General features: G+C 43.0%; 4 protein-coding genes across 4 annotated transcripts in view; 3 read left to right on the top strand and 1 right to left on the bottom strand.

The window, feature by feature from the left end:
- Positions 1-9009: 9009 nt before the first annotated feature.
- Positions 9010-35576, top strand: doc2a (double C2-like domains, alpha; the record flags this gene model as incomplete). The annotated part of the gene is made up of 10 exons (XM_079232945.1): positions 9010-9334; positions 15747-15826; positions 20061-20135; positions 20779-20888; positions 22370-22496; positions 22833-22892; positions 33236-33465; positions 34768-34849; positions 35181-35277; positions 35440-35576. 10 exons carry the CDS (start codon positions 9010-9012, stop codon positions 35574-35576), a joined length of 1323 nt encoding a protein of 440 aa, XP_079089071.1.
- A 16318-nt stretch (positions 35577-51894) lies between these two features.
- LOC306749610 (uncharacterized protein) lies at positions 51895-53678 on the top strand (the record flags this gene model as incomplete). Its single annotated transcript, XM_079232922.1, has 3 exons — positions 51895-51934; positions 52583-53031; positions 53538-53678. 3 exons carry the CDS (start codon positions 51895-51897, stop codon positions 53676-53678), a joined length of 630 nt encoding a protein of 209 aa, XP_079089048.1.
- Positions 53679-67314: 13636 nt separating this feature from the next.
- mettl23 (methyltransferase 23, arginine) lies at positions 67315-68886 on the bottom strand. The gene is made up of 5 exons (XM_079233416.1): positions 68713-68886; positions 68334-68438; positions 68025-68262; positions 67600-67684; positions 67315-67522 (listed from the first exon to the last, which is right to left on the bottom strand). The coding sequence occupies exons 1-5, from the start codon at positions 68815-68817 to the stop codon at positions 67366-67368; spliced, it is 690 nt and encodes a 229-aa protein (XP_079089542.1). The 5' UTR covers positions 68818-68886; the 3' UTR covers positions 67315-67365.
- A 298-nt stretch (positions 68887-69184) lies between these two features.
- jmjd6 (jumonji domain containing 6, arginine demethylase and lysine hydroxylase) overlaps positions 69185-69290 on the top strand; it is a gene marked incomplete at its 5' end in the record, with an annotated part of 5812 nt that continues 5706 nt past the window's right edge. Inside the window, one exon of the mRNA XM_079233480.1 lies at positions 69185-69290. This exon is cut by the window's right edge and continues 23 nt beyond it. Coding sequence (XP_079089606.1) covers positions 69185-69290 — 106 coding nt within the window.

The raw sequence follows: 69290 nt of genomic DNA, 5'->3' as shown, positions 1-69290 counted from the left end.
CTCTAAAGGAAACGAGACTCGAGCCTCTAAAGGAAACAAGCCTCTAAAGGAGCCGAGCCTTTTAAATGAAACAAGCCTCTAAAGGAAACAAGCCTCTAAAGGAAATGAGCCTCTAAAGGAAATGAGCCTCTAAAGGAAACAAGACTCGAGCCTCTAAAGGAACCGAGCCTCTAAAGGAAACGAGCCTCGAGCCTCTAAAGGAAACGAGCCTCGAACCTCTAAAGTAAACAAACCTCTAAAGGAAACGAGACTCGAGCCTCTAAAGGAAACAAGCCTCTAAAGGAGCCGAGCCTTTTAAATGAAACAAGCCTCTAAAGGAAACAAGCCTCTAAAGGAAATGAGCCTCTAAAGGAAATGAGCCTCTAAAGGAAACAAGACTCGAGCCTCTAAAGGAACCGAGCCTCTAAAGGAAACGAGCCTCGAGCCTCTAAAGGAAACGAGCCTCGAACCTCTAAAGTAAACAAGCCTCTAAAGGAAACGAGACTCGAGCCTCTAAAGGAGCCGAGCCTTTTAAAGGAAACAAGCCTCTAAAGGAAACAAGCCTCTAAAGGAGCCGAGCCTTTTAAAGGAAACAAGCCTCTAAAGGAAACAAGCCTCTAAAGGAAACGAGACTCGAGCCTCTAAAGGAACTGAGCCTCTAAAGGAAACAAGCCTCTAAAGGAACTGAGCCTCTAAAGGAAACGAGTCTCAAAAGGAAACAAGCCTCTAAAGGAAATGAGCCTCGAACCTCTACAGGAAACAAGCCTCTAAAGGAACTGAGCCTCTAAAGGAAACAAGCCTCTAAAGCAGGGGTCGGGAACCTTTTTGACTGGGAGAGCTATAAAGGCCAAATATTTCTAAATATATTTCATTGAGAGCCATATAGTATTTTTAATGTATAATAAATTCAATATGTCTTACTTTTAATGCGACTTCTGGTGCTGCATGGTTTTGCTGATGTCCTTGTAGTCTGGTTCATACGTGGTGAGGTTGAGCACTTTGCGGGTGCTTTGAGATGACAGCAAATGCATCAATATGTATACAAGGTTGATATTTATTCAATATCCTTTATAATGGCTGGACTTTGGGAACATTTTAATGATGGTGTTTTACCAGTCAGTTTAGTTGAACTTAAAGGATCTTTGTTGAACTTCAATAAGGGGAGGTTATGACTGGTTCACTGGCTATGACTGATAATGATATATATAACAAATAAAAGTATCAAAGGTGTTTAGTCATTTCTCAACAGGTACAACATTTAAAGAAAAATGCTAATGCAGTGCTTAACAGCGGGGGTGGGGGGTGCTAACGGAGGCAGAGCGCTAGCAGAGGTACAGAGAGCGCATGTCGAGAAACGGGACGCTGATTGGCCAAGAAGACTCGACACGTCAAAGATCTTATTATTGTGAAGATGGCTCACTCCTATCTCAGAAACACTGGCGCAAAAAAGATTTTTAACTCCTGAAAAAAAATCGTTTGTGCGGTCTGAAAAATGTGCGTGGTCTGAAAAATCTATCTAAACGAACCGAGCCGGTTCTGGGATGTTTTTGGAATGTTTTTAGGATGTTTTTAAATATTCACAACAGGAAACCATGTCTTTAAATATGAAGTGTCATTTGCATTAATTTCATAAAATGGGTGATGAAGGTTAACAGCGTGAGGAAAAGGAGGAGATGAAGGTTAACAAAGAGAGGAGGAAGAGGAGGAGGAGGAGAAGGAGGAAGAGGAGGAAGAAGATGAGGAGGAGGAGGAGGAGGAGGAGGAAGGAGGATCAGAGGCAAATGAAATCAGACCTGAATGGTTATTGTCTCGTTCAGGTTAATAACAATCTGCATAAATTATTCACTGGCAGCAAGTTTCAATTATCAGACTCGTTAAATCAATATTTAATAAGATTAAGAGCGTCGACAAACAGCATGAGATCATTCACTGTCCTCGTCCTCGTCCTATATAAATAACATGCTCGTACATATATTATACATAAATAACATGTTTGTAAATATTACATATAAATAATATATTTGTACATATATTATACATAAACAACACATTCGTATATATATGTTATATATATGTTATTTCTTCTTGTCAATAATAAAAACTGTATTTTAACAGTTTACCAATTCTAAAGGAAGTTTTGCATGATAATAATAAATGTGTGAAGCCACAGAACCAACATTACATCGTTTAATGTTTGTTAAACTTGAATTTAACATTTATACCTATTTAAAAAATGGATGTTTTAGTGTGAAAAGAAATCGGAAATATAAATATTATGTTTTTTCACAGTTCGAGTTATTTTTTTAATGTTATTTTACATTGCTGTATATTCCATGTTTTAAAAATCTGTCAAAAAAAAAATACAAAAGTGAAATTCTGTCAAATCCCTGCTTACTGAAATTCACTGGATAAGCTGGCCACTCCCACGGACAAAAAAGGCAGCTCCCTTCCTCATTGATGAAGGAGCGATATTAGTTATATTAGTTTTATAGGGAGAGAGTTCTTCCAGATCGCCAGGATCCATCCTCACATCATGACTTCCTGTACAAGCTTTATCGATTCTGCCGACAAGGAATCATTTATTTAGCTGCATGCCGCTGTTCTTCAGTTTATTTAGCTCTTAAGAAACTTATGGATGTGTTAAAGCACTCATAATTATATGACAGTGTTATTAGTACACCATACATATCATTATTGTAGAACATGATTAAGGTGATCGTGATGAGAATACAGAGAATCACACATAATTTATTTTCACTGCTTCAATTGATTGAATTTCTGATTATGAATAATACATACAAACTGATCCGCCCATACACAGATTCAAACTCCTAGTTATATGGTAATCTACACATACATGCATATACACATATATCGTACATGATTCATACGCGCATACAGTACATATATCCTCATAAGATATATTTATTCGTATACTACTGCCAGCAGGTACATTTAAATACATATAATTTGATTGATTTGGGTGGAATATTCGCAACACGTTTGCTGTGAATGACTAAGGTCATTAATTCCTCATATGCGTTCATGATCATCTCCTGCTTCTTAGCGGAGAGAGAAAAAAAGGTTCCTCTGAGTTTATTTCCCATTGTACTGTTAGAACATGTTGGTGTCAGTGCTCGATTATTAGCCTTTATTAGCCTGATGTAAATCATTTCGCTAATTTAAATGGATAATAGGACATTTGCTCGACTTTGTTGAGCCAGGTACGAGAAACAGGGCCCTGGCCAGCCCAACCCCGTAAAACCGAACCATAGACACATCAACACAACGCCACCGCAGATTGAAACACACAAAAAGCAGGAAACTTACCAGATGCTGTTCATTAAAGACAAAGTCCATCCGCTCTCCTTGGTCAGTGTGTATGGACACACTGACCAATCACAGCGCACGCTAATGGTCACACGGGCCCTGTGGCAAAACAGATGCTAGCAGGCCTTCTCATATAGTTTAATCAGCTCTCAAGTCCATAGAGAAACAGAGGTGAAATGTGATTGGATGAACGCTGTTAACCAGATCATTAACCGTGCAGCGCCATGCTGCATGCTGAAGCAGAGCAACAGAGGAACACAGGAGCTGTGCAATGAGAAAAATAAGCTTAGAGGGAAAAATAATTATAATACATGTAGTGCATTTGTGAAAAACAACTAAACTATACAATAGCTATAACTTTTAATTATAAAAAACATTTTTATTTTTTATTTAAATTTAAACTTTGTGATTCTGTTTGGGCCAGCAGAGAAGGCTTAGCTGGCCCTGACGGCCACCACTGATGCTTTCACTCATCCGAGTTTCAGGATTTATATCGTGTTTCACTCTCAGGCAGATTAAGACGTCAGGTTCCTCCATTCAGCAGGAAGTAGAGCGAGGGAGTGGGTGGATGCAGAGAGGAGGAGGAGGAGGAGGAGGGGGAGGAGAGGGAGGAGGAGGAGAGGGAGGAGGAGGGCTCTCTCACGAGGGGTCCCTTCACTCTACTGACACCTTTCTGTACTGACCACAGAAGAAGAAGAAGAAGAAGAAGAAGAAGAAGAAGAAGAAGAAGAAGAAGAAGAAGAAGAAGAAGAAGAAGAAGAAGAAGAAGAAGAAGAAGAAGAAGAAGAAGAAGAAGAAGAAGATGATGGAAGGATGAAGGAGGAGAGAGGAGGAGAGAAGGTCCAGATCTTCTCCACCCCTTGTGTGTGTGTGTGTGTGTGTGTGTGTGTGTGTGTGTGTGTGTGTGTGTGAGTGTGTGTGTGTGTGTGTGTGTGTTGTACGTGTATCATTAGGTGTCATTAACCACAAATTATACAGAGAGAGACAGATGCTGCTGTTGGCACGTTCTGGTGTCTCCTCCCCTCCTTCTGCAAGCTGCAGCCGGAGGGCAGAAAGAAGAAGAAGAAAAAGAAGAAGAAAAAGAAGAAGAAGAAGCGAGAGAGGGAGGGAGGGGGAGTTAATCTAATACATGTATTGTGATTAAAGGACGAGCTTCAGCGTGTTGACACCTCAGATGAATGTGATGCTCAGCGAGGAGGATATTAAACACATAGGAGAGGAGGAGATGAGGAGAGGAAGAGGAGGAGGAGAGGAAGTGGAGGAGAGGAGGAGAGAAAGAGAGGAAGAGGAGGAGAGGAAGGGTTAAAAGTCCAGATCCATCAGAGGGAGGTCTCCCCCATTCCTCTCTCTCCTCCCCATTCAGCTCTCTCTCTCTCTCTCTCTCCCTCTCTCTCTCTCTCTCTCCCTCTCTCTCTCTCTCTCTCTCTCTCTCTCTCCCTCTCCCTCTCTCTCTCTCTCCCCGTCTCTCTCTCTCTCTCTCCCTCTCTCCCTCTCTCTCCCTCTCCCTCTCTCTCTCTCTCTCTCTCCCTCTCCCTCTCTCTCTCTCTCTCTCTCTCTCTCTCTCTCCCTCTCTCCCTCTCTCTCCCTCTCTCTCTCTCTCTCTCTCTCTCCCTCTCCCCCTCTCTCTCTCCACCTGTTAGTAACGGACCCTCATGTGTTGTGTTCACATCCACCTGTTTGTGCAGGAATCTGCTCCGCTCACACAATCAAAGGTAAGAATGCTTTTATTCTCTCCGATTCTGATGGGATCTACTGGTCCCTTACTGGTCTCTTACTGATCCCTTACTGGTTCCTTACTGGTTCCATACTGGTCTCTTACTGATCCCTTACTGGTTCCATACTGGTCCCTTACTGATCTCATACTGGTCTCTTACTGGTCCCTTTCTGGTCCCTTACTGATCTCTTACTGGTCCCTTACTGGTCCCTTACTGGTCCCTTACTGGTCCCTTACTGGTCTCTTACTGGTCCCTTACTGGTCTCTTACTGGTCCTTTACTGGTCCCTTACTGGTCCCCTACTGGTCCTTTACTGGTCTCTTCCTGGTCTCTTACTAGTCCCTTACTGGTCCCTTACTGGTCTCTTGCTGGTCCCTTCCTGGTCTCTTGCTGGTCCCTTACTGGTCCCTTACTGGTCCCTATACTGGTCCTTTACTGGTCTCTTCTGGTCTCTTACCGGTCCCCTACTGGTCCCTATACTGGTCTCTTACTGGTCCCTACACTGGTCCTTTACTGGTCTCTTGCTGGTCCTTTACTGGTCCCTTACTGGTCCTTTACTGGTCTCTTGCTGGTCCTTTACTGGTCTCTTGCTGGTCCTTTACTGGTCCCTTACTGGTCCCCTACTGGTCTTCTTTCCCATCCCTTCTGATTCCTTCTCTGCTCTCGTCGGCTCGTCTGCGATGCTCGTGTGAATATTCATCTTTCTGCTCGACGTTCTTCTTCTTTCACTTTCATTTCAAATCATTTGTTTCATTCCAGTTTTAAATGACGTTTATGTATTTCTGCTCGTCGGGTTTGAAGGCATGAAGCTCGATATGAAAACACGACGCCTCGTCATCTGTCAGCTGATAATGAACAAACAGACATGAAGTAAAAGAAGAAAATAAAAGTGTTATCATCAACGTGTACTTAGAGTATGAGAAGTACTCAGGATGCATGACGGCTCCTTTCACGCTGTTTTAGTATTATTCATATGGAATATTCTTCTGTTTTTAATATTAATACATAAAAGATAATTTTCATGTTCGTATTACTCTGTGTAGTAATGCAAATTATTATTTAAGTAATATTTATGTTTTTATTGATGTATCAAGTAACTTGAAGAGGCTGCGATACTGAAGGTAGAGGATTCAAAAGTACAATATTAATATATGAGCTGGAGAAAGTAAAGTACAAGTATGACTACATTATTAAATCAATTGTTATTTTTTCTCAGGAGGCTGAAATTAACTATACCAGAATATATGTTCATAAAAAGAAATCAACACATGTACACACATATACACACATACAAACCTTAATCGACCTGCTACACTGGTACACACCACCAGGGGCAGTAAAACATCTCCTGCATCAGTTATTATAATCCAATAATAATCACATCACTCCACATCACTCCGTGTAACGAGTACTTTTACGCTTCTTTTTAATCCCGTTATTGAACACTGCCTTGATTTTATTTTACATTTTCTAGCGTAATATTTAGGATTATTGTACAAATACACCAAATATTTTGAAATCCTTCAGTTTATCTAAAATATATATTTTTTAAAACAAATAGGAGATACACGGTTTTCTGCGTTCTTTCCCGTTTTCATCAAACAGAAAGTCCCGTTAGCAAACCGCAGGAAGCTAATCAATAAGCTGATGGGTAATGGGAAGCTAGCTGAGTTAGTGTTAGCGGCACTAAGTTATAACTGAAGGGTGCTCAGGTGTGTTGAAGTTGGGTTTGTATGTGTACTGCAGGTAAGAAGAAGGAAAATATGCAACATTTTTCTCTGCTTTACTGTATATATTTTATGTAAAAAAGAAATATGTAAAGTAACTGGTATCCATGACTTACCAGTACAATTCAATATACAAAGATAAAGGTATGTAACTGTTGAACATGAGCTTGTCTTCATTCTAATAATAATAATCATATTAATAATAATACATTTTATTGAAAAAGTGCTTTTCATGAAACACACTTTACATGGAGGATAACATAAATTATGTTAAAATAGTAAAACCTCTGGCAGCTATACATATATATATATATATATATATATATATATATACATATATATATATAAATATATAATATATATATAATATATATATGTATATATATATATATATATATATATATATATATATATATAAACCTCTGACTGTCACTGTTTGAAAGGAACTCCTTTACATATTTATATAAATAAATAACAATATCATCACTCATATTGATTCACATGCAGCTGCTTGTGGGTTTGAATAATAACATGGATTATTATTTTTTTAGCCCAGAAGCCGACAGAGTTTGTCAGCAGAAGTGATTTTTATTCCCCGTGTTTGTCCTGGAGGTTGATTCATCATCTTGAACGCAGCAGAGTCTACTACTGAGGTGCTCCCAGTGCATGCTGGGAGGAGCTCCAGAGAGACAGAACCCCTGAGTCATAAGACTCTTTATTCATGAAGTTCTTTCTCTAATGAAAGGAAAAAGCTCAAAGGGACTCAGATTCCTGCAGAAATCCTCCGTCTCCGTTTAATGAGATGATGGAAGATGAATTGAAAAAGCGAGTCCGACTGAATGAAAGAAAGATTCATTTACCAAAGGGATGTGTTGGCCCACTCTTGTGCACGCTGATGTCTAATTATCTTTCCTAAACCTAACAAAGTATTTAACAATGTTTTCCGAAACCTAACGAAGTATTTAACGATAATTTCACAGAAAAAATGATTATTAAGTCACAGGAAAAATGGCTTCTGATCTTCAGGCTACTTGTAGTTTACAGATCACGTTTGGATTTATTCATACGTGTTTATAAACATATATTTATGTAGAAATGTGTGTGTAGCTGCATCCTTTGTTCTGTTTATGTCTGCCTGTGAAATACATTACGACTGGTTTTATATGTGTTGTATAAATAAGATTTTGTATTAACAACCACACAAGGTGTGTTTTTAGATTAAACATGAGACTAAAAGTCAACAATCGAGCGACAGCCAGGCGTTTCCCATCATGCCCTGGGCCACACAGTCGGTGGAGAGCTACTGCGACGCCTGGCTCTAAAATCGACGGTGCCTTGATCTCGTGGGATTATCGTTGACCACGTATGCATGACGTCAGAGCAAGTCGGACACAAATCTACCCAGCATGCATTGCGTGCCGATCACCGCCAATCGATTCTTCTTCTTCTTCTTCTTCTTCTTCTTCTTCTTCTTCTTCTTCTTCTTCTTCTTCTTCTTCTTAATCCAGTCGGGCGCAGCACATTCCTTCTTAATAAAGTGGATTACTGGGACGTAAACACTTCGTTTCACTAGAGTTTGAAACCAACGAGTCCTCCAGACAGCAGAAGGAACCGGCTGCTAAACAGGAAGCCAATGAAGAAGGAAACCGCTCCCTGAAGCCTGAGCGGCTGCTGGTCGACATTTAACTTTCAAAATGGAGATTACAGTTCGCTCGGCTCACTCTGTAGTTCAGAGAGTTCTTTAGTTACAACTGCCGGCGTCTCAACTCTCCGTGTCTGATGATGGAGGCTGAGTTCAGTTCACGCTCTTTGTTTAACGCCGTCATTCAAGTACTAATACTCTTGTAAAATATCTATTTAGGTTCAAGAAAATATATTTTTTGGGTTAAATTCACATTGACTTCTTGTTTCCTGGTTTACGAACGTCGTCTGCTGGGTTCTTGTGGTAATCACGTGGATTAAATACCAATTGATTTTGTGGGCTAGCTGCGAATCACAGCCTCGATATTTGAACCACAAGCAGGCGACAGGATAGAAGGAACGTCTCATCCTCCACGTTCCACTGTTTACTAACAGAGACCTGCTGGGTGGACGACGCTCCGCTGAGCTGGTTTTTGTCTTTCCGGCTCTATAACACACGTTGGATCCTGTGCAGCTGCGGTTGTTAAACTGCCTGCTGGGTTTATGTTCTGTCCTTCCTCCCCCTCAGCGTTATTATACCATCTCTTTCTCTTCTCCTGGTCCACACGTTCAGACTCTATGACGGTGCGGAGAGGAAAGAAGCTCAGCATCTCCATCCAGGAACACATGGCCATCGACGTCTGCCCCGGCCCCATCAGACCCATCCGACAGATCTCCGCCTACTTCCCCCGGCGGTCCCCCACCTCGCCGGGCCCCGCGTCCCCGAACCCGGCCTCCTCCCCGCTGGCCCTCAGCCCCGGCTTCGGGGCCTCCGGGACGGGCGGGGCTCACCTCCTGTCCCCTCTGCTGGCCCACGGCCGGCCCGGCGGCGGCGGGTCGCTGTCGCTGACGAGCAGCGTGGACACGTCGGTGGAGATCAACAGCTCCGACAGCGACGACTGCAGTGAGGCTCGCTGTCGGCATGTGTGTGTCTCTCTGTGTGTGTTTGTGTTGCCGTGCACCTCCACACACCTGTAGCCACGTGTTGCACGTTTCACCTTCAAGGTTTCCATCGAAATGCAGCGCGAAGGTCAATGCTGAAGCTGCATTCACTCTATTGACCAGCAGGGGGCGACTCCTCCAGATGTAAAAACCTGGTCTAAACCTGCTCTAAACCTGGTCTAAACCTGGACTAAACCTGCTCTAAATGTGGTCTAAACCTGGACTAAACCTGGGCTAAAACTGGTCTAAACCTGGTCTAAACCTGGTCTAAACCTGGACTAAACCCGGTCTAAACCTGGTCTAAACCTGGACTAAACCTGCTATGAAATGTAGTCTAAACCTGGACTAAACCTGGTCTAAACCTGGTCTGAACCTGGACTAAACCTGGTCTAAATCTGGACTAAACCCGGTCTAAACCTGGTCTAAACCTGGACTAAACCTGGTCTAAACCTAGTCTAAACCTGGACTAAACCTGCATTTCTAAACCTGCATTTCTAAACCTGGTCTAAACCAGGACTAAACCTGGTCTAAACCTGGTCTAAACCAGGACTAAACCTGGGCTAAACCTGGTCTGAACCAGGACTAAACCTGGTCTAAACCTGGTCTAAACCTGGGCTAAAACTGGTCTAAACCTGGACTAAACCTGCATTTCTAAACCTGGTCTAAACCTGCATTTCTAAACCTGGTCTAAACCAGGACTAAACCTGGTCTAAACCTGGACTAAACCTGGTCTAAACCTGGTCTAAACCAGGACTAAACCTGGGCTAAACCTGGTCTAAACCAGGACTAAACCTGGTCTAAACCTGGTCTAAACCTGGTCTAAACCTGCATTTCCAAACCTGGACTAAACCTGGTCTAAACCTGGACTAAACCTGGTCTAAACCTGGTCTAAACCTGCATTTCTAAACCTGGACTAAACCTGGTCTAAACCTGGACTAAACCTGGTCTAAACCTGGTCTAAACCTGGGCTAAAACTGGTCTAAACCTGGACTAAACCTGCTCTAAATGTGGTCTAAACCTGGTCTAAACCTGCATTTCTAAACCTGGACTAAACCTGGTCTAAACCTGGACTAAACCTGGTCTAAACCTGGTCTAAACCTGCATTTCTAAACCTGGACTAAACCTGGTCTAAACCTGGACTAAACCTGGTCTAAACCTGGTCTAAACCTGGACTAAACCTGGTCTAAACCTGGACTAAACCTGGTATAAACCTGGACTAAACCTGGGCTAAACCTGGTCTAAACCAGGACTAAACCTGGTCTAAACCTAGTCTAAACCTGGACTAAACCTGGTCTAAACCTGGACTAAACCAGGTCTAAACCTGGGCTAAAACTGGTCTAAACCTGGCTCTGCTGCTGTGCTGTAAGCACGGTGGATGTCAAGACTTGAACAGGTTTTATGGCCTTTGATTCTCTTCAGAATGGTGTAAAATAAAAACATTCTGGTTAACTGGGTGACTGGTTGGTCCCAGTGTGGTTTCCAGTCTGTATCACCAGGAGCCAGCAAGCTGAACGGAGGTCGAGGTAGAGGTGTTAACCATCATGCTCACAGTAAAATGAATATAAATAAAAAATGCACAATCTTAAATATCCGTCTCCGTGTGGATGTTGATCTGATCTGAGATCTGCTGAAGGACTGAAGGACGTAGAACTGCTGCAGAGCGATCAATGAACAAGAACCCCACGGTCCAATTTACCGGACCGCGTTCCCCGAGTTCAGTATCAGAGATGCAACTCCTGCATAATTCATGTGTTTAAGTCAGAACAACATGAATAATGCAGCGCTGTGCGTTAGACTCCAACTCCACTGCAGCGCAGACGCTGAGGGAGTTTACGGGGAAGATCAGCGGCCTCTGACAGTTGGCCTTCAGGTTTCTTCATCATCTCGCTGAATGGATGAAATATGAGCTTTCTGAGGGCATTGGAGTACGTTCTGCAGACTGGCTGACCTCAGAGCTGCTGGTGTCTGCAGACTGGCTGACCCCAGAGCTGCTGGTGTCTGCAGACTGGCTGACCCCAGAGCTGCTGGTGTCTTCAGACTGGCTGACCCCAGAGCTGCTGATGTCTGCAGACTGGCTGACCCCAGAGCTGCTGGTGTCTTCAGACTGGCTGACCCCAGAGCTGCTGGTGTCTGCAGACTGGCTGACCCCAGAGCCACTTGCAGAATGATGAGGTTGTTTATTTAAACATGAATTTATCAACCAGATTTGTTTTGCAGTCACTGGCTGAAGATTTTATTTGTTTTCTAATAAAATGAGATTCAGCAGATAATGTAAAAAAACACTTTTCTTTGTGGTTGTATTTCATTTATTTTTGGTAATTTTTAGTTTCTCTTTTTGGACATTGTTTTTCTTTTGGTCTTTCTTCTTTTTTTATTTACATTGTAGTCATTTTGTGTGTCTCTGAAGTCATTTTGTGTCTCTTTGTGGTTATTTGTGGTCCCTTTGTAGTCGTTTGGTGTCTTTGTGTTTACACTCTGCGTCCCTATGTGATCATTCTGCTTCTTTTGTTGTGTTTTTTGCTCTTCACTGTCGCCCCGTTGTTGTTTTGTTGTTGTTTTGTCGTCTTTGTCTTTGTTTTCCACGTCTCGTCGGCGTCAAATCCGTCGTGGTTGAAGTGACAGGAACTCTTTGATCAGACCAAAGCATCCTTCCTTCATTAGAGTCTGTGTTGAAGATCCCCAGGCTCAGGTCTCACTGCAGAGCTCCTCACTGTGACGTCTCCGGCTGCAGAAGCACTGCGTTTATTGCTGCAGTGTGTTTCACAGCAGCCAGCTGTCTCTGCTGCGGGATGCTGGGCTCAGTTAGGTGGGTGGAACGAGAACCGCAAGCCTGCAGATTTGGATAAAAACATGAGAATGTAAAGTGCACCGAGGACTGCAGTGGAGTCTCTCTTCTCTCTGCATGTCCGTAGTACGAGTACCTCATACCTGTAATTACAGAAGGTACTTGAGTTGATGCCTTGTACTCAGTTACGTTCCACAATTGCTGTCCGATCCTGTTTTTAGGCTTCGAGCCGTTTCCCTGCAGACCAGCAGAGATTCAGAGTTAAGATGCACATGAAGTGAAGTGTCTCTCAGCAGCAGCTGTGACACTGACATCGGTTTCATTTCATTCACTTATGGAGAACACAAAATCACAACACACTGTGGTCAAGTCTTTGTGCGACGTTTCACGTCCCTTTGTTGTCATCTAGTATCTCTGAGTGGTTTTTATGTGTCTCTTTGTTGTCATCTAGTGTCTCTTTGTTGTCATCTAGTGTCTCTTTGTTGTCATCTAGTGTCTCTTTGTTGTCATTTAGTGTCTCTTTGTTGCCATGTAGTGTCTCTTTGTTGTCATTTAGTGTCTCTTTGTTGTCATCTAGTGTCTCTTTGTTGTCATCTAGTGTCTCTTTGTTGTCATCTAGTGTCTCTTTGTTGTCATTTAGTGTCTCTTTGTTGTCATCTAGTGTGTGTTTGTTGTCATCTAGTGTGTGTTTGTTGTCATCTAGTGTCTCTTTGTTGTCATGTAGTGTCTCTTTGTTGTCATCTAGTGTCTCTTTGTTGTCATCTAGTGTCTCTTTGTTGTCATTTAGTGTCTCTTTGTTGTCATCTAGTGTGTGTTTGTTGTCATCTAGTGTGTGTTTGTTGTCATCTAGTGTGTGTTTGTTGTCATCTAGTGTGTGTTTGTTGTCATCTAGTGTGTGTTTGTTGTCATCTAGTGTGTGTTTGTTGTCATCTAGTGTCTCTTTGTTGTCATATAGTGTCTCTTTGTTGTCATCTAGTGTCTCTTTGTTGTCATCTAGTGTCTCTTTGTTGTCATCTAGTGTGTCTTTGTTGTCATCTAGTGTCTCTTTGTTGTCATCTAGTGTCTCTTTGTTGTCATCTAGTGTCTCTTTGTTGTCATATAGTGTCTCTTTGTTGTCATCTAGTGTCTTTTTGTTGTCATGTAGTGTCTCTTTGTTGTCATGTAGTGTCTCTTTGTTGTCATCTAGTGTCTCTTTGTTGTCATCTAGTGTCTCTTTGTTGTCATCTAGTGTCTCTTTGTTGTCATTTAGTGTCTCTTTGTTGTCATCTAGTGTCTCTTTGTTGTCATGTAGTGTCTCTTTGTTGTCATGTAGTGTCTCTTTGTTTTCATCCAGTGTCTCTGAGTGGTTTTTATGTGTCTCTTTGTTGTCATCTAGTGTCTCTTTGTTGTCATCTAGTGTCTCTTTGTTGTCATTTAGTGTCTCTTTGTTGTCATCTAGTGTCTCTTTGTTGTCATCTAGTGTCTCTTTGTTGTCATATAGTGTCTCTTTGTTGTCATTTAGTGTCTCTTTGTTGTCATCTAGTGTCTCCTTGTTGTCATGTAGTGTCTCTTTGTTGTCATGTAGTGTCTCTTTGTTTTCATCCAGTGTCTCTGAGTGGTTTTTATGTGTCTCTTTGTTGTCATCTAGTGTCTCTTTGTTGTCATGTAGTGTCTCTTTGTTGTCATCTAGTGTCTCTTTGTTGTCATCTAGTGTCTCTTTGTTGTCATTTAGTGTCTCTTTGTTGTCATCTAGTGTCTCTTTGTTGTCATGTAGTGTCTCTTTGTTGTCATGTAGTGTCTCTTTGTTGTCATTTAGTGTCTCTTTGTTGTCATCTAGTGTCTCTTTGTTGTCATGTAGTGTCTCTTTGTTGTCATGTAGTGTCTCTTTGTTGTCATGTAGTGTCTCTTTGTTGTCATGTAGTGTCTCTTTGTTGTCATCTAGTGTCTCTTTGTTGTCATGTAGTGTCTCTTTGTTGTCATCTAGTGTCTCTTTGTTGTCATCTAGTGTCTCTTTGTTGTCATTTAGTGTCTCTGAGTGGTTTTTATGTGTCTCTTTGTTGTCATCTAGTGTCTCTTTGTTGTCATGTAGTGTCTCTTTGTTGTCATGTAGTGTCTCTTTGTTTTCATCCAGTGTCTCTGAGTGGTTTTTATGTGTCTCTTTGTTGTCATGTAGTGTCTCTTTGTTGTCATTTAGTGTCTCTTTGTTGTTGCTTTGTGTCTCTTTGTTACCTTAAGTGTGTTTGTTGCTTTGCGTCTCTTTGTAGTTGTTGCATGTGTATTTGTTGTTGTTTTACCTCTTTTTGTAGTTGTTTTATGTATCTGTGTTGCTGTGTCTCTTTGAAGTTGTTTTATGTGTCTTTGTCTCTTTGTAGTTGTTTCATGTGTCTTTGTGTCTTTGTAGTTGTTTTGTGTGTCCTTAAGTGTCGGTCTTTTTTAGGGGTCTCTTTTGAGGTTACATTACAATACATTTCATTTAGCTGACGCTTTTATCCAAAGCGACTTACAATAAGTGCAATTCCACCATGAGCAAACTCAGAACAACAAGAAAGTACAATTTCAATAAAGTTTAAGTGCTATCAGTAAGTGCCATCTAAGTGCTACTAAAGTGCTACTACGGCGGTTATTTCGTGTCTCTTTGTAGTTGTTTTGTGTGTCTTTGTTGCAATAAGATAAGATAATCCTGTATTAGTCCCGCAGTGGGGAAATTGCTGTGTCTCTTTGTAGTTGTTTTGTGTGTCTTTGTTGCTTTACGTGTCCTTCTAGTTGTTTTACGTCTTATTTTAGTTGTTTTGTCTGTCTTTAATTAAGTTGCCGTCTCTTTTTAGGTTATTTTGAGGTTATTTTGTGTCTCTTTGTAGTTGTTTTACGTTTCTATGTACTTGTTTTGTGTGTCTTTAAGTGGCCGTCTCTTTTGAGGTTATTTTGTGTTTCTTTGTAGTTGTTTAACTAGTCTTTGTCGTCACTGATCGTTTTGCCAACATGAAATGAAACAGGAAGCTGAGCAGGATGTGGGAAAGCGTCCAGGTTGATGAACACACGGCAGCTTACAGTTTAGCGTAAGAATACAATATGTTGTGTAAGCAGCGGTTTGTTGGTACTTATGAGAGCTGATGCCTAAAATAGATGTTTGTTCTAATCCCCGTGAATCACAGTCTGTATGTATCGTCTTATATAACGGCACTGGAAGAACACCAGGGTGTGTGTGTGTGTGTGTGCGTGTGTGTGTGTGTGTGTGTGTGTGTGTGTGTGATGTATGAACATGTACCGTTCTACGCAGAACGAATTGCAAGATGCCAAATGTGTCTCTTCTGCCTCTGAGAGGATTTTCCGTGTTGGCATGTGATGTGTTGTGTACGGCTGTGTGTGTGTGTGTGTGTGTGTGTGTGTGGGTGTGTGTGTGTGTGTGTGTATGTATGTTTGGCTTCATGTGACAGCTCCTGATCCACTAAATTGGACATCCATCCCCTGAATTCACGATGAGATATTTCTCTGTTCTCTCGCATGCTTTTCAATTTATTCTGACTGATTTTTAACAATGTCATTATTTTTTTCGGATGCCACTGATGCAACGCTTGTAAATCCTGTGTCTCTCCTGTGTTTTCCCCTCCAGCTGCTCTGGGAACGCTGGAGTTTGAGCTGAGGTACGAGCGGAGCGCCAGCGAGCTGCACTGCACTATGCTCCGGGCGAAGGTGAGGACGCTAATGAGCTGCACACCGGCCTCCACGCCGATGCGTTCAGGCTCCCCTGGTGCATGTGTGGACCTGGAGAGGCTCCACGCCGATGCGTTCATGCTCCCCTAGTGCATGTGTGGACCTGGAGAGGCTCCACGCCGATGCGTTCATGCTCCCCTAGTGCATGTGTGGACCTGGCTGCACAGATTAGCTCCCTTTCAGATACGAGAGGCTCAGTGTGGCTCTAAAGGCACTAAACTAGATTTAGAGAGCCTCTAAATCCAGCAGAGGGCTATTTACTGATTTAACTGATCGATCGGAGAACAGAAAGTCAAAATCTCCGTCAGACATCTCACCAAAAAAAAACATCAACCTGCAGACGAGGGAACAGGAAGTGAACACACGCTGACTCGTGGGACATTATTTCGGAAAGGAATTCCAGTAGAAGGAGTATGTTTGGTTCTAATTTGAATTGTGCCATGAGTTACACATGTGATGATCGTCAAGTTAAAAGACACATTCATAGTAGCTTGGCCCGCTAGCTGGCTAGCTGCTACGTTCCAAATGCTACATAATCGTAGCTGATGTGTTTTATCAGCTGGGAGGAGAAAGAACTGTCGTTGTCGTCTCTCTAATGAAGTATATTCAGTCTTCTACTTCTTGATTTCATCGATGTCTACTCGGAGGAAGTAATCACAAGACTCAAACCAATGGTCACGCAGTCAAACTCCTCCCTCTCTCTTAAGTCTGTGGTTTAAAACTAACATGAGACGATCCAGCGTTTGTTGAGCCGGATCACGTCTCTCCTCCGCCACAAGGGAACCGTCCTGACTCCGATCCGACAGCCTGAGGGCTGTAAAGAGACGCCGGGTCCACCTGTCCAGGTGCCTCTAAAGCCTCCGGTCCTCACATCCACGTCCAGACGAGTATTTGTTCTCCGTCCTCAGGACGAAAACATACTTTTTGTGTCGGTGAAAGTTTCCTCAGGAAAAGAAGGAAATGTCACAGACTCAATAAATCTGAATTTGCACAGAAATATCATCAGTGATGTTATTAATATTTGACATCACGGCTCCTTTATCCTCCCCTCGAATAAAGGAGGAATAAAGGAGGAATAAAGGAGGAATAAAGGAGGAATAAAGGAGGAGCCGATGACTCACGGAGGATGAGAGCAGATTTACTTCAGTATCTGAAGCGATGAGAGTCGTTATGCTTTGATTATATAGAACACAGCATTTCTTTGTAATCTGGCTTCATATACAACACACTGTGTGTAGGTGAGTTGTGGTGATCGACATATTCAACCCATTCAAGCACAAGATAAATACTCACATTGATAGTAATATAGGATCATAACTGGTGGTAGAACAATCCCTTTCCAGATGCGCTATTTCCAAACTAATTAGTCTTCGACCTCGAAGTCTTTTCTCTCAAAATCTCATAAACTCTTGTACTCTTTAATAATAAAAGGTCGGGTTGCACCCTTAAGATCTTCCTCAAACAGACACATTTAGTGGGAAAGTTTTCTTTTTCAAACTTAGTTACAAGGCTGCAGGTGTTGCTCTGTCTCTCTCTCATCAGATTCACTTTAAAATGAACACTTATTATGAACATCTTTCAATAAATCAGGTCAACACATGTTCCTTGTTGTCCGTTCTCTCTCGTTGGTGGATGATTTTATGTTTTTGTTCCTTTACGGTTTCTGTGTGACCGTCTCAATAGTTGTGCAGAACAAAATGAGCACTGATAAGGAAAGGAAAGCTCTCCATTTTGGAGCATGAGTCTGAGGCTTCATGCTAACCTAGCATCAGCAGCGTTCCCAAACCCAGGGCTCTCAAGTGTCACGCATTGAGCGTGACTGTCACGCATTTCGGTCTTAAGTCACGCTCTCCCGCCACACATCGTATTTCTCACGCTGAAAAAAAACTCTAGGCTATTTAATGTGCCGCAGCGCACAAACATGACCTGGTCGCGCTGCCCTCGCCATGGAGGAATCAAGCACGTCTCCCCTGAATCCCCTGGAGTTCTTGCCACTCATCAGCCAATCAAAAAAAAGAAATGGGCTACACGAATAGCCAATCAGAAAAACGTATCTGTTGTATCTGGGTGAAATGTAATCCAGCAACCAATGAAAATAAAGCTAATAATAATATGGGGGGTAGGGGAGCTGGTCTGTGGGCATACGGAGGCGCGGCCGGGGGGGGGAGGAGGAGGAGGATATGTCACTCTTACCTGTCTTAAAAACTTGAGAGCCCTGCGAACCCCTTCGTTCTTTGGGGTTCAAACGTGAGAAAAAGCAGCCAAAGATGTGCGTTTTAAAACAGAAACGTAGTCGTGTGGATGTCGCCTCAGAGCAGGTCTCGTTCCTGGTCATAGGACCAGATTTAAAGGTTGACTAGCAGACAGAAAGAGCAGCTTTATGTCCTGGCTGTGAGGAATGTGCTCATTTACGGTGCTCTGTACGGTGGCCCTCGTAGGACAACTCTAGACGCTGATGACTGGGGAAAAAGTGTCGGCCTTGATTTCACTTGATTAGGAGGCTGAGAAACTAATTGCTAACAGATGCCTCCACTTATGTTGATTAAGATTGTGGATCCTAACATGCTGACATTTAGCATGAAACATTTAGCATGAAACAATTAGCATGAACGTTTAGCATGAACGTTTAGCATGAAACATTTAGCATGAAACATTTAGCATGAAACATTTAGCATGAAACATTTAGCATGAAACCTTTAGCATGAAACATTTAGTATGAAACGTTTAGCATGAAACATTTAGCATGAAACATTCAGCATGAAACGTTTAGAATGAAACGTTTAGTATGAAAGTTTAGCATGAAATGTTTAGCATGAAACATTTAGCATGAAATGTTTAGCATGAAACGTTTAGCATGAAACGTTTAGCATGAAACATTTAGCATGAAACATTCAGCATGAAACATTTAGCATGAAACCTTTAGCATGAAACATTTAGTATGAAACATTTAGCATGAAACGTTTAGAATGAAACATTTAGCATGAAACATTCAGCATGAAACGTTTAGCATGAAACATTTAAAATGAAACATTTAGCATGAAACATTCAGCATGAAACGTTTAGCATGAAACATTTAGCATGAAACATTCAGCATGAAACGTTTAGCATGAAACATTCAGAATGAAACGTTTAGCATGAAACATTTAGCATGAAACATTCAGAATGAAACGTTTAGCATGAAACATTTAGCATGAAACATTCAGCATGAAACGTTTAGAATGAAACGTTTAGAATGAAACGTTTAGTATGAAAGTTTAGCATGAAACGTTTAGCATGAAACATTTAGCATGAAATGTTTAGCATGAAACGTTTAGCATGAAACATTTTTAGTTGTACACCGTTAATCAACCAGAAGCTCTAAAAACGTGAACGTCAGATTTTCCGTCCAAATACGGTCACTTCCTGTTCACAGGTTGCAAAAAAACACCTTAAAGTACAATTTAAAGGTACTTGTACTTCACTCGGGTATTTCCCCTTCATGCCACTTTCTACTTCTCTACTTTTAGGATTAAGATTTTACAAATAAAACACGATGGGATAATACACAGGATTGTTTAGATTCAACTGATGAACACTACAATAGTATAGTAATAATATGATCTATATATTACATAGATCATATTATTACTATAAAACCCTTTGAAAGGTACCAACAAGTACTTTTACTGTGATCCTTGAGGTGCATTGTACTGGATTATCATGTAGTTTTACATTTATTATTAACCCTGGAAGATTACTTTGGCTTCTAAAGCCTCATCAAGACGACACGTACAGAATGAAAACATCCGTCGTGCAAATGTCAAAGCTGTTGAAATACATTTGGGAGTAATTTCTCACGATGCTGATGAGGTCGCCGGATTGAAACCGGGGGTTTGATCCTTCGGGCGTGAATTTAAAATCATCCGTCAGTTCTAACTTATCACTCCAGTGAAAATCTGGGAGCACAAAGTCAATCGGCTTCTGATTTATACTCATTAATAATCATCTGTTTCCAGTCACATTCATATTGAAGCCTCAAGATCTTGGTCTTTTTATTCAATTGATAGCTTTAGTTACTTTACAGATTATGTATTATTATATATTTAATAAATAATATATATATATATATATTATATGGATACATTATATATATATAAAATATATTTCATATTGATTCTGCTTAAACCCAAATGACTGACTTCAATAAGCATTAACGACTCTTTTCCGTCCTCAGGGTCTGAAGTCGATGGACTTTAACGGTTTGTCCGACCCGTACGTGAAGCTGCACCTGCTGCCCGGCGCCTGCAAGGTGAGTCACCACCACGGCTCCATGAGCACAACATGCTAACATATGTTCTGCTTTCACTTCATTCACCATCAGAACAAACACATTCTTTTATTTGTTTAATTTTATTTGAACCCTTTAAATGACCTTTGACCTCAAATATCTCATGGTTTTCTGTAAACAAAATGATTTTCTCAACCTGAAGGAAAATATTAACAAGTAAAGAGACAGAAAGTTTCAAATTAAAATGATAACGTTTATGTATTTAACCAGGATAACAAGAATCTAACTAACCTGTCTCTCTCTCTCTCTCTCTCTCTCTCTCTCTCTCTCTCTATCTGTCCTCCCTGTCTCTCTCTCTCTCTCTCTCTCTCTCTCTGTCCTCCCTGTCTCTCTCTCTCTCTGTCCTCCCTGTCTCTCTCTCTATCTGTCCTCCCTCTCTCTCTCTCTCTCTCTCTCTCTGTCCTCCCTGTCTGTCTCTCTCTCTCTCTCTCTCTCTCTCTCTCTCTCTCTCTGTCTCTCTGTCCTCCCTGTCTCTCTCTCTCTCTCTCTCTCTCTCGCTCTCTCTCTCTCTCTCTCTCTCTCTGTCCTCCCTGTCTCTCTCTCTCTGTCCTCCCTCTCTCTCTCTCTCTCTCGCTCTCTCTCTCTCTCTCTCTCTGTCCTTCAGGCCAATAAGTTGAAGACGAAGACGATCCGTAACTCTCTGAATCCGGTTTGGAACGAAACGCTCATTTACATCGGAATCACAGAAGAAGACATGCACAGGAAGACGCTCAGGTGTGTGTGTGTGTGTGTGTGTGTGTGTGTGTGTGTGTGTGTGTGTGTGTCTCAGCCTTAGAGATAGGGTCAGGAGCTCGGACATCAGGAGCTTCTAATAGGATGCTTCCTGGACCCATTAGAGGTTTTCCAGACACGTCCTACTGGGAGGAAGCGGATGAAGATGAAGATGAAGATGAAGATGAAGATGAAGATGAAAATGTCCTGATGGAAGTTTGTCCTGATTGTTAGAAATATTATTAAAGAGGACGACTGACCCGTCGTAGTAAAACTACTCAGTTAGTTTGATGAAAAGATCTTACAATTTTAGTTAGGCTCACGTCCTCTCCTGTTCCCTCTCTCCTCTTCGGTCTCCTGTTTCCTTGCCTCCTCTCCTGTCTCCTGTTTCCTTGTCTCCTCTCCTGTCTCCTGTCTCCCCTTCTGTCTCCTGTTTCCTTGCCTCCTCTCCTGTCTCCTCTTCTGTTTCCTGTTACCTCTCTCCCCTTCTGTCTCCTGTTTCCTCTCCTGTCTCCTCTCATGTTTCCTTGCCTCCTCTCGTGTCTCCTCTCCTGATTCCTCCCCGGTTTCCTGTTTCCTTGACTCCTCTCTTGTTTCCTGTTTCCCCCTTTGTCTCCTGTTTCTTTGCCTCCTCTCCTGCCTCCTCTCCTGATCCCTCTCCTGTCTCCTCTTATGTTTCCTTGCCTCCTCTCGTGTCTCCTCTCCTGATTCCTCCCCGGTTTCCTGTTTCCTTGACTCCTCTCTTGTTTCCTGTTTCCCCCTTTGTCTCCTGTTTCTTTGCCTCCTCTCCTGCCTCCTCTCCTGATCCCTCTCCTGTCTCCTCTCCTGTTTCCCGTTACCTCTCCCCTTCTGTCTCCTGTTCCCTTTTCTCCTCTCCTGCCTCCTCTCCTGATCCCTCTCCTGTCTCCTCTCCTGTCTCCTCTCCTGTCTGCTCTCCTGATTCCTCCCCGGTTTCCTGTTTCCTTGACTCCTCTCTTGTTTCCTGTTTCCCCCTTTGTCTCCTGTTTCTTTGCCTCCTCTCCTGCCTCCTCTCCTGATCCCTCTCTTGTCTCCTCTCATGTTTCCTTGCCTCCTCTCCTGTCTCCTCTCCTGTTTCCCGTTACCTCTCCCCTTCTGTCTCCTGTTCCCTTTTCTCCTCTTCTGTCTCCTCTCCTGATCCCTTTCTTGTCTCCTCTCATGTTTCCTGTCTCCTCTTCTGTCTCCTCTCCTGATCCCTCTCCTGTCTCCTCTCATGTTTCCTGTCTCCTCTTCTGTCTCCTCTCCTGATCCCTCTCTTGTCTCCTCTCATGTTTCCTTCCCTCCTCTCCTGTCTCCTCTCCTGTTTCCCGTTACCTCTCCCCTTCTGTCTCCTGTTCCCTTTTCTCCTCTTCTGTCTCCTCTCCTGATTCCTCCCCGGTTTCCTGTTTCCTTGCCTCTTCTCCTGTTCCCTCTCCTGTCTCCTCTCCTGTTTCCTTGCCTCCTCTCCCGTCTCCTGTCCCCTGCAGGTTGACAGTGTGTGACGAGGACAAGTTGACTCACAACGAGCTGATTGGAGAGTCCCGCGTTCCTCTGAAGCGAGTGAAACCCGACCAGACGAAGCGTTTCCACACCTGCCTGGAGCACCCGCCCCCGGTAAGTCTCCTTGTGTCTTTGTCTCCTTGTTCCCTAGTCCCTCAGACGCCCTGACATCAGTCAGTTATTGATCCACCAAACAGGAAGGATGTGTTCAGGTGAAGGATAAAAAAACGTTTCTAGGAAGTACAGAGTACACATTCAATGTACTTGTCCTTTACTTTATACTTGTCCTCCATCTCAGAGGTCCATGTTGTACTTTATACTGCACTACATGATTCATCAATCCTTTAAGTACATTTTATTGACACATACTTTAACGTCAGGTTTTGAATGCAGGACTTTTACTTGGAGTATTTTCACAGTGTGGTTGTTGTACTTTTACTCTCTTTTCAGCTGCCGTCTCCGACTACGATGGGCGAAGCCCTCCGAGGAATATCCTGCTACTTAAGAGAGGTAAGAATATATATATTTATATAATAGATTATGATCATTCACAGCTGTCGCTTCTGGATTCATTAAAAACTGACGCCCGTGTTTTCATTAAAAACTGAAAAAAACAATCTTTCCTGCCGAGTGGATGTAAAGGTGAGGCTGAACTCTACTGAGTGCACCTTAATTATTAATGTTAGTTTTAATAGTTGCACCTCATTGTTAATCTAACACCGTATTATTAATGCTAATAGTTACACAATAATAATACTCTACATATGATAGTGACTGTTGCCTCAAAGACTCGGTGAGTTGATGAGAAACTAAACGTGAGTCAGAAAGGATTAACTTAATTAATGATTAGAGTCGAGGCTCTTAACTGGAATGGATATTTTAATTGGATTCTTGTTTGTTTTTGTTCTGAACAGGTTTAGTTTGGTCAGAATTTGTGTTCTACTGTTTTCTGTTTGCCACATTAATGAGAATGTCAGAGGAAATATGATCTTCATGTTGAAGAGAAAGCTCTTCAGTTGAAGTCATATTTTCTGGTTAATGTCAGGCTCAAACCCGTCAGCTTCACACGAGGAGCTGCTGCCTTCTCTTCACTTTCACAGACTTTAAACGTAAACATCAAAGATCTGGACCCACCAAGCCTCAAACCAGATCAGCAGTTCAGGGAATACACATTTTATGGTCCCGTAACGCGACAACATTACGACACAACGCAACGACACAACGCAACGACACAACGTAACGACACAACGCAACGACACAACGCAACGACACAACGTAACGACACAACACAACGACACAACACAACGACACAACACAACGACACAACGACACAACGTAACAACACAACGTAACGACACAACGTAACAACACAACGTAACAACACAACGTAACAACACAACGTAACAACACAACGACACAACGTAACAACACAACGTAACGACACAACGTAACAACACAACGTAACAACACAACGTAACGACACAACGTAACGACACAACGCAACGACACAACGCAACGACACAACGCAACGACACAACGTAACAACACAACACAACGACACAACACAACGACACAACGTAACAACACAACGTAACAACACAACGTAACAACACAACGTAACAACACAACGTAACGACACAACGTAACAACACAACACAACGACACAACGTAACAACACAACGTAACGACACAACGTAACAACACAACGTAACGACACAACGCAACGACACAACGCAACGACACAACGCAACGACACAACGTAACGACACAACGCAACGACACAACGTAACGACACAACGTAACGACACAACGTAACAACACAACGTAACAACAAAACGTAACAACACAACGTAACGCGACAACGTAACGACACAACGTAACGACACAACGTAACGCAACAACGCAACGCGACAACGTAACGACACAACGTAACGACACAACGTAGCGACACAACGTAGCGACACAACGTAACGACACAACGTAACGACACAACGTAACGACACAACGCAACGACACAACGCAACGACACAACGTAACGACACAACGTAACGACACAACGTAACGACACAACGTAACGACACAACGCAACGACACAACGTAACGACACAACACAACGTAGCGACACAACGTGACGACACAACACAACGTAGCGACACAACGTAACGACACAACGCAACGACACAACGCAACGACACAACGCAACGACACAACGTAACGACACAATGTAGCGACACAACGTAACGACACAACGTCACAACGTAACGACACAACGTCACAACGTAACGACACAACGTAACGACACAACGTAACGACACAACGTAACGACACAACGTAACGACACAACGTAGCGACACAACGCAACGACACAACGCAACGACACAACGCAACGACACAACGTAACGACACAACGACACAACGTAACGACACAACGTAACGACACAACGTAACGACACAACGTAACAACACAACGTAACAACACAACGTAACGACACAACACAACGTAGCGACACAATGTAACGACACAACACAACGTAACGACACAACACAACGTAGCGACACAACGTAGCGACACAACGTAACGACACAACACAACGACACAACGTAACGACACAACGTAACGACACAACGCAACGACACAACGCAACGACACAACGACACAACGTAACGACACAACGTAACGACACAACGCAACGACACAACGTAACGACACAACACAACGTAGCGACACAACGTAGCGACACAACGTAGCGACACAACGTGACGACACAACACAACGTAGCGACACAACGTAACGACACAACGCAACGACACAACGCAACGACACAACGCAACGACACAACGTAACGACACAATGTAGCGACACAACGTAACGACACAACGTAACGACACAACGTAACGACACAACGTAACGACACAACGTAACGACACAACGCAACGACACAACGCAACGACACAACGCAACGACACAACGTAACGACACAACGACACAACGTAACGACACAACGTAACGACACAACGTAACAACACAACATAACAACACAACGTAACGACACAACACAACGTAGCGACACAATGTAACGACACAACACAACGTAACGACACAACACAACGTAGCGACACAACGTAGCGACACAACGTAACGACACAACACAACGACACAACGTAACGACACAACGTAACGACACAACGTAACGACACAACGTAACGACACAACGCAACGACACAATGCAACGACACAATGTAACCACACAACGTAACCACACAACTTTACCACACACGTAACCACACAACGCTCCCCATCATCTCCCCTGGCCTCAAAGCTAACGTGCTGGTGGACACACACTGAACCAGGACCTCTCAGGAGCAGCCTGGTCCAAAGCAAAGGCTCACGCTGCGAGCAGCTGTTTGGTAACCAGGGAAGGTCATTCATTACATCCCCATGACGATGAAATGATTCAGTTATTGACCGTGGTAATCCAGGGACGCAATGTCACCCGGCAGCCGAGACGTCGCGTTGTCCAGAAGCTAATAAAGCTGGTGATGTTTGTCAGTAAGCTCATGAACATCAGCAGTGAACGTTTCTAGTAACATCCTGACGTCTCTAAACTCTAAAACACACAAAGGACTGACAACACTCACCGGGGCACCGAGGGTTAATTAAACCGCGGCTGAAAATACTCCCCAACAAATGCAAATTAAATGATTAGAATTGGAATCTTCGTCCTCATTGGTTTGGGTCTGCTAATGGAACTATTAATTAAAATAACTAAACTTAATAACAATAACAAAATTAATAAACTTCATCAAAACAGCACATTTTTGTCCAAAGTTCTTTTTGTGGTTGAACCAGAATGAAAACAGTTAAAATATAAAAACAATATAAATGATGAGAAAACAGAGAGGACATCAGTTGGTAATGTGCTCGCATTAATTACAAGACACAAGTCACAAGTCACAAGTCACAAGACACAAGTCACAAGTCGCAAGTCGCAAGTCACAAGACACAAGACACAAGTCACAAGACACAAGTCACAAGACACAAGTCACAAGACACAAGTCACAAGACACAAGTCACAAGACACAAGTCACAAGTCACAAGTCACAAGACACAAGTCACAAGACACAAGTCACAAGACACAAGACACAAGATACAAGTCACAAGACACAAGTCACAAGTCACAAGTCACAAGTCACAAGACAGAAGTCACACAAGGAAGACTCTTCTCTTTCGTTGCTGAATAGCTTGAAGAAAAGTAAACAATTTGAAAAGAAACTCTTCTGGCAGTTCAGTTCATGAATAATAAATGTCTCGTAGCCGAGCTTCTTTCAAAGATACGAGACGCTGTCTGAAGCGCAGCGAGGCAGCAGCTCCACGAGCACGCTGAGAACCGGAGAACCGGAGAACCAGAGAACCAGAGAACCAGAGAAACGGAGAACCAGAGAACCAGAGAACCGGAGAACCGGAGAACCGGAGAACCAGAGAACCAGAGAAACAGAGAACCATAACGGAGACATCACGGTGGCCTGTGAGGGTAAAACCAAGCCTCACAGAGTTGTCCGTACACAACCAGGGACAAACATGCAGGACATTTCATGGATGAAGGGACTTGTTGCTCCTTCAGATGTTTTCTTTCTTGTGAGAACCGAGCGTTCTCCGTGAAGGAAGACAACATTTCCTCCTCCTCCCTCTCATCTTCCTCCTCCTCTTCCTCCTCCTCCTCCAGCTCATTTAACTTCCATCTTTCAAGCCGACACGAGCAAACAAAAAACTGCTTTTTGGTGTAAATATTATTCATCATCGCCGCTGCTCGCAGGTTGTGAATATGAAGGTAATGTTCGTATATATATCTTACAGAAACTGTTTAAATGCAGATCACATCCCTTCACAGCGGTCCAGCTCCTTCACAATCTGCCTGCAGGGTTTACGGCTCTTGAAGTCTCCCTCGGCCGGCTTTATTTTTCAATTCCTGGAGCTACAAGGAGGATTTAGGCGGATTAGGTGGAAACCCATGGAAACCCACCGACCTCAAAATACAAATAACCACAAAAAAAGTCTTATTATTTTGGGGAAAATTATCAGAGCAGCTTCATTTTTTTGTCCCATCATCACTTCGTTAAGGGATGCGGCCTTGTGTGAGACCTGCAGCAGGAAAAGTCTCAGTGTTGCAGGTTAATTGAGTTATTAAATATTCATCAGGACACCGGCCCGGTTGGTGCGTTTCATGCGATCGATAATTGGCGGCTGGAGGCGGTTTCTTGTGTTCTGTTCCGCGCGTGGGCGGATCTGAGGAGTTTCATCGGGATTCAAACAGAATATTAAATGCTTCCTGGAGGCCCTGATCTGGTTTTCATTAACAAACTCAACTCTCAAAAGACCTAAAAATGTATCAGAGTTCTCCTGTTAGAGTCAGCTGGAGTCAGGACGTGGTTAGCCTAGCTTAGCATAAAGACTGGAAGCAGAGGGACACCGCTAGCGTGGCTTTGTCCACGGCTCACAAAGACCCTGTTGCAGTTCTTAATTAGAGCTGGTCCGGATTTAGGTCACATGTTGTGAGCCCCTAAAAGTCAGAGATGTGTGGACTCGAGTCACATAACCTGAACTCGATTTGAACCTTTAACAATGTTGTTATAAAAGTTGCAAGTCTATTTTCACATCAAGGGCTCCTGACTTGGTCATGATTTAGGTTTAACATGTCTTTGTCTTTATTTATGTTCTGACTGGGATCTGTTGGTCATGATTGAGGTCTTAACTTAAGACTTTTTTTTTTTAACCGTGGACAAATCCTTGCTAGCTGTTACCCTCTGCTTCTAGTCTTTATGCTAAGCTAAGCTACCTCTATGCAGACTTCAATTCTGTTTAACACACAGACGTGACACAGAGGTCGAGGCCCACTCACCTGGTTATCTCAGACATAGATGAGGTCGAGGCCCACTCACCTGGTTATCTCAGACATAGATGAGGTCGAGGCCCACTCACCTGGTTATCTCAGACATAGATGAGGTCGAGGCCCACTCACCTGGTTATCTCAGACATAGATGAGGTCCACATTTAGCTGAACTGGAGAGGCGAACACAGAATAATGAGTCCGTTCTGTTGCCATCGGTTCAGACTTCCTCTTCTCTGTGTGGGCAGACGGGTGAAACTTATCATCTGAATGAATCACTATCCTACGCCCCCTGTAACTGGTATCATTCCCAGTAAATTAAACCGGCATGAGATGAAACTGCTTCTCGAGTTTCCCGGACCTCTCAAAGACCCTTAAAGACCCCCGGGAGCGTCTGAACTGCAGGTTTTGAGGACTTCAAGTCTCCGTGAGTCATTTGTCTCACATGCTCATCATCGTTTCAGTCGTTTCAGTCGTTTCAGGCACTTTTTTTAGAAATTAATGTTGGTGTTAAACCTCAGTCAGGTTTAAATAGTAGATACTTATGGTTAATTACAACTTGGGTCTTTAATGTGTTTGACTTGACATTAATAATGTTGAAGCGTTGTCTCTGCGCTCGCAGATCTCTTTTGTGGTAAGTACAATGTTGTTGTTACTCCACAGCGCTACGAAAATAAGACCGTAGTCATAAGAAACCAGAGTTATTCTTTAAGCCTAGAAAACATAGTAATTATTGTCATATCTGGTGATCAATCAGAGACCTTTGTGAAGGGTTTCAGGCTGATGTGGTTTCTACAAACTCCCAAAATGTGTAAACATCTATTTAAAGTTCATCAACATAAAGTGAAACCAGATTTAGGTCTGAATTAGGACTTACATCTTTATTTCCTGGTCTTGACTTGGACTTTTTGATCTTGATTTGGGGTCTTGACTTGGGACTTGTTGGTCGTGTAAAGTAAACGTGTGGCGTAAAAAAGTTGCGACGTAAAAAAGTTGCGATGTAAAGTCATGGTTCTAACGTTGGACTTCATAGAGGTCGAAACTTGGGACTTATTGGTCGTGGGAAGTAAACGTGTGACATAAAAAAGTTGCGATGTACAGTCGTGATAGAGGTCCTAACTTGGGACTTGTTGGTCCTAACGTTGGTCTTGTTAGTGTATTTAGAGGTCCTAACTTGTTGGTCTTGAAAGAGATCTACACTTGGGACTTGTTGGTCGTGTGAAGTAAACGTGTGACCTAAAAAAGTCGCGATGTAAAAAAGTTGTGATAGAGGTCCTACCTTGGGACTTGTTGGTCCTAACTTGGGACTTGTCTGTCTTGACTTAGGACTTGATAGAAGACCTAGCTTGAAAGTCCCAAGTTAGTCGTGTCTTGGGACTTGTTTGTCCTAACTTGGGACTTGTTAGTCTTAACTTGGGACTTGTTTGTCCTCGTGTTAGTCTTGATAGAGGTCCTAACTCGGGACTTGTTTGTCTTAACTTGGGACTTGTTTGTCCTAGCGTTGGTCTTGTTAGTCTTGTTGGTCTTGATAGAGGTCATAGCTCGGGACTTGTTGGTCGTGTTAGTGTTTTGATAGAGGTTCTAACTCGGGACTTGTTGGTCGTGTCTTGGGAATTGTTTGTCTTAACTTGGGACTTGTTGGTCTAAATTGGGACTTGTTTGTCCTAACGTTGGTCGTGTTAGTGTTGATAGTCTTGATAGAGGTCCTAACTCAGGACTTGTTGGTCGTGTTAGTGTTGATAGAGGTCCTAACTTGGGACTTGTTGGTCGTGTTAGTGTTGATAGAGGTCCTAACTTGGGACTTGTTCGTGTCTTGGGACTTGTTGGTCCTAACATTGGTCTTGTTGGTCTTGATAGAGGTCCTAACTCGGGACTTGTTGGTCCTAACGTTGGTCGTGTTAGTCTTGTCAGTGTTGATAGAGGTCATAACTCGGGACTTGTTGGTCGTGTCTTGGGACTTGTTTGTCTTAACTCTGGACTTGTTTGTCTAAACTTGGGACTTGCTCCTAACGTTGGTCTTGTTGGTCTTGATAGAGGTCCTAACTCGAGACTTGTTGGTCGTGTCTTGGGACTTGTTTGTCCTAACATTGGTCTTGTTAGTCTTGATAGAGGTCCTAACTCGGGACTTGTTGGTCGTGTCTTGGGACTTGTTTGTCCTAACATTGGTCTTGTTAGTCTTGATAGAGGTCCTAACTCGGGACTTGTTGGTCGTGTCTTGGGACTTGTTTGTCCTAACATTGGTCTTGTTAGTCTTGATAGAGGTCCTAACTCGGGACTTGTTGGTCGTGTCTTGGGACTTGTTTGTCCTAACATTGGTCTTGTTAGTCTTGATAGAGGTCCTAACTCGGGACTTGTTGGTCGTGTCTTGGGACTTGTTTGTCCTAACATTGGTCTTGTTAGTCTTGATAGAGGTCCTAACTCGGGACTTGTTGGTCGTGTCTTGGGACTTGTTTGTCCTAACATTGGTCTTGTTAGTCTTGATAGAGGTCCTAACTCGGGACTTGTTGGTCGTGTCTTGGGACTTGTTTGTCCTAACATTGGTCTTGTTAGTCTTGATAGAGGTCCTAACTCGGGACTTGTTGGTCGTGTCTTGGGACTTGTTTGTCCTAACATTGGTCTTGTTAGTCTTGATAGAGGTCCTAACTCGAGACTTGTTGGTCGTGTCTTGGGACTTGTTTGTCCTAACATTGGTCTTGTTAGTCTTGATAGAGGTCATAACTCGGGACTTGTTGGTCGTGTCTTGGGTTTTCTTACTTCTCACCTGGGTCGAACAGAAGCTGAACGAGGTTGCTGCTTTTAATTTGCAGGTAAAACCTTCGTTGTCAGTTTTGGAGGTTTTTTGGAACCAAAGATTTGTTTCCACAGCAACAGTCGCCCACCAGGTGCAGCGAGCGGCGTCCGTCTCCACGGCGTCCCTGGAGTCCTGGAGTCCTGGAGTCCTGGAGTCCTGGAGTCGCTTGTTTGTAGAAAACAGGACTTCAGGGTCCAATTAGACATTTTAAAGTGTGTGTTTTGCATTCGTGTGTGTGAGCGTTAGTCGTTCAGGCGCTTCAACAGAGACGAGTGTTTCAGGGGGAAATCCCTCCGCCTGAAGCTGCTCTCAGATCAGCTGTGAAACACAAACAGCTCCACCTTTAACCAATATTCATATTGATCCACTGACATGAGGGATGGACGACATGATTAGAAACGTGCTCTCAGGAACGCTCTTAATTATTTTATTATTACAATGTTTTCTAATTAACATCAAAAGTACATATTGTACTTTATACTGTGCTTCATCTGATAGGTACATATTGTACTTTATACTGTACTTCATCTGAGAGGTACATATTGTACTTTATACTGTACTTCATCTAAGAGGTACACATTGTACTTTTTACTGTACTACATCTCAGAGGTAACTATTGTACTTTTTACTGTACTACATCTCAGAGGTACCTATTGTACTTTATACTGTACTACATCTCAGAGGTACCTATTGTACTTTTTACTGTACTACATCTCAGAGGTACCTATTGTACTTTATACTGTACTACATCTCAGAGGTACCTATTGTACTTTATACTGTACTACATCTCAGAGGTACCTATTGTACTTTATACTGTACTACATCTCAGAGGTACCTATTGTACTTTATACTGTACTACATCTCAGAGGTAACTATTGTACTTTATACTGTACTACATCTCAGAGGTACCTATTGTACTCATTGATGCAGATCAAACCAACAGGATATAAAGGAGCAAACATGATCCGTAAACTCAGATAGTACAAATCAATCAATACTTTTACTTTCACTACATTTAAATACTTTTACTGCAGTCAGGTTTTGAAATGCAGGCATGGAGTATTTTCAGTGTAGTACTTTATACGTAGCACTTCCTCGACCCCTGCAGACCGCCGTCCATCAGATCTCTGAAGTTTGAATTTTAAATCTGCTGATTGATTGATTAGTGAGACTTTGTTGGAGAAAGCAGGTCTGACTCTGACGGGGAAAAGCAGAGCGCCGTCCGCCTGGAACGAGATAACGAGGACATGTCATGCTGGGGGCCGGCAGCTCGTTTCATTTCAGTCCACTTTGTAAACCTGAAGCCTCCTCCAGCCGGCCGGGTTAACCCACAGTTCCTCTCCCACCAATAGGAGGCGCTGACTCCGACTAACGGCCATCGATCCGCTCATTTTTTGGTTTGACCTTCTGCTTCTGGAGCTGCAGGTTTGTTGTGAAGGCCGGTGCTCCGAGCACAGAGTTCTGTAGGAAGCGCTTCATGACGTTGACGCCTTTTTCGTATTCTTTGATTAAAAGTGAAAGCTGCAGCGGAGCAGTGGAAGGTCAAAGTGGGAGACAGGGGGGTTCACCGGGAGATGGAGGATCAAACTATTGATCTTCTCACGACCACAAAGATCAAATCTACCGTGGGATGAGATTTAATGAACACCGTCAGCTGTGTGTGTGTGTGTGTGTGTGTGTGTGTGTGTGTCATTGGCTCCTCTTTTTGGGAACGTTTTTGGAATAAAGAGTATAAAAAGGGATCAAACAAACGGGTCTACTGTCAGGTGAAGCTTTCTCTCTCCGCGTGGCCTTTTGTGTCGGAGTAAAAATCTGTTTTTTTGTGGAAGAATATAACGGCTGAAGGTCTGAGAACAAAGAGCATAACATCCGGAGAGAACGAGCCGTTTTTATTATTTCTCTGTTTTCAAGTGCCTTGATTTCTGAAGGCGCCGCTACCTTTGAGAAAATGTGTCATAATGTTGTGGTTTTATTAAAAAATGATCAACAATGAGAAGAGTGAGTACAAAGTAAATACGATGGTTATGACATCTGTTCGATTATGAGATATAAAGTTGCCATCTTGTCCAGACGTCGGTGCAAAAGGAAAAGTTATTGAGAAAACCTAATCCAACCAGACTAATCCCACTAATATAATCAGATTTCACTGATCTGATTTAATCTCACTTCGTCCACAGTGGGAGAACGAGCAGCTGCACAGCCTGGAGGAGAGAGGCCGTCTTCTTCTGTCCCTGCAGTTTCTGCCTCCGCTCAGTTTGGAGGAAACAGAGGAAGAAGGAGGAGGAGGAGGAGGAGGAGGAGGAGGAGGAGAAGGACGTCGCAGCGGAGGTCTCTGTGTGGGCGTGAAGCGCTGCGCTCACCTGGCAGCCATGGACGTCAACGGCTTCTCCGACCCCTACGTCAAAATGTAGGAACTCAAGCGTCTCGACTTGAAGCCAAATATCACATCATATCATAAACATCATATCATATATTCAGTGTTGGGGTAACGAGTTACTAAGTAACGGATTACAGTAATTATAGGTAACGAAGTAAAGTAACGCATTACACTCAAAATATTGGTAACTACACTACTTTACTAGACCTCAGTAACGCGCTTTCCTGCGTTACCCAAGACATGTTTACCAGTCCGAAAAGTTCTCTTGTAGTGGCGCGAGAGTCACACGACACTTCCCGCATGAGCAATAGCAACAAGCTGCTAGCTAGCGCTGCTAGCTGCTGCTACTGCCCGCGACCCCTCTGCCCAAGTCGGGTGTCGAGCCTGGTCCCGCTACCTTCGGTGGTTTTCGGGGAGCTAGCGGAAGTTAATGGAGAGCTAGCGGAAGTTAATGGAGAGCTAGCGGAAGTTAATGGAGAGCTAGCGGAAATTAGCGGGGAAGTGACGGAGCGCTAGCAGGAGCCAGAGCCGGCTACAGCGGGGAGCTAACGGGGACTCTGACCGAAGGTAGTAGCGGCTCGTAACGCGACGTTTACGGTAGATTGTTCAAGCAGGAAGTGTCGTGTGACTCGCGCGATTATTATTATTGGAAATTATGTTAATTAATAATAATAAATTATGATTGAAAATTGAAAATAAAGTGATGAAAGGGCCATGATGTTTGTCCATGTATGTAAAAAAAAGGAAAGTAAAGTAACTAGTAGTGAAGTTACTTTTCAAATGCAGCAACTAGTAAAGTAATCTAGTTACAATTTTCAGAAGTAACTAGCAACGTGTAACTAGTTACTTTTTCTGAGTAACTACCCCAACACTGTATATAGTGAACTCACCAATTTATAGTTTCAGAGACAGCCAACAGGTCTGCTTCATAACGAGCTTCCTCCAGTCTGAACGCTGACACGTGACATTAGTCTTCATTATTAATTACCGTTTCCCTAGGGATGATTTACAGGATTCCATCAGGCTATAATAATAATAATCCTGTTTTAATGAAACTGAATCCTTTACACTTTGCTGTTGTTTCCTCTCATCGCGGCTCTGAGATGAGGCTGCAGACAGGGCGCCGAGGTTTAAGGAAACAGATGTTTCCGGCAGCTCCACGGCTAGTGACGGCTAAATAAATCAAAATAAGGCACAAAGATGTCATCGAGGTAGACAAATACGTGCCGATCCAACACCTCTTCTTCTCTTTTTCCTCTTCTTCTCTTTTTCCTCTTCTTCTCTTTTTCCTCTTCTTCTCTTCTTCTTCTTCTTCTCTTCCTCTGCTCTCAGATACCTGAAGCCCGACTTACAGAAGAAATCCAAACACAAAACATTGGTGATGAAAAAGACCCTCAACCCAGAATTCAACGAGGTGAGAACTCCAACGAGTATTTAAAAAACATATCATATATTATCTTTCAAAAACATTTTACGTATTAAAAATATGAATACATATAAATCATTTTACGAATATTTCTAATATTTTTCCACTACTTTTTCACACACATCCTACTTGTGAAAAATATAATAGTTATTCAAATGCAAAAGAAAAATATGACCAAAAAATGTGTTAAAAATGGTCTTCTTAGTAAAATATATGATGATGACAGAAAGTTGAACGTCCCCCACATGAAAGCACACAACAGTTCCCTTCACGCACCGACACACACGATGTGAAGCCGGCGTGTGTTCGATCCCCGCAGGAGTTCTTCTACGAGATCTCTCTGTCGGAGCTCAGCAACAAGACGCTGGAGGTGACGGTGTGGGACTACGACCTGGGCCGCTCCAACGACTTCATAGGTGAGCCCGCCGGGCCGAGAGCCCACGATGTGAGGAGTCGAGAGGCGAGAAACAGGACGTCGTCGGTTCCACGCCGTTGACCGTGGAACCTGTTGAGTTAAATTTAAAGATTGCGTGACGTGCACCTGTGAAATGAGACTAACGGCCACTTCCTGTCTGCAGGCGGCGTCTGCCTGAGCGGGCGCTCGCAGGGCGACGGCCTCCGCCACTGGACGGACTGCCTGAGGAACCAGGGCCGCCGCGTGGAGCGCTGGCACATCCTGACCAACCAGCTGCCGCGGGGGGTCAGACACGACTAACCCCCGCTAGGCCCCTCAAACATCAGCAGGAAGCGAGAGCGCCTCACAGCGAGAGCCGCCATGACGCTCCACCATCAGCACCGGACGCCAGGCATCGGGCCCCCGGCCCGGAGCTCACGGGGTCAAAGAGAAACCACAGACTTGTCCTCGAAGTCCAATCGCATGTTTTGTTTGTTCTCCTGACGTCGGGACTCGTTTTGTAAATGAAGAAAATACTTTGGTTGTCATGACGCCGTCTGCGCACGTCTGTGCACGTCTGTGCACGTCTGTGCACGTGCCGTTCCTCTTCCTCGTCTGTATCCGTGATGCTTGCTTTCTGCTGTCAGAGATTCTTTTTAGGTGAACCTTTTGAAATGTGGCGAGAAAAAAACAGAAGTGTGAGTTAAAGGGAGTTCTCCTCCACGTTGCTCTATACGCACAAACAATAACACAAACAATAACGGAGATTCATAAACATCCCTCAAAAATATTTAATAAGTCGGAATTAAGCATATGACAAGAGATCTTCCATTTCCTCCTGTGACGTTTATACTGCTCTTCCTCGCTGAGAAAACTGTGAAACACAACGAGCCGCATCCTGTTGTTGTCAGGTGGTGATGAAGATGATGATGATGATGATGTATCAAGTGGTTTGGTGTCGCATGATGCAATATGTTTATATCTCTATTTATATCTCTATACTCCCGCTGCCTGTTTTCTAATTCAAAGTGTTGAGACATGATGAGACGTTCAGGTACGAGTCTTCTTCTTCTTCTTCTTCTTCTTCTTCTTCTTCTTCTTCTTCTTCTTCTTCTTCTTCTTCTTCTTCTTCTTATTTTATGCACGACTGAATGTATGCCTGTGTCTTCCTCCACTGATCTGATCTGTTCTCATATTTCTTCAGGTGTTTTGTGTCAAACGCAACAATAAATTTGGAAGTGTACTTTGTGCTCATTGGTCACTACTGCCTCCTGCAGGTCACTACTGCCCTCTGCAGGTCACTACTGCCCTCTGCAGGTCACTACTGCCCTCTGCAGGTCACTACTGCTCTCTGCAGGTCACTACTGCCTCCTGCAGGTCACTACTGCGCTCTGCAGGTCTCTACTGCTCTCTGCAGGTCTCTACTGCGCTCTGCAGGTCTCTACTGCTCTCTGCAGGTCACCACTGCTCTCTGCAGGTCACTACTGCGCTCTGCAGGTCTCTACTGCCCTCTGCAGGTCACCACTGCTCTCTGCAGGTCACTACTGCCTCCTGCAGGTCTCTACTGCCCTCTGCAGGTCACCACTGCTCTCTGCAGGTCACTACTGCCTCCTGCAGGTCACTACTGCCCTCTGCAGGTCACCACTGCTCTCTGCAGGTCACTACTGCCTCCTGCAGGTCACTACTGCCCTCTGCAGGTCACTACTGCCCCCTGCAGGTCACTACTGCTCTCTGCAGGTGACTACTGCCCCCTGCAGGTCACCACTGCCCTCTGCAGGTCACCACTGCGCTCTGTGGTCACTACTGCCCCCTGCAGGTCACTACTGCTCTCTGCAGGTGACTACTGCCCCCTGCAGGTCACCACTGCCCTCTGCGGGTCACTACTGCGCTCTGTGGTCACTACTGCCCTCTGCAGGTCACCACTGCCCTCTGCGGGTCACTACTGTTCTCTGTGGTCACTACTGCTCTCTGCAGGTCACTACTGCCCTCTGCAGGTCACCACTGCTCTCTGCAGGTCACTACTGTTCTCTGTGGTCACTACTGCCCTCTGCAGGTCACCACTGCTCTCTGCAGGTCACTACTGCCCTCTGCAGGTCACTACTGCCCTCTGCAGGTCTCAAATCTTAATCTGTTAAATTGTGTTGTAAAGTAAATACAGTAAAAAGTACAATATTTAGTCGAGAAGTAGAAAGTACAAGTACTTCAAGTTAGTACTTTAAATGTTTAAACAATAAAAGCAAAACAGTGCAAATTAATTTGTAATCCTTTTAAATGTGACTTTTTTTTAAAAAAAAGAACAATTTAGTTATGTTATTTATTTTAAATTAATTTAATATAAAATATTCATCTGAGTAACGTGGTTCAGTTACAAAGGTAAAAAACATGATCAATATGAATTATTATTATCCTGAAAATATGATAAATAAATAATTTCTATCAAATCAATTAATTTATCAATCAATTCATCAATATCAATATGAACATGAATATTAATCTAAATATGAATCTAAACATAAAGACGAAATGTCCAATAATCAAATCAAACTGCAGACAACCTGACGAGTGTGAAGATTTTATTATCGATCAGAAATCAATCAACAGTTTCACTGAATATTTATTTTGTCTAAAAAACAAACAAACAAACAGGATGTTTCACATCGGTACAAACCACTGATCATCGTTTCCCATCATGCATCAGTGGAAACTCAGAGGCGGTTCTACCACGGAGAACATCACAACCTCATCAGTCTGTGTGTCCTCCTTACCTTTCCTCGCCTCCTCTCCTCAAAGACGTGAGGCGAGGAGGCGAGGAGGCAAGGCAGCAGGAATTTAACAGACGAGATAATTTATTATCAACTTAAATATGTTTTTACGTTTAATTCAATTATCGACGATCATGTGATGCCTCTCCTCGTCTCCTAGCTCCTCTCTCCTCGTCTCCTTTAGATGCATTTTAGGAATCAAGAGCAGCTGGCACAGAGAGGAGATGGGGAGAGGAGGAGACAAGGAGAGGAGACAAAGAGAGGAGATGAGGAGGCACAAAGAGAAATTAAAAGAGTGGACTTGGATCTCTCTCCTCTCTCTTCATCTCTTTCAGATGAATTTGAGACGTCCTTCTGGCGCTGAGAGAGAGGAGACGAGGAGAGGAGACGAGGAAGAAAGGAGTTGAGGAACACAACAGAGAAATGAGAAGAGCTGACTGTTCTCTCTCTCCTTGTCTCCTTGTTTCCTCCCTCCTCCAGGTGCATTTTAGGAACTGAGACGTCCTTCTAGCGCCGAGATAGAGGAGACGAGGAGATGAGGAGACAAGATGAGGAAAGGAGATGAGGAGATGAGACAAGAGGAAGAAAGGAGACGAGGAGATGAGGAGACAAGAAGATGAGGAAAGGAGACAAGATGAGGAAAATAGATGAGGAAAGGAGATGAGGAGACAAGAAGATGAGGAAAGGAGACGAGGAGGCACACAACAGAGAAAAGAGAGCCGACCGTGTTTGTCTCCACTAGTTAGTAAATAAATAAATACTCTAGAAACTACTTCCTGTGGTAAAACAGAAGATCATCTTCCAGCATAAATACTACAAGTACTGCACTTAAATACAACTTTGAGGTACTTGTATTCATCAGCTGTTAGATTCTGGATTATTGACCAAACAGCATATTTGTAGTATTTTAAAAGGAACAGTGTGTAACATTTAGGAGTACTTGAATATATATATATATATATATATATACACATACACATATATATACATACACATATATATATATATACATACACATATACATATATATACATACACATATATATACATACACACATACATATATATATATATATACATACACATATATATACATACACACATACATATATATATATATATATACATACACATATATATACATACACACATACATATATATATATATATACATACACATATACATACACACATATATATATATATATATATATATATATATATATATATATATATATGCACAGGAACCAATAAAAGAACATCTCATCTAATCTAAATCTTTCACACTGTCCCTTTAAGTCAAAAGGTGCTAAAATCTATTGCCTCCACACGGCTCTCAACATGGCGCCCGCTGAGCTGGTGGCTAGCAGCTAACAGTGCTAACTCTACGCTTTCCCCGCCGCCGCCGGCGGACAGGAACGAGCCGTTCGATCTTTCCAGATATTTGTATCCTGATCAGGCCAGTGAACACCAAGCAGAGAACGTCCCGCCACCCCGATGCCGCTAGGCGTTAGCCGCTAGGCGTTAGCCGCGAAGCACAAGTCCCTCTTGAAGTGGATCTGCAGGCCGCCGGCGCTGCCGAAGCTCTTGGAGCAGCGGCCGCAGCGGTAGGGTTTTTCCCCCGAGTGCGTGCGGCGGTGCTTCTTCATGGTGTCGCCGTCGCTGAAGGTGCGGCAGCAGCTCGGGCAGCTGTACGGGCGCTCGCCCGTGTGGATCCGCAGGTGGCGCCGCAGGTTCCCCCTCTGGCTGAAGCTCTTGGAGCAGAAGGTGCAGCGGTGCGGCCGCTCGCCCGTGTGCGTGCGCAGGTGGCGCCGCAGGTCCGCCGACTGCGCGAAGGACTTGCAGCACCAGTCGCAGGCGTAGGCCTTCCTCTTCTGCTCCAGGTGCAGCCGCAGGCCGCCGGCGCCGCCGAACGCCTCGCCGCAGCGCGGGCAGCGGTGCACGAGCTCGGGGACGACGCGGCCGCTCGGCGCCGCCACGTCGTCGTCCACCGGCGCCGTCTCCGGACTCTTCTTGTGCCGGTGAGCTTCTCGGCGGTCCGCCCTGACCCCGACACCCGACGGCTCCCGAGACACGTGAGTCAGAGTCTGGCATTCGGGTTCGCTCACTTTGAGTTCCTCGGGTTCGCTTTTGATCAGAGTCGGGCCCCGCGGCTCCTCTCGGGGGGCGGGAACCTCAACGTGGATTTGAGGAACCGAGGTCGCGGAGGGAGGACTCAGGGAGGAGTGAGAAGGAAGCGGCGACTCCCTCTGAGGGTCCGGCTTCACGACGGGCTGCCAGTCCTCCGCCGGCGTCCCGCCCCCCGGGTAGTGGACCACCGGCGTCCCGCCCCCCGGGTAGAGGACGGGCGGCGTCCCGCCCCCAGGGTAGAGGACGGGCGGCGTCCCGCCCCCCGGGTAGTGGACCGCCGGCGCCGGCGTCTCGCTCTGGACCGCCAGCAGCTGCACAGAAAGCAGCTGCTCGTGAGGCGGGTTCAGGGGGGAGTCGGGCCGCGGCTCTGGATCACAGGGCGGCTGCTCTGGAGACGCTGAACCCAGACCGGACCGGGTCGACCCTGGAACCACAGAGAGCATGAACAGAATTTAGTGAGACTACAAGTATGACACCCAGACTGCATGTTATATTTAGGCTATATATTGTAATCTTGTTTTATGTTAAAGAGAAACACATGAGCATCTGTTATTTCAATGAGTTCTGTATTAATAAGACTTAAAGGTTAATTCGGCATATTCTTATCAAATTCAAAAAGCAACGCCTCTCACTTTTATTAGTTTACTCTATTGTCAGAACCTCCGCTGATGCTCGGAAGAAAAAGAGCAAACAACAACCAGCTCGCTTATAAAACACACATTTGTCACCACATTTCAACCGGATGCATTTATGTCACTGGAGCCGAATTCAGCAGCCGGTCCTCCGTGACACGCGCAGACGTTAAACCCCGTGTTTTAACCGGTGTTTAACGTCATTTCGCTCTAAAAACCTAAAACGCGTGGGTTTTTCAACGCGGTCTGGACCGCGGACAGGCTCGGCCCGTACTCAGCCACTCCGTCTCGGCCTCCAGCAGCAGGATGTCCCGCAGCTGCCGCCGGAGGCCCTCGTTCTCCCGCTTGGTGCGGGCCGTCTCGTCGCGGTACTCCGTCACCGTGTCCTCCACCACGCCCAGGATCTCCTTCACCACGCCGGCCAGCCGCTCCGTCAGGTAGGCGTTCAGGAGCTGCAGTTTGGTCATCCTGGATCCACAGCTGCGGGCTGCAGCCACACCGGAAGCAACAGAACGAAAACAGGAAGCGGGGCCGCTGCCGTCCGGCGGGACACTGTGTTCCTTCAAAATAAAAGTTTTTAAAAATGAAAGATTTAAATGACATAAAAAGAAACATAATAATGCACAATACTAGTGTACTTGAGCATCATGACACATAATAATAAAACAATTATGTGAGGACAAATTATGGGTAAAACGTATAGGGATTTTAAAGATTCTAAAAGTCTAAAATAGGATTATAAATATCCCAGGGCACAGCTGCACTGATTCATCAGGATTTAACGTTTTAATTTTGATGTATATAATTAGGTAAAACATTAAGCACAAGGCCCATTAATGTTATCGGACTTGTTCAACACAATGAAAATGCAGTTTCTTACAATTAAGCTTATAATAATTATAATACATATATAATATATATATATATATAATTATAATTACTTTTATTATTATTAATAGTCCGGAGAGTAAAACAAAAATGAGTCATGTTACTTTTGATAAATTAAATAGACTTTGATAATAATACTTATGTGCCTGATAGCTCTATATATATATATGTATATATATATTTATTATTTGTCACTTTAATATTCATATATATATATATATATATATATATATATATATATATATATATATATATATATATATATATATATATATATATTGGTGAATATATAGGTGAACATTAATACTGCCCGTGAGTATCTTTATTGGAAGCCCCTGATGATAGTTATTATTGGTCACTGGTCACATTAATATTCATATGTATATATATACACGTGGATTTGTATATATATATATATATATATATTTCCAGGGCAGTGTGTGTAGTAAACGGTGACTGCTGCATTGTTGGCTTGTGCTCCGTCAGCAGAACCGCAGGAGGACCGGACAATGCAGCAAGTCAGACTCGGTTAAACCAGCCAGCGCCGGAAGTGGGCTTCTCTTCCTTCAGAATAAGAGTGTGAATGTTTTTTAATCAAATTCTTGTAGGCTAAATGTAAATGTAGAAGAAAGATGGTAACAATTGATAGCTTGACTTTATTTAGATTATTACAGTACACCGCCTCTGTATAGTCTTTTTTTTTTACTATATCATATATCTATATTTTATAGTTTATCTTTGTTTAATTTATGGGGTTTTGTTGTGTTCCTCCGTTAAAATTAAATCTATTTTATTGTATTAACTACTATTATTGATTATTTATTTTTTGTGAATTTCATTCATTGTTTTTCAACAATTATTATACTTTTGGAACACATGGAACACATTAAAGCAGCATGAATCTATTAAATCCTATACAATTATATTTAAAAACTTTACTATGGAATATATATATATATATATATATATATATATATATATATATATATATATATATATGTATATGTATATATATATACTCCATCATAGTAAATATACTCCATCATAGTAAACATACTTCATTACAGGACGATACTTCAGTACCTTAGAGCTGCACTTGGAATCCAACCAGATTCCTTTAAGACACTTTTCTTCTCCTCAGAAGGAAACTTTATTTAACTAGTACTTCACCGCAGTGAGAGTACTACTACCACACAAAGCATGTGGCGGGCCGTGCATTTTCTACCTGGGCCTTCTGTGCCGTCTGATATTGTTGACATAAATATGCGCATGATGGGATGCTGCGTCATTAACGGACAATGCATGTTTTCCACATCAACAACAACCAGTCACATTTAGTCATAACAAAACACGACAAAACAATCCAACAAAACTGCGGCACTAAAACACCGCACACTCAAGAGAATGAGCCACGATCAGAAGAAACAATATTAACTATATAATAAAAACAACACCATCATAGACACATTAACACAGCGCTACTGCAGTAAAAACACAAACAGCAGTTACTTAGCAAATGCTGTTCACTTAAAGACAAAGTCCATCCTTGCTACTACTGAGTTCTGCTAGCAGCTAGCTAGCTTTCTGTTGACAGAAGTCACGCTGGCCCACTGACCAATCACAGCGCATGTTAATGCTGACGTACTTGGAGGTGAAATCTGATTGGATAAGAGCTCTCCTTAACAAGCTGCACTAGAAGCAGTGCTGCAGCCTGAAGCAGAGCAACAGAGGAAGGCAGGAGCTGTGCAATGAGAAAATAAGCTCATACGGAAAAATAATTATAATACATGTATTGTGTTTGTGAAACAACATTTAAATGATAAAATAGCTATAACTTTGTGGTTCTGTTCAGGCCCTGACGGCCCACCACTGATATATATAAAAATATATATACATATTAATAAATACTCTTAATGCACACGCGAAGAACCCTGCTGGGCTTTTATTTTGAAAGCTGGTGAGAGGCACTCTTTGTAGCGACAGTGAGCTTCACACTAGTGTAAGATGGAGATGAAGGAATCTACTGTACTGCACACACACACACACGCACACACACACACACACACACACACACACACACACACACACACACACACACACACACACACACACACACACTCTTGGAGCCCCCCCCCCTCCCTTTCACCTCTTGCAGTAGAACAGACAGAAAGCTGCTGCAGCGACGTCCCACTCTGCATCACCACAAAGCAGCGGGGGGACGACTGAAGACACTCCACCATCTTTACAGACGAGAAGAAGAAGGAGGAGGAGAAGAAGAAGAAGAAGGAGGAGGAGAAGAAGAAGAAGAAGGAGAAGGAGAAGGAGAAGAAGAAGCAGCAGCAGCAGCAGCTCCATTAGATTCAGACGCTCTGCTTCGTGTGCTTTCCTCCTGGACTCAAACCTCTGGACCAGATCAGACTCCTGCAGCAGAGACCACCATGCAGCGGCCTGCAGCGGCCTGAGGACGAGGACCAGGACCAGGTGAGCTCCTGTCTCACCTCTCCTGTCTCACCTCTCCTGTCTCACCTCTCCTGTCTCACCTCTCCTGTCTCACCTCTCCTTCTCACCTCTCCTGTCTCACCTCTCCTTCTCACCTCTACTGTCTCACCTCTCCTGTCTCACCTCTCCTTCTCACCTCTCCTGTCTCACCTCTCCTGTCTCACCTCTCCTTCTCACCTCTCCTTCTCACCTCTCCTGTCTCACCTCTCCTTCTCACCTCTCCTGTCTCACCTCTCCTTCTCACCTCTACTGTCTCACCTCTCCTGTCTCACCTCTCCTTCTCACCTCTCCTTCTCACCTCTCCTGTCTCACCTCTCCTTCTCACCTCTCCTTCTCACCTCTCCTGTCTCACCTCTCCTTCTCACCTCTCCTTCTCACCTCTCCTGTCTCACGTCACATATCTCTCTTCTGTCTCACATGTCTCACATGTCTCTCTTCTGTCTCACATGTCTCTTTTCTATCTCACATGTCTCTCTTCTGTCTCACATGTCTCACATGTCTCTTTTCTATCTCACATGTCTCACATGTCTCTCTTCTATCTCTCATGTCTCACATGTCTCTCTTCTGTCTCACATGTCTCACATATCTCTTTTCTATCTCATGTGTCTCACATGTCTCACATGTCTCTCTTCTATCTCACATGTCTCACATGTCTCTCTTCTGTCTCACATGTCTCTCTTCTGTCTCACATGTCTCACATATCTCTTTTCTATCTCATGTGTCTCACATGTCTCACATGTCTCTCTTCTATCTCTCATGTCTCTCTTATATCTCACATGTCTCACATGTCTCACATGTCTCACGTGTCCCCCATGTCTCACGTGGGCTCGTGGGTGTGTCGTGAGCTCGCCGCTCGCTGCCTCTGCCCATGAAGACGAGCCGTGTGTTTAATTATGGATCAGATGTGTTTGAGCTCCACGTTAATCTGCTGCTTCACTGGAGGAGGGTTCTCCTGCTCTGTTCTGCAGAGCTCCTCTGCGTTGTTGTTTTAAAGAAGAAGATCCTCGTTAACATTCGTGTGCTCGCTGCACTGCAGTGAGATAATAACCACAGGTCCGTCGTTAAATAGCAGACTCACAGGTTTCTGTCATAAATCTGTTTTTCTGGATCAACTCTGTGAACGTATGAGGATCTTCAAAATAAATCATAAATAATCAATTAAATAGTAATACGTATGATGATAATCAGCTGTGTAGTCAAAGTGTTCGATGAAGGTGATGAAGACGAGGTCAGTCCTCAGGATGAAGATCCGCTCTGTTAGTAACCGAGTACTCGAGTACTGTGTTGAATACTACACATCTGAGGTACTTGTACTGTATTCATTAACTTTTTTCCTTTAGTTAATAATTCAGAATTAACCAACAGCAGTACTTTTACATAAATACACAAGTGATAATACCCTAACGATATCATATATAATACTACAGCAGTCACAGTTTAAATACTTTAACTACATTTTACTGATTACACTGACATTCTTTTACTGAAGGAGAGTACTTTTGCAGCGTGGTATTAGTACTTTTACTGTAAGAGTATTTTAAATGTGTGGTGTTAGTACTTTTACTGTAAGAGTATTTTAAATGTGTGGTGTTAGTACTTTTACTGTAAGAGTATTTTTACTGCCATTGTGGTTCTTACTGCCATTGACAAAGAACCACAGACAAGGAACCACTGAGAAAGAACCACAGACTAGGAACCAGAGAAGGAACCACAGAGACAGAACCAAAGATGGGGAACCACAGACGAGGTGGTTCCCCATCTCGTCTGTGGTTTTTTCACAGAGAAAAAAACAAAGAGAAAGAACCATATGGTTCTTTCTTTATGGGATGAAAACCCATAAAGAAAGAACCATAGAGAAAGAACTAGAGACGAGGAAGCATATATGAGGAACCACAGAGAAAGGACCAAAGAGAAAGAACCATAGAGGAGTAACCACTGCGAAAGAACCAGAGATGAGGAACCAGAGAAGGAACCAGAGATGAAGAACCACAGAGAAAGAACCACAGAGGAGGAACCACAGACAATGAACCACAGATGAGGTAGCACAGAAGAGGAACGACAGAGAAAGAACCATAAAGAAAGAACCAGAGAGGAGGAACCATTGAGAAAGAATCACAGACGGGGAACCACAGATGAGGAACCACATAGGAGGAACCACAGAGGAAACCCCATAAAGAAAGAACCATAGAGAAAGAACCAGAGACGAGGAACCACAGATGAGGAACCACAGAGAGAAAAAAAAAAGAGAAAGAACTATAGAGTAGTAACCATCGAGAAAGAACCACAGACGATGAACCAGAGAAGGAACCACAGAGAAAGAACCACAGAGGAGGAACCACAGACGAGGAACCACAGAGGAGGAACCACAGACGAGGAACCACAGAGAAGGAACCACAGAGAAAGAACCACAGAGGAGGAACCACAGACGAGGAACCACAGAGGAGGAACCACAGACGAGGAACCACAGAGGAGGAATCACATACAAGGAACCACAGAGGAGGAATCACAGAGGAGGAATCACATACAAAGAACCACAGAGGAGGAATCACATACAAGGAACCACAGAGGAGGAATCACATACAAGGAACCACAGAGGAGGAACCACAGACGAGGAACCACAGAGGAGGAATCACATACAAGGAACCACAGAGGCGGAATCACATACAAGGAACCACAGAGGAGGAACCATGGAGAAAGAACCACAGACAAGGAACCACAGAGAGAGGAACCACCGACGAGGAACCATGGAGAAGGAACCACAGATGAGGAACCAGAGAAGGAACCACATAGAAAGAACCACAGACGAGGAACTACAGACGAGGAACCACAGACGAGGAACCAGAGAAGGAACCACATAGAAAGAACCACAGACGAGGAACCACAGAGAAGGAACTATGGAGAAAGAACCACAGACAAGGAACCACATAGAGAGGAACCACCGACGAGGAACCATGGAGAAGGAACCACAGAACCTGTGGGCTCGTGGGTGTGTCGTGAGCTCGCTGCTCGCTGCCTCTGCACATGAAGTCAGACGAGCCTGTGTGTTTAATTAATTATGGATCAGAAAGAACCACAGACGAGGAACCCCAGAGAAAGAACCACAGACGAGGAACCGCAGAGGCGGTTCCGGTTCTGGGCAGAACGCTGCAGCAGCAGAATCAGAGACGCTTCTGTTTGCTGGAATCTGAAATAAAATCCTCTCGAGGTCAACGAGGTCATACAGGAGGTCCTTTCTGGTGAGGAACCTTCCTCGCAGGGAAATGACCTGAAGTACCGAAGTGACGCCATGATGAGAGCCCGTCGAATTCTCTAAACGCAAAGGAAAGGAGCTTCAATGCTTCCTAATTTAGCTACTTTAGCAAAGGAACCACTGGACCTGCCTTTACGAAAGGAAAGGAGATAATGTCGACCCACAATTCCTTGCGGCGGCAACATTTAAAGTGACGTATCATTCGGCCATTCACAAGAACAAACGATCATGAAGACAAACACAGATCATGTAAATAACCGTTAGCATGACTTGGAAATACTTTCAATAATCTGTTAAACCGGCTGGAAAACTATGAACGTTACATTGCTGAAAACTGCTGTAAAGTGATCAAACTGCTGTAAAGTGATCAAACCGCTGTAAAGTGATCAAACCGCTGTATTGATATTCTCTCTGGTGTTGAACCTCACGATTGTCTTTTCCTAACTCCTCATGAAGTCTCCTTCCCATCTTTCCTTGACCCTGTGATGTTTTCCACAGAGGTTAAGGAGAATGCTTAGGGTTATACGTTAGGAGGTACTTTTGTGACTATTCGACTGCAGCCGGTTCCTGAGTGTCAGCCGGAGGTCAAAGGTCACAGAGTTCAGTTTCCAGGTCAAAGATTGTCACGATTCACTTCGTGAAGTCTTAATATTAATATCTGACTCGTTCTCAGGTTCCACCCAACAAGAGAAGATAAGACGTGAAACATGAAATACTTTAAGTAAAGAGATACAATTTATAATATATGATTCATATTTAGTGAAAGATGATCATTTATAATAAAGAATATCTATTAGATATGTACTGAAACAAGATAGATAGTTAGATTATGCTCTTAAAATCCTTCAGTTCCAGGATAATCAATAATAGACCGAACATTAAATGAATTACAGGTCATTTTAGTTTCAAATATTTGACTTAATTATAATATTATTCAATATATTGTTTATTTTGTGATACAATGGAAAAATATGTGTTGTTTTCATCAAGTCTGAATTTAAATAATTACATAAGAAAATTGTGAAGTAAAACAATCCAAATATGTTAGGGTTTCCTGAGTTAAGTTAATCCAATTTAATGAGATTTAGCAGGTTAATTGGTGTTCAGACCCCGTCCCCTTTAATGACCCCTCATTAATGATTTATGTTATAACTGTTATTCTGCACTAAAGACGTGTTCTAGTTCTACTCATGGTTCTGTTTCCAGAGAGGAGCTTTTATTTAATCTAATACATTATATATATATATATATATATATATATATATATATATATATATATATATATATATATATATATATATATATATATACATATATACATATGTATATATATATATATATATATATATATACATATATACATGTGTATATATATATATATATATATACATATGTATATATATATATAATACCCATATATATATATATATATATATATATATATATATATATATATATATATATATATATATACACAGGTAAAAATGTGTTCAGACAAATATAGAGGTAAAACTACTCTTTGCGGCTGTGTAAGTATTACATGTTCATTGGATTAATATTATTATTATTATTGAATAACACAACATTGTGTTTTTAATACGTTCAGAAAAATGCAGTAAAAGTACAACATTTACCCCCGAGATGAAGTGGAGGAGAAGTACAACCTAGTATAGAATGTAAGTACCTTGAAGTAACTGAGAGCCGGTGTTTGGCTCTCAGTCAAACACCTGCTAGGCCTTCTCTGCTGGCCTAAACAGAATCACAAAGTTATAGCTATTTTATAATTTAATTGTTTTAACAAATACACTTCATGTATTATTATGATTTATTATAGCTTATTTTCTCATTGCACCGCTCCTGTCTTCCTCTGTTGCTCTGCTTCAGCCTGCAGCAATGCTTGCAGCTTGTTAAGGAGAGCTCTTAGCCAATCAGATTTGTCTTTAAGTTTTTAAAGGTTTTTTTGTCTTTAAGTGAACAGCATCTGGTGAGGGAACTGCTTGTTGTGTTTTTACATCTGCAGTAGTGTTTTGTTAATGTGTCTATGGTGCTGTTTTATTATATAGTTTATATCGCTCCTTCTGGTCATGGCTCGTGCTCTTGAGTGTGCGGTGTTTTAGTGCCGCAGTTTTGTTGGATTGTTTTGTCATGTTTTGTTATAACTAAATGTGACTGGTTCTTGTTGATGTGGACTACATGCATTGTCCGTTAATGACGCAGCATCCCGTCATGCGCGTATTTATATGAACGATATCAGACGGCACAAAAGACCCAGGTAGAAAATGCACGGCCCGCCACTTGCTTTGTGTGGTAGTAGTACTCTCACTGCGGTGAAGTACTAGTTAAATAAAGTTTCCTTCTGAGGAGAAGAAAAGCGTCTTAAAGGTATCTGGTTGGATTCCAAGTGCAGCTCTAAAGTACTGCAGTATCGTCCTGTAATTAAGTATAATTACTGTGATGGAGTATAATTACTGTGATGGAGTATAATTACTGTAATCGAGTAAAATTCCTGTAATGGAGTTAACGGCTGCGGATGATTGATGGTTTCATGCTGGTTCATATTGATCCACATATTGATCTTCTTATTATTCTCCTCCTTCTTTTTCTTCTCCTCCTCCACCTTCTTCTTTTTCGTCTCCTTCCTCCTCTCCTTCTTCTCCTTTTTCTTCTTCTCTGTCTTCTCCTTCTTCTTCTTCTTCTTCTTCTTCTTCTCCTCCTCCTCCTCCTTCTTCTTCTTCTTCTTCTTCTTCTTCTTCACCTTCTTTCTTTCAATCATTTTATTTTACGTTTTTACAAGTTACACATTACCTCACATTACTAGACAACAAAAAACAAGAACAAATAAATACAATTAAAATAAGAATACATAACGGCATAACAACCAACTATACGAACAATCAGACAGAAAGAAAGGACAGAAAAGCCGGGACATAAATCGAACATAAATCATCATCCTCCATATTGAGCCTACTATGACAATTGTATTTATCTCAGTCTTACCACCATTTTATTTTCAATTCACACAGGCCACTTGTCGGTTTCGGCATAGTCCTCTCCAATATAATTCATAAAAGGGTTCCAGATGGAAAAAAAACTGTTCATGTCTCCTTGGAGAACATTGTGAGTCTTTCCAATTCGAGAAGTTGTAGGACATTGTGAGTCTTTCCAATGGGAGAAGTTGTAGGACATTGTGAGTCTTTCCAATGGGAGAAGTTGTAGGACATTGTGAGTCTTTCCAATGGGAGAAGTTGTAGGACATTGTGAGTCTTTCCAATGGGAGAAGTTGTAGGACATTGTGAGTCTTTCCAATGGGAGAAGTTGTAGGACATTGTGAGTCTTTCCAATGGGAGAAGTTGTAGAACATTGTGAGTCCTTCCAATGGCAGGAGTTGTAGGACATTGTGAGTCTGACATACACTAGAACATTCTTTGTCATATTTGCTCCTGCAATATGGGGTAGTTTGTAATTTATGTATAATTTTAAACTGAAGCTCTTGGGATTTGTAACTAGTACATATTCTTTTGCTATTTAACATGATTGTTTTCCATTGGTGATCAGTAATTGTAGTTTTAAGACCCTGTTCCCATGATTGTCTGCTGCTGTGGGGACTTACTTAGGGAGAACAGTTTATGATAATGATGACATGATATAGCTTTTCTTTTCTTTCTTTTTCTCAGAAAGACTGTGTTCTGGGAAGCCCATACTCATCCTGAAGTTGATTAAACGACTTTATGGTACCACTTTCATAGAGGTCATTTGTCACCTGGATTCCATGTGTGTTCCACTCTTTAAAACCAGGGTCAACACAGTAAGGAACACAATTGGGGTTATTAACAATCGGTGCATAAAAAGAGTATTTTCTATTGATAGAAAACACCTTCTTTACACTAATTCAGTGCTTAGAATGTTACTCACAATAAAGTTGTCACCTAGTGTTTGTTTCACATTATTTAAGAAAGGTGCACTTATGCACTTATAATGAACTACATCCTTGCAAAGTCTAACCATATTGATTTGGGGTATTTTGCCACCCATTCTGATAAAGTTTTCAGTATTGACCAGAAATAATATTGAAAATTCAGCACTGCTAGACCCCCATTTACCACTGGCAGTTGGAGTTTCCTTCTTCTTCTTCTTCTTCTTCTTCTTCTTCTTCTTCTTCTTCTTCTTCTTCTTCTTCTTCTTCTTCTTCTTCTTCTTCTTCACGACCATCAGGATTAAATGTGACAGAAACAAGAATGTTTTCTCCTTGTCCATTTCAGACAGCGCCCCCTGCCTTCAGCTTTTCTTCTTCTTCGTCACCTCTTCGTCTTCACCGCCTCATTGCCACTGGTCCCAGCAGCAGCATGGAGGAGTCCCAGCAATCAAACCAGCCAATCAGCACACAGCACGCAGAGGAGGCCGACCACGCCGTGACCTCTCAACCTACCGGCGGCGCCGAGCGACAAGCACCGCCCCCGAAGGCACACGGTCCTGATGACATGGATCACCTGACAGTGATCAACGACAACATGGAGCACAGTAAATACACATATATTTATACATACATATATGTACATATACATACATATATATGTACATACATGGATGTATATATTACTATACTTTCTGTCTAAGTCTCTATATACCTCCTGACTTCCTGTCTGAGTCTTTGAATACCTCTTGACTTCCTGTCTGAGTGTCCGAATACCTCTTGACTTCCTGTCTGAGACTCTGAATACCTCTTGACTTCCTGTCTGAGTCTTTGAATACCTCCTGACTTCCTGTCTGAGTCTCTGAATACCTCTTGACTTCCTGTCTGAGTCTTTGAATACCTCCTGACTTCCTGTCTGAGTCTCTGAATACCTCTTGACTTCCTGTCTGACACTCTGAATACCTCCTGACTTCCTGTCTGAGTCTCTGAATACCTCTTGACTTCCTGTCTGAGTCTCTGAATACAACCTGACTTCCTGTCTGAGTCTCCGAATACAACCTGACTTCCTGTCTGAGTCTCTGAATACCTCCTGACTTCCTGTCTCAGTCTCTGAATACCTCTTGACTTCCTGTCTGAGTCTCTGAATACAACCTGACTTCCTGTCTGAGTCTCTGAGTCTTCTGGTTGCTACCGAAGACGTAAATCGGTCATATCAAAACATTTTGTGGTTTCCTGACTTCCTCCCTCTTTTCCAGGTAACGGCATCGGCCCCGTGGCGGCGGACTCGTCTCCCATCGTGTCCTCTTTGTCGCCCAAGTTTCACACTCATCCCGGCGGCCACGGTCATCCTGGAGGCCACGCTCATCCCGGAGGCCACGCTCATCCCGGCGGCCACGGTCATCCCGGCGGCCACGCTCATCCCGGAGGCCACGCTCATCCCGGCGGCCACGCTCATCCCGGCGGCCACGCTCATCCCGGCGGCCACGCTCATCCCGGCGGCCACGCTAACGGACGTTCTGGTTTGGGCAGCCGGTCCGGCTCGCTGGCGGGCTCCCCGAGGCCCTCACTCACTCGCCGGCCCAGCGCCCTCCCGGAGGCCGCTGTGGACGGGTCCAAGCCGAGGGACTACCTGCTCCTGGCCATCCTGTCCTGCTTCTGCCCGCTGTGGCCCATCAACATCGTGGCCCTCACCTTCTCCGTGATGGTACGACTTCAGGACTTTCCTCTAGAAATTAAATCCTACAAACACCAATGAGACCACGAAACATTAAAACTCTGAAAAGCCGGCTTCCGAAGAATTATGGATTCATTCCATTAATTTGAAACGGCATGTGACATTTTTAATGAAGTATGCTGTTATTCTTAACAGACGGGTTGTTGAAAAGACCAAAAACAATTGAAAAAGTCTGAAATTAGGTAAAGTTGAATAAAACCAGGAAGCTACTGTTTCCATCCAAGAAATAATCCTGAACATAATCCACCATAAAATGGTGAATCATCAATATTAGAATTTTTGTTTGTATCAAACAAACGACGTAAAGAAACCTGTTTGTTGGCGCGCTGTAGAGGCGTTGGTAGCCATCAGCCAGAGCCAGGTCAGCTGTTTCCAGTCCTTATGCTAAACTAAGCTAACTGGCAGTTGGCACTATTAATCTTTGCTCCACCAGAAAGCAAATAACGGAAAACTTCTTCCCTTTTTTTGTTGCTCAGTCCCGAAACAGTCTGCAGCAGGGCAACGTGGATGGCGCTCGCCGTCTGGGCCGCAACGCCATGATTCTGTCTGTCGTCGCCATCTTGGGAGGGCTCGCTATCATCATCGCAGGCATCGCCCTCAACTGGGGATGTAAGTAGCATCATCCAATGTTCATTAAGTAGCATCATCCGATGTTGAATATTAAGATTAAGATGTTCTCTGGCTCTCTAAGTAAGTCGGTTTAGTTTACGCGGAAATTAGCAAACAACGGCCGCAATGGCAACGTTCTGTCCAGCTACGTTGATTTGAACATTTTGAAGGGAGCCATCTTGTTTTTTAATCAACCAGTGAACAGGAAGTGACCATGTTAGGACTGAGGAGGAGTGACGTAGAGGAGTCGCCCCCTGGTGGCCAGGAGAGAGAATGCAGCTTCAATACAAAAGCATAGACTTCTATACAACCAGAGGAGTCGCCCCTGGTGGTCGGGAGAGAGAATGAAGCTTTAACACATGAAGCATAGACTTCTATACAACCAGATGAGTCACCCCTGGTGGTCAGGAGAGAGAATGCAGCTTTAACACATGAAGCATGGACTTCTATACAACCAGAGGAGTCACCCCTTGGTGGTTGGGAGAGAGAATGAAGCTTTAACACATGAAGCATAGACTTCTATACAACCAGAGGAGTCACCCCTTGGTGGTCGGGAGAGAGAATGAAGCTTTAACACATGAAGCATGGACTTCTATACAACCAGAGGAGTCACCCCTTGGTGGTCGGGAGAGAGAATGAAGCTTTAACACATGAAGCATAGACTTCTATACAACCAGAGGAGTCACCCCTTGGTGGTCGGGAGAGAGAATGAAGCTTTAACACATAAAGCATAGACTTCTATACAACCAGAGGAGTCACCCCTGGTGGTCGGGAGAGAGAATGAAGCTTTAACACGTGAAGCATAGACTTCTATACAACCAGAGGAGTCACCCCTTGGTGGTCGGGAGAGAGAATGAAGCTTTAACACATGAAGCATAGACTTCTATACAACCATGGGAGTCAACCCTGGTGGTCGGGAGAGAGAATGAAGCACAAGCTTGCCTGGTTCTTATTTTATGTCTATGGTCCACAACGCTTGACGACATTAGTCCCTCCCACGGCACCGATTGGTTAACCGTTCGTCCCCCGGTGACGCTCATGGACTCGACCACTTTTCGATAGAATCCCTGTTTCCTGTCACGATGCCAGACGACTCAGTGGACTTGGACTCGGTGGAGTGGGCGGAGTCGGATGTCTGGACCCTGGCAGCATTTCTGCCAACGTACTTCGCTTCACGAAGTCGCCCAACAAGTAAAAACACACTTCTGTCTATGACTTCTGACGTTCTGCCTTCTTTTTGTCTCTCCAGTGATTTTGAAATCCTGATTAAAGTCGCCGACGCCGACTTCTCGACCGACACGCCACCGACCTCCCGAAGCACCACATCGTTCTCAAGCGCCCGCACCGGATGAAAAAAAAATAATCCCCCCGTTCTTTGCTGTTTGTTTCTTGCTGCACGACAAGCATGGTCCGCCTACCGCTCTACCTCCGCTCCGGATACTGATGAGGAGAAGGGATGGATCTCACGACGCTCATTTCATTCTGTGGTCGCAGCTCATCTCCTCTTCTGACCACTTCCTCCCAGCGACGACAGGAAGTGGACGCCCGTCTCCATTGAATCGGGATTATTCCGACCTCCAGATGGGTCTTCATGGTGGAGCGGACTGGGTTTCCACTTTGGGGATGCCAAATAGTGAGAAACTTGTTGTTGAGCTGAACTGAAACCGATCGTTGAACACGAACACGAGACGGGCTGATCACCGGACGGGTATCGACCCGTTTTCACCAAGCCGGAGGAAAAGCTGCTGATGTTTCTACGTGCTCAGACTCAAACCAACATCTTTAAAAACACAGATGGAGAGTTTCATTTTGTAGTTTTTCATCAAACAAACATAGTATGTCAGAATAAACTACAGTGTGTCTGTTTATGGTGATGAAGCAGCAACGGGGAAGCTCGTTGATTTATTTTACATACTTTATAAATTATTTAAATTTTTCACACATTATTACCATATTTTTGGGGACGTTTATCACATATTTTAGATATGTTTCACTACTTTTCTCCAGATATTTGACTTGTTTTTTTTTATAAGTCATGTGACATTTATAAGTGAAAGATATCCCAAAATAATAATGAAATATTTGATAAATTGTAGCCCCAAAAATGCCTAAAATGTACAAGTAAAATATGTCAAATATATAAGTGACAAATGTCCAAAAAGCATCGTAAACGGAGAACAACGGAGCTCTTTCATCCGTCCACCGTTGGTTTGAGTCTGAACATGAGATTTGATGACGGTAAATATAAATATAAAATATCACCAGAGATGAAGTTCAAGTGAAAATCAAGGGGGTTTATGGGAATTGGTGTTTGGGTTTGACTGAGTTTCTTCGTTCTATTTTTCTGTTTTGTTTGTCGAGACGAGTTTTCTTTTCTTTTAGTGAAAATACATAAAATATGTATGGACTGAATCTCATCTGGTGCAGTAACTGAAAGCAGCCAGTTAATGTAATCACTCGTGTACTAGTACACACGGTGTAGTATTTACTGGTCGTAGAATACACTGAACTGAAATACTGTGAACTAACAGGAACGTATTTAATGCAGCTTTGGTACATTTACTCAAGTACTTTTATTTAGAGGAAACACTACAGGTGAATATACAATATATATATATGTATATATATATACATATATATATTACAATTATTTGTATTATTTATTATTATTTCAAATTTAAATATGTAAATGAGGCTTTTGGTGAATTTAAATTAGAAAGAATTGTAAAATGAATGTTTTCTTTTCACGATTTTGAAAAAACACTTCAAATATTTTTACTGTAGTGTCTCGCCTGAAGTATACAGCTTTGAGGTACTTGTACTTTAATATTGACATTTCCTGCTACATTATACTTCGACTGCATTTATTTAATAACTTTAGAGTCTTTACAGATTCATAATATTAAAACAAAATATAATCAACTTATAAATGATGGCATAATAATACAGATTTAACTACCAGCAACAATCATAACACTACAACACTATATATATATATATATATATATATATATATATTATTCTGCATCATGAGTACTTTTACTTCTAGTACTTTTCACTATATTTTGACGCTGATACTTCTGTTGTTTTATTTATTATGAAGGCAGTACTTCCACTCGTAACAGAGTATTTCTACACTGAAGTATCACTACTTTTACTGATGTATACGTTCTGAATACTTCGCCCACCTCTGGTTGTGACAAGTTCCTCTGTGCAATGCATTGTGGGACATCAAGAGCACACTCAAAGATCCAGTGTTTTTATTCATTGATTTAATTCTTAATTTTGCAGTTTGAACATATTTCGTACTCACAACCTGTTTAGCAGCAGTGGGGCCGCAGTATTAGTACCAGTAGTACCAGTAGAACCAGAAATACCAGTAATACCCGTATTATCAGTAGTACCAGCAGTAGAACCAGTAGTATCAATAGTACTAGTAGTACCAGTAATATCAGTAGTGCCAGTAGTATCAATAGTACTCGTAGTACCAGTAGAACCAGTAGTATCAGTAGTATCAGTAGTACCAGTAGTACCAGTAGTATCAGTACTCATGTACATCTCTGCCATGAAGCAGCTTTTCTTGTTCCTGTATTCTTGTCCGGAGACATAAACACGCAATATTAAACTATAATAACTATATAATATTCTCATATGTTATATGAAGCTATAATAACTGTGATTGACAGCTGATTGTTCTGTCTGGAGGACAAACGGTTTCTGGAGAACGTTGAGGGATGAACTGTGGTCATCTCGTATACATATATACAAATATATATATATATATATATATATATATATAAATATATATATATATATATACAAATATATATATATATATATATATATATATATATATATATATATATATATATATATATATATATATATAACCTGTGCATGTTTACAGTATTTATTACACGATGCTTTTACACCAGAGCCTCGTTCACCGAGCGGCGCCTTGTAAATAATAATCATAATAATAATATGAAATGAGACAATAAGTCCGGCCGCTTCCTTCAACTCCCGACAAACAACTTGCACATGGGCGGGGCTTGTTTTAGAGGACGTCGTTTGCACCAATCAGACGCGTCTCTGCGTAGAGGTGAGGTCAGGTGAGGTCAGGTGGGGTCTCCCCTGCCCCACTCCTGCACTGTATGTAGCATGCCTGTTTACTAACCACATTATGCAATACAATGGTCCCAGCTCGGCGTTAGTTTGAATGCTAGCTTCCCTAAATGTATGCGGCGGTTGCGTACTTGTACACGGTTGGGTTTGGATGTAGCCGCGTACTTGTACACGGTTGGGTTTGGACGTAGCCGCGTACTTGTACATGGTTGGGTTTGGATGTAGCCGCGTACTTGTACATGGTTGGGTTTGGATGTAGCCGTGTACTTGTACATGGTTGGGTTTGGATGTAGCCGCGTACTTGTACATGGTTGGGTTTGGATGTAGCCGCGTACTTGTACATGGTTGGGTTTGGATGTAGCCGCGTACTTGTACATGGTTGGGTTTGGATGTAGCCGCGTACTTGTACATGGTTGGGTTTGGATGTAGCCGTGTACTTTTACACAGTTGGGTTTGGATGTAGCCGCGTACTTGTACATGGTTGGGTTTGGATGTAGCCGCGTACTTGTACATCGTTGCGTATAGATGGTGGATGTGTACTTGTACACGGTTGTGTATGGACAGTGCATGTGTACTTGAGTACTTGTACACATGTACATGTGTACTTGTACACGCTACCTCTCTCTTGCTGCTACAATGTTTCATTTGAACCGACTGTTAAATCTTCTGTTTGTTTCCACACGTTTACTTACTGACATCGTATTTATGATATTCATGTTCAGGGTTGGGTTGTGAACACGTTATCGTTCCTTCCACTGGCACAAGTTCTGTAAGCAGAACAACTCCTGAGTTCAAAGTAAAGTTCTTCACACGCGGCGGTGTGGAGATGGTTTACCTCCAAACGATGTGATTGATGGCTAAAAAGCTAAATATGTCTCGGGCTTTTATTGTGAAAGGTGAGGAGGAAGGAGGTCTATTTAGCCTGAGATTTGAAGATGTCCAACCCGATTGGTTGAAAACAACAGTTGAATGAATCACACACACACAAACTAACGCCCGACGTGTGAAGACTTTCATAATCGAGAGACTGAGAAACTCTAAGAGTTCTGAGGAAGATTTTTGGTTTCAGCAGAAAGAAAATTAAATGATAAATCTGTATAGATCAAAGAAAACTCCCCAAAAAGCAATATTTATTATTTATTTATTTATCGTGCGCTCGTTTCCAAACAAACAAGTTTGACGATCTTTTGCCGTTTTGTTTTCCGATCTCAGACTTTGTACTTATATTTTAATATTCCTGTTCACTGATTGGCTGCTGCTCCGCTGGGTTTTTTTGGGGCGTGAAAAACGTGTCAAATGTCAAAAATGTTTGACGCTCACAAGTTTTTTTAAGGATCCCAACCGGCTGTCGGGCTCCATGAAACAATACGAGGAGCCGCTCGTTAAATATTAATGCCGGATGCTGATGAATGTGATATGAGAGACGGGGTGAAAAGCTTTTTGTCATAAAATGCTGAAAATCTTCTGCAGAACTTCACATGGTTTGTTTACGCTCTCCTCTCTGTGTTATTTCCTGTTTTTGTTTCCTTTTCTATTGGCTCCTTTGACAGCTGATGACCTGTCTTTGTATTTTTATATTTATATTTCCATCCTCTGGATCTCTTTTTGTATTTACATGATAACCTGCTGTTTGTAACGCTCGGTATAAACCTGCTTCCTGCTCGCTTTTATAAACGGTAAGGTGTGTGTGGCCGCATGAGTAGACTCCATTACGTCCTCTTATTAGTGATAATATCTCCTGACACGGACTCTTCTTGTGCCTGTGCATGCCTTAACTTCTGAATATACACAATGCATTAATCGACACACTGTTGACCTCCGGATGTGGAGGCTTTGATCATGTTTGAAGGAATAAATCCCGGGTTAAGTACGACCTCCTCCCCGTCTGCAGGCTCCTCAATCACTGCCTTTAACTGCTGGCAGGGACGTTAAATTAATATGTCGGTACAATTACAGGCATCACTTACTGCTGTACTCAAGATTTATAGACTGAGTGATTGTTATATAAAACTGTAAATCATAGCTTGTTTTATGAAGAAGAAAAAAAGCCTCAAACTGCTGTATTTGGGTGTATTGAACACCATAAGTAACCACAAGTGAAATATATGGTTTGATACATGAGAACATTCAAACGTCACATATTGTGCTATGATCTGGGTTAGAGAATGTTCACATATTGAGCTATGATTTGGGTTAGAGAATGTTCACATATTGAGCTATGATTTGGGTTAGAGAATGTTCACATATTGAGTTATGATTTGGGTTAGAGAATGTTCACATATTGAGTTATGATTTGGGTTAGAGAATGTTCACATATTGAGTTATGATTTGGGTTAGAGAATGTTCACATATTGAGCTATGATTTGGGTTAGAGAATGTTCACATATTGAGCTATGATTTGGGTTAGAGAATGTTCACATATTGAGCTATGATTTGGGTTAGAGAATGTTCACATATTGAGTTATGATTTGGGTTAGAGAATGTTCACATATTGTTCTATGATTTGGGTTAGAGAATGTTCACATATTGTGTTATGATTTGGGTTAGAGAATGTTCACATATTGAGCTATGATTTGGGTTAGAGTTGGACCTTACAGCTGCATCGTTTCAAAGAAATAATCATCCTAAAAGTGTTATTTTTCTAGGCGGACCCTTCTGTGTCATCTTCATTTACTCTTAATCAGTAACATATGGACTGATACTTACACATCTGAACAACATCTCACATGTGTACCTTTTATTGTAACCAAAATTATTCAAATAGCCCTAGTGGTTGCAGAGATACATCCTTTTTAGTTTAGGTATGACATTTTCGAGGAAAAGGCCTAAAAATAGATGGTTTTCAAAATTAAACAACGGTTCGTATGACATCTTACCAAATGCATTTTCCTACAAACGTCCACATCTTGGTTTTGGACCGTCACCATCGGATAAACATCGTTGTCGAGCGTAAACAAACTGTGTGAAGTTGACGGTCCAAAACCAAGATGTTGACCAATTCAATCAGGAGAGACTTGTTTCAGAGTTTAACAATAAGTTATTACAATTGCATATATTTGAATAGTGCAAATTCTTTGGCGATTGGACTCCATTCTGAATTAGGATAAGCACGGGGTAGTGATGCTGATATCTGTGAAGGCAGAATCCCCCAAAATGAATTATTTTATAGCGATAAAATAAATCAATACCCTACTTACAGCCGCAGCGGTTTCCTAAGCACCACAGAACCATTTCATGAGATACATTTCAGGTTCGAATGGGTTAGAGTGTGAATGCACGAGTAAATACCACCCCAGAGTTAAGAGGGTCTAGTTAAACAAAGTGTGGGACCGCAGACCAGGAAACAGGGGTCTCTATCGACCGCAGAAGCTAATAGTGCCGATCTAGATATACAGCACTAATTATAGCAGGATCCAAACAGATCCCGAAAAGTGATAGCGGGGTCCGGACAAACCGCAGGAAGCTAGATGTGTGGTCGAGATGGACCGCAGACAAGGACAGATTGGGGTCCTGTGTAGACCGCAGAACAGGATAGTGGGGGTCAGAACTACCACTGTAAAGTATACGGGGCTTTTAGGATCCAGAATTGATAGCGAGGGGTCTCGTCGCACCCAAGGAACGTATAGGTTGGGTCAAGTTAGACCGCAGACCAGTATAGGTAGGGGTCCTGTGTAGACCGCAGAACAGGATAGTGGGGGTCACTTTCAGACCGCCGGACAGACAGAGTCAGGGTCGGCATAGACCGGAGCATAACTCTAAACAAGGTAAGTTCTTGGCTGGTCACCTTTCGGACCGAGTAACCAGAAATGTCCGGGTAATTAGAAATGTTGTGTTATTCTTTGACGGGTCACATTCAAGACCGGGGAAACGAGAGGAGGGTTTTACAGCCATCTTCTATATGTATAGGAAACTGGAAGAAACTATTAAGTCAAGCCAGGCAACGTCAACCGGAGAAGTAACATCTTCACTTTAAGACGGGCAACGTAAACCAGAGAAGGCAAGGAGAACATGTTTAAGCCAGGCAACGTGAAGGCAGGAACTGAGAAAAGATCATGTTAAAGCAGATCACATTTGCACCAAGAATTGAGCCACAAGCCCATTGAGACAGGTGTTAGCGTGCAGATTAGGAACTTTAGCCATAATGAGATACAGCTGTACCTCAAACTATTATGACACGTCAAATAATGCGAGCAAGGACTTGAAATGAACACCACCACCTGTTTTATGCATGACTTACCATATAGACTTCAAGGATCTTTGATTTACCAATATGCTGTTGAGATCAAGGTAGAGGATGACCACCGTCCCATTTTCGCAGACTTGTAGCTGCGATGCATCAGTTGTAGCCAAAGTAGCAGCCTCTATGCTACCACGTACCCTGAATAATGTTAAGTTGATCGTAGAAGAGTCCCCCAAATACAGAGAACCACATAGGTACTTGGAGTATTTGACTAGGACAGGCCAGATCGGAAAATGGGCCTGATCTCCCGTTTTTTTACTCAGCTAATCAAAGGTATTCTAATTAGCGCTGCAACTTCATTTGGATACTCTACAAGTACTTTTAACGAGTGACTAAAATCACTCTAGGTGAACATTATAAGAATAAACATTCCTAAATACCAGGCAGAATGATCTCAGAGTCTAGGGTTAAAGCTCTATCGGAAAACTATTGACTAGACTGTGAGGACAATACTTATTCCAATGATTTCATACTTAAACCAAGATGGCGATGGCCCAAAACCAAGATGGCGACAGCCAGTGACTGGGTCGTTTCTTCGAGTGTCTTTCTGTTTACTCCTTGTCGCCAATGTAATGTTTCTGTTAGTTGGTTTCACAACAGATGACCGACAACTTGATGTACATTGCCGGGCCTTTATTCTCTGCTCGCTTCCATGCATGTATACGTTATATGCTGCCTGCTCACATCGCCTATGCCATGCATATCTATGCTCGCCAGGTGGCGTCGTTCTCACCGTGAACATCACGAGGCTCAAAACCAAGATGGCGCCGGCTCAAAACCAAGATGGCGCCGGCCCAAAACCAAGATGTTGACGGCCCAAAACCAAGATGGCGACGGCCCAAAACCAAGATGGTGCCGGCCAAAAACCAAAATGGCGACGACTCAAAACCAAGATGGCGACGACTCAAAACCAAGATGTTGACGGCCCAAAACCAAGATGGCGACGGCCCAAAACCAAGATGGTGCCGGCCAAAAACCAAAATGACGACGACTCAAAACCAAGATGGCGACGACTCAAAACCAAGATGTTGACGGCCCAAAACCAAGATGGCGACGGCCCAAAACCAAGATGTTGACGGTTCAAAACCAAGATGTTGACGGTTCAAAACCAAGATGCCGACGGCCCAAAGCCAAGATGTGGACAATCTCCGGGCTTCCAAACCATAGTCCACAAACCAACGGGTGACTTCTTATCTTCTTAAATCTCTTTACTGTCAGACATCGTGGATGGAGCCGTAGACGAGGACGTACTTTCTCTTCCTCGGAGGAACTTTTGATCATGTGATCAGAGGGATGTAACAATCAGGAAAAAAGATGGTTCTCCTATCGCCACAAATCAGATCTTCACAAGTCAAACTTCCAGTTCATCCGAAAATGCCGAGGAGGAAAGCGCTCCGGTTCCCAGTAAATAATGCAGCGGCCTCCAGCCAGACGGAAATAAGTGTTCTGAGGCCAGAAGTGCTTCACGTCTTTCTGAGACAGGAAACTGACGAACTGCTTTCACCGAAATACAAAATGTCTCAAACACAGGATTCCATAAAGAACAGAACCTTTCATATCCAAACGGTTCACTGGATGAGTCGTATTCATCGTTTATAAACGGCTATAAACTCTCAACAGGAAATGCTTTTATTTTCTTAAACGTGATGCACACGCTTTTATTTTTGCGAGGATTTTTTCGAAAGAGTGAGAGAGAGACGAACCCTGTTTCTAGGCAACCATCGGCAAGGGAGCGGCAGAGGCAGCGGGGGAAGATGATGGGATGGATTCCTCACTGTTAATAAAAGATCTGTGTGTGTGTGTGTGTGAGTGTGTGTGTGTGTGTGTGTGTGTGTGTGTGTGTGTGTGTGTGTGTGTGTGTGTGTGTGTGTGTGTGTGTGTCTGTGTGTGTGTGTGCTTCATTTGAATGTTAGATTCTTATAAATTATTAAGAGACTGCAGAAGGAGGAGGGAAGCTGCAGGATGAGACGATGGATACTGAATTAAAAAAGTGTCTGCATTGTAAAGTGTTATGGATGAAGGAGGAGGAGGAGGAGGAGATGGAGAGGGAAGAAGAAGAGGAATGGATGAAGGAAGAGGCTGTGTGTGTGTGTGTGTGTGTGTGTGTGTGTGTGTGTGTGTGTGTGTGTGTGTGTGTGTGTGTGTGTGTGTGTGTGAGAGAGAGAGAGTGACCTTCAGCTTCGAGTTTTATTAAAAATCTTCCTTCTGCAGGTTTGTTAAACCTTGGTTCATGTCTGAAGGTTTGTTAAACCCTGGTTTCTGTCTGCAGGTTTGTTAAACCCTGGTTCATGTCTGCAGGTTTGTTAAACTCTGGTTCATGTCTGCAGGTTTGTTAAACATTGGTTCATGTCTGAAGGTTTGTTAAACCCTGGTTCATGTCTGAAGGTTTGTTAAACCCTGGTTCATGTCTGCAGGTTTGTTAAACCCTGGTTCATGTCTCAAGGTTTGTTAAACCCTGGTTCATGTCTCCAGGTTTGTTAAACCCTGGTTCATGTCTGAAGGTTTGTTAAACCCTGGTTCATGTCTAAAAGTTTGTTAAACCCTGGTTCATGTCTGCAGGTTTGTTAAACCTTGGTTCATGTCTGCAGGTTTGTTAAACCCTGGTTCATGTCTCCAGGTTTGTTAAACCCTGGTTCATGTCTGAAGGTTTGTTAAACCCTGGTTCATGTCTAAAAGTTTGTTAAACCCTGGTTCATGTCTGCAGGTTTGTTAAACCATGGTTCATTTCTGAAGGTTTGTTAAACCCTGGTTCATGTCTGAAGGTTTGTTAAACCCTGGTTCATGTCTGCAGGTTTGTTAAACCCTGGTTTCTGTCTGCAGGTTTGTTAAACCTTGGTTCATGTCTGAAGGTTTGTTAAACCCTGGTTCATGTCTGCAGGTTTGTTAAACCCTGGTTCATGTCTCCAGGTTTGTTAAACCCTGGTTCATGTCTCCAGGTTTGTTAAACCCTGGTTCATGTCTGAAGGTTTGTTAAACCCTGGTTCATGTCTAAAGGTTTGTTAAACCCTGGTTCATGTCTCCAGGTTTGTTAAACCCTGGTTCATGTCTGAAGGTTTGTTAAACCCTGGTTCATGTCTGCAGGTTTGTTAAACCCTGGTTCATGTCTGCAGGTTTGTTAAACCCTGGTTCATGTCTCCAGGTTTGTTAAACCCTGGTTCATGTCTCCAGGTTTGTTAAACCCTGGTTCATGTCTGAAGGTTTGTTAAACCCTGGTTCATGTCTAAAAGTTTGTTAAACCCTGGTTCATGTCTGCAGGTTTGTTAAACCTTGGTTCATGTCTGCAGGTTTGTTAAACCCTGGTTCATGTCTCCAGGTTTGTTAAACCCTGGTTCATGTCTCCAGGTTTGTTAAACCCTGGTTCATGTCTGAAGGTTTGTTAAACCCTGGTTCATGTCTAAAAGTTTGTTAAATCCTGGTTCATGTCTGCAGGTTTGTTAAACCTTGGTTCATGTCTGAAGGTTTGTTAAACCCTGGTTCATGTCTGAAGGTTTGTTAAACCCTGGTTCATGTCTGCAGGTTTGTTAAACCCTGGTTTCTGTCTGCAGGTTTGTTAAACCTTGGTTCATGTCTGCAGGTTTGTTAAACCCTGGTTCATGTCTGCAGGTTTGTTAAACCCTGGTTCATGTCTGCAGGTTTGTTAAACCCTGGTTCATGTCTCCAGGTTTGTTAAACCCTGGTTCATGTCTCCAGGTTTGTTAAACCCTGGTTCATGTCTGAAGGTTTGTTAAACCCTGGTTCATGTCTAAAGGTTTGTTAAACCCTGGTTCATGTCTCCAGGTTTGTTAAACCCTGGTTCATGTCTGAAGGTTTGTTAAACCCTGGTTCATGTCTGAAGGTTTGTTAAACCCTGGTTCATGTCTGCAGGTTTGTTAAACCCTGGTTCATGTCTCCAGGTTTGTTAAACCCTGGTTTTTGTCTCCAGGTTTGTTAAACCCTGGTTTCTTGAGTTAAAATATTTGTTGAAAGTATGTTTAAAAATGATGAAAGTAAAAAATATAAATTCTGCTTATTAACAAAACTAAGAAAACAAGCAGCAGACCAGTTTAAAAGATGGATCTTCGCTTCACTTGAAGATTATTGATATTATTAAATAAATGTTAAATCGCTGGTTCTGTCTCAGCGTGGCGGTCGACCCTCCGGAGGACGAGAGGAGTAAACGAGGAGACGGGCAGAGTGGATTAAATCAAGCTGCTGGGATTCGGTTATCCTCCCGAGACTCAATTATCCAATCGATGGATCAGATTAAAGACCAGCCGTCTCTTCCCCGACGTCCTCTGTGGCGTCTCATGGGTTCAGAGCCCCGTTTGGGGTTTTCTGTTTTCATTCCTTCATTTAAATACAGAATACGGGAAAATAAAAGGATGAAGATAAATAAATAACATTATGAGAATACATTTATAAAATGAATGTATATGCAATAAATAAAAATATATTTAAAAAAAACAACATAAATAATAGAAAGAACAAATAAAAGAAAATGCTTATTATTCTTTTATATTTTTTTACAAATGTATTATTTTGTTTTTAAGTATTTTATGTCACTCATCTGACTCAGAGCATGAAGGAGAAACAAATTACAATATATAGGAATAGGTAAACTCATAAATGAATATGCTTATTCTTTTTATTTTGTTACGTTTCTTAATATTATGGTTTTACAAATGTGTTCTTTTTTTATTCACTCCTGTGATTACTTTACTAAATAAATTACATTATTTAAGAATACATAAATACAACTTAAACACCTATATGCAAGAAATAAATACATTTTAGACATAAATGTTAATTAACTAATAAATGTGAAAATAAATGATATTGATATTTAGTCATGTTTCTTACTATTATTTTTGTATGAAAGGGAACTACTTTATCTAAAACATGCAGCAGTAGAGTACAGTGGACTGTCTGATAAAGGTGCTAAAAAAGACATGTAATAAAAAAATTAAAAAAAATAATGCTTGAAATAACAAAATAATCACACACTTTTCTTTCCAAACCTGTGGCTCCATCTAGTGGTCGGTTGCAGTGTGACAGTGAAACCGTGATGTTGAGATGAACGTGTGTTTCCCTCTGTGACCACTAGAGGTCTCTCTCTCCGTGTTTCACCCTCCCTGTCTGTCTCTCCCTGTCTGTCTCTCCCTGTCTGTCTCCCATGTCTCTCCTCTCACCCGACATCCGACACTGAAAAAGGAAACATGGTCACATGACTGTGTTTTATAGAAGAGGAATGAAACCTTTATTCACTAAAGTCAATATTACAATCACTTAAAAATGCAGCAATTTGCTTCTTTTGCCCGTTTTTTTATATATATATTCTTGCATAAAGTTGTTTACTCCCTTCGGCTGACGACCATCATGAGGACGCTGTGGTTTCCTGGGAGACCGGATCCAGCCAGAGCCGCTCCATCAGCACCGAACGTCTCCAGCTGGACGTCCACACAGCTCAGATCCCATCGCTGGAGCAGCGCCTCCATCGACCAATCAGCACTGAGGAGGAGGAGGAGGAAGGTCAGTACCTCAGTGGGTCGTGTAAACCTGCAGCGGTGAGCCGGTCCTCTCAGCACCTCCTCTCCTGGTAACTGGTCCAGAACTCAGCACGCGGGTTCCTCCTCAAGAGGAACGCTACCGTCAGGAGGACGTCTTCAAAATCTGCAACAGGAAGATAGTGAGGACTAGTGAGGACAGGTGAGGACAGGTGAGGACGGGTGAGGACGGGTGAGGACAGTGAGGATAGTGAGGATAGTAAGGATAGTAAGGACAGGTGAGGACTAGTGAAGACTAGTGAGGATAGTAAGGACAGGTGAGGACAGGTGAGGATAGTGAGGATAGTGAGGACGGGTGAGGACGGGTGAGGACGGGTGAGGACAGGTGAGGATAGTGAGGATAGTGAGGATAGTGAGGCAGGTAAAGACAGGTGAGGATGGGTGAGGATAGTGAGGACAGATGGGTGTTAACAGGTGAGGACGGGGTACGTGGACGTTAGACCGACCTTGTGGCTCGTAGAAGACGTCTGATCCCAGGATGAGGTCGAGCTCGGGCAGCTGCAGCAGCTCAGGTGAGACCTCTCCCCAGGTGAGGGGCAGCACCTCCACGCCCCGCAGCCCGTTGGCCTCACAGCTGCGCCGGCAGTTCTCCAGACAGAGAGGGGTCTTGGCGGCGTCCGACAGGGTCACCCGGGCGCCGCACAGCGCCGCCACCACACCTGGGAGACTCACACCTGCCCCGAGCTGAGCAGAGAGACGGGTTGTTTTTAAAGATGGCCGCTCAGACCCTGATGATGCAACAGGGTCCCGCTCACCTCCAGCACCGTCTTGCCCCTCAGCGTCTCCCTCCGGGTCCACAGGTACTGAGCCAGCACCACCGCACAGGGCCACACATACATCCCATAATGTGGGTCCAGAACCTGGGCGGACCAGACACAACGGGCAGTAAACGTTTCACGTTTCACATCTTGCAGTGACCATATTGAAATATATATAACAAAATCTCAGCAGATTATTTACAATAAAATAAAATAAACAAATCTCTGTTTATATGAATACTATTAGATATATTGGGTACTAGATGTATGCCGAATTAAAGAGAGCACTCTAATACATCGTGCACAGCCTCTGCTTGTTCTTCTATCGGGTGCAAACTATTGATGTACACATAATTCACTGAGTCGCACATGTCACCTCTGGTATGGTGACAGAGAGACAATCCGGAGGGTTTCTCTTGTCGTCTTTGAACGTGAACACTTTGTTTGCTGTGTTCGGTGTTTCTGCTCTGCTGGGCTCCATTGTGCGGGTTAATAACCCCTAAATGACATCATTACATCTCCGGATACTATTCCGAATCTTCGTCTCCCGCATTAAGTAACTGAATCTATATCTATATTGATATTGAATAACTAGCAACCACGCAGACACCGACTTCCGTGTCGGCTGTGACGAAGGAAGAAGATTCGTTAACAGCCAATCAAAATCACGAAAATGCCCGGCGGGAAGGGCTTCATCTAAATCCCAGCCAATAAACGCGCTGCTCTCGCCGGACGCTTCAGCCAATAAGCGTTGCGTTCCGGCATCAGGGGGTGGGAGGTACAGATGTCCATCAGTCAGCCTCGGCATTGAGTTAGCTAGCTAGCTAGCTAGCTGAGCGGCGGGAGGAATGAACCATAAAAGCAAGAAGCGGATTAAAGAGGCGAAGCGGAGCGCCAGGCCGGAGCTGAAGGACTCGCTGGACTGGATCCGACACAACTACCATGAGTCCTTCG

Source organism: Taurulus bubalis (assembly GCF_910589615.1).
Source record: "Taurulus bubalis genome assembly, chromosome: 17".
Lineage (NCBI taxonomy): Eukaryota > Metazoa > Chordata > Actinopteri > Perciformes > Cottidae > Taurulus > Taurulus bubalis.
The sequence above is the reverse complement of the archived record's forward strand: the minus strand, read 5'-3'. Positions and strand labels throughout refer to the sequence as shown.

Coding starts and splice junctions, on each gene's coding strand:
- mettl23 (XM_079233416.1), bottom strand. CDS start 68,817: ATGGAGCCCAGCAGAGCAGAAACACCGAACACAGCAAACAAAGTGTTC. Junction 67,685..68,024: donor CGTCTTCTACGAGCCACAAG/GTCGGTCTAACG, acceptor TTCCTGTTGCAG/ATTTTGAAGACGTCCTCCTG. Junction 67,523..67,599: donor ACCAGTTACCAGGAGAGGAG/GTGCTGAGAGGA, acceptor CCTCCTCCTCAG/TGCTGATTGGTCGATGGAGG.